Source organism: Phoenix dactylifera, chromosome 7 (assembly GCF_051530095.1).
Source record: "Phoenix dactylifera cultivar Ajwa chromosome 7, Ajwa_hap1_PhDact_Kaust_v1.1, whole genome shotgun sequence".
NCBI classification, from domain to species: Eukaryota; Viridiplantae; Streptophyta; class Magnoliopsida; order Arecales; family Arecaceae; genus Phoenix; species Phoenix dactylifera.
In genome coordinates this window covers 9,891,132-9,963,220 of record NC_143196.1, presented here as the reverse complement: position 1 = coordinate 9,963,220, position 72,089 = coordinate 9,891,132, and the positions used below count along the sequence as shown (strand labels likewise).

Genomic DNA, 72,089 nt, shown 5'->3' with positions numbered 1-72,089 from the left:
CAAGATCACCTATGGTAGAGGTGATTGCCCTAATTTCTGTTCGTCATCTAGTCTTGGAGGCTCCTCAAGAAGTGATCCCCAAAAGAGCTTTCAAGGAAGCACTGACAGCTGTGTCTGAGGCTCCATTGGACTCTGCGGTTCTTCTAGAGGTTGCTCTACCTTTAGCGACTATTGAAATGGCTGCACTAGTTCCAGCACCCACTTCTATGTTAGCACTGGCTTTGGCTCCTATAGCCAAGGCTCCAACCACCCCCATCCTCACCTCAGGGGGATGAGCTAGGTATCTATTGACTTGGATGGTCGGTTAGAGCTCCTGACTCATTCATCGATGCCTCTAGTATTGTAGTTGATATGATCAAGGGGTTCATGCTCCCTGAGTACAAGAGGTATCTCTAGATGATGACGGTGAAGGAGCTAATCGATGCAGCTTACATCATGGTATTTGAGGTAATCGCTGAAGCTTCAACTTTTTAATTTATTATGTCCAGCTCTTTCCTTTGTCATTTGAACTGACTTTATCTTTTTGACTATAGAACGCCTATGTTGTCCGAGCTGTTACAACTGTCCTCCTAGCCTACCAGCAAAAGGTAGAGGAAGCCGAGTGTGAGATTCACAAGGGCGAGTATGGGAGAGCTTTAGTAGAGACAGAGTGGGCAACAACTCAGAATGCAAGGGAGCATGCTGAGGTGCAACCTCCTTTTGCTAAGGAGAGGGTTCACTTAGCTGAGACAACACTCTCCAAGGCGTAGAAGAGGCTGGAAGAGGAGAAAAAGAAATTGGAGGAGTAGGAGGCTCAGCTCAAGGAGGAGATTACTCAGCTCAAGGATGCCATGGTGGAGGTAGAAGGTAGAGTTTCTCGAGCTAAGAAGAAGTTCCGTTGGGCTAAGAACAAGGTGGCTCATGCCAAGGAGTAGGCCGTTGGGGCTAAGGAGTGAGCTACTCGAGCTGAAGAGAAGACTATCCAAGCTAAGAAGAAGGCTTAACATGCAATCGAGGACCTCAAGGACTCATAGGAGTTCCATCGTGAGATTGTGGAGGCAATCATGGACTCCTTTAAGAAGGGCTTTGAGGTGTGCCGAGCAATGATTGGTGGGATGCATCCTCAAATCGACCTCAATCGCATTATTCTTGAAGGACTAGGTGGCTCTTGCTGAAGAGGAGGGATCTTCCTTTAAAGGGGAAGAAGGAGAAGGGGAAGAGTAGAATAGATTTCTTTTTGCTGTTCCTTTTTATCTTCCTGAAACATTAAATAAATGAACTAATTGAACTAAATAAATGCATGCTCTAATACATTAAAAAAATGAACAAATTGGACCAAATAAATTCTTTGATTATCTCTTATTATGCCTTGATATCTGCTATGCCATACTTTAAAATTTTGATTTAACCGTACTTGCTTTGATACTTAATATATTAAGTGATATACTTGCTTTGATTCTGAATAGTCTCAATGATACTTAATATTCTTTGATACATGTCCTAATTGAACAATATCCATACTTATGCTCTAATACATGGTGTAAATTATTTTCCCCACATTTGCTCTAATACAAAATATACAACTTATTTTTACTTTGATACAAAACATAAAGTACCCTATTTCAAAAAATAAAATAAAGTTTCATTGTGATATTTTGAAATTAATATGCTCTGATATTTTGAATTAATGCTCTAAAATATGCATTTTTATGATTTTTTACATTAGTATATTATGATATTATGCTTTGAAACGTTGATATGCTTAGGCACTATCATTTAAATGCCTTGATATTTCAACTTGATGCTTTGATACTTTAAATTGCTGTGATACATTAACATCATCTCATTGCTCTGATAGTTCAAAGTTCTAATCCATGAAATAGTGAAACCTATAATCTCTAATATATGTTCTGATATATAATAATTTGGCTATGATACTATAACAATAAGTTTGTACGTGTTATGTTATGGTACATCACCTTTTTATACTTCATGGTTTATGTCCTTGATGTTTCTTATAAACAAATTAGTTATATATAAATCCTTGACAAATTAGTTTTGTCATCATCGAAAAGGAAAAAATTGTTGACCTAATGGATTGATTTTTATGAGTACAAAATGAGTATGTCACTAATGATTGAGTGCTCTTCGAGTAGTATATTTATTTTGCAGGAACGATAGATGTATTTGAAGGACTTAGGAAGCTTAGAGGAGTATTAAAGTCAAAATCTTAAAGTTGGAGGAGTATTCGGCAAGTTTTATGGAGCTTTGTAGTGGAGCCGACTCCAGAATGATAGTAGTCGACTCCTAGAAGACCACAAACTTAAACAATGAAGCAATAAAATTCAGGATCTCAAAAGTCAACCCCAGGCACAGAGGAGTTGACCCTGGCATGTAGGAATCAATTGACATAGATCAAAGGTGGACCCCAATCAAGTAGGAGCCGACTCTAGAACTGCAACAAGGTGAAATAAAATAGGGCACTCTAGGAGTTGACCCTATAAGTCAGGAGTCGACCCTAAGAAGCTAATAGTTAACCCCAGGATGGCCACAGGGTGAAGACAAAAAATTGAGATTTTCAATCATTTCAGGAGTCAACCCTAGCCAAGCAAAAGTTGACCTCCAATGACCAAGAGGTGGCTTCTGTATGCATGACAACTCCAACGGTTAGATTATTCTGTGCATACGGTTCATATTTAATGATCTCCAACAATTAGTTTTAGCCCTTCAACGGTCAAAAAAGGTCTTCAAACCTTTATTGAATATATAAATGCTTATAAATTCAATTGAAAAGGAGGAGGATCAAAGATATAAAAGAAAAAATAAAAGAACAAGTGCTCAATATTGATTAACCTTCAACCACTACTTCTTGTGCATTAAGTGGAGATTCCATCCAAAAGTGTGTAATCAAGAGCTTCCCCAATATTCAAGTATGCCAAAAAGGGTTTCAAATTATCTCAAACAAGGAGCAATCATTTGTATAAGCCTTCTTATTCCTTTTGATTGTATTTGGGGTTGTCTAATTTCAAGAGAAGTTGAAACTTGAGATAGGTAAATCCATGCCTTGAAATAGAGTGTAAACTAGCTTAGAGATAAGCTAAGGATGATTTGTCACTGATGAACTGATGGGGGAGTATTTGTCAGGTTAATGAATAATCGATTGAATTCCCAAGTAAGGAGCCTCAAGACAAGGATGTAGCACCTGAATTTTGCTCCAATTTTTTATAAAATTGTTGTGTCAGTTGTGCTTGTACATGTTCTCTTTGTTTGCGTTCTTTTATCTTTGATTTAGTTGCACATGCTTCTTTCACATTGCTCAAACACTTTACAAAAGTTGTTTTTTTGCTGCATATATTGAAATTTTTTTAAAGGAACCTAATTTACCCCCTTCTCTTAGGTTGCATATCTAGGCAACAAGCTTAAGCATCATTTGTCTTACCCCTTGGCAAACTCGGCCAATGGTCTTTAGTTAGAAGAGCTGCATTAAGTCCTTTAACATGCAGAGCTGATCAATATCCACTGAGAAATATGATTCTAGGAGAAACCTATAAATCAACATCCAAAGTTCTCTATGAAGGGTTAAAGGGACTGCAAAGTTATGAAGGACCTTCGAATTGAATTCGTGTAACATTACTATCTATATCGACCTACTAGCTGAAACCTTTTATGGAATTATAAACTAGATAATATACTACTATTTATTTATTGCAGTTTTAGACCAAATTCATTACTTCTTCAACCTTTCAACAGTTTTTGCAGAATAATGAGATCCATACTATCTATAATCCACATGAGGGTCCTTGATCACTCGAATGATTAAGCTCCATTCCTTGTAGGATCTCCAAAGGAAAATGAGGTGATAATGTGCTCTAATAAAATACTTCCATGTGCGTCATCAACGAGCAAGGTATCACTTCTCCCTTTGACGTGGTTGCCCCCCCAACCTTTGTAACCACATGACCACCATGCCACTATCTATCCACAAGAGGATGGTTGATTCAATTGACCAAAGCATGTACCACGGTCCAATGCAACATCTTTAAACATGATTTCTCCTCTACTCTTGAAACTGTAGGGCCATCATGCTATCATCTACCCATAGGAAAATGGCTAATCTTTTTGACCAAAGTATGTTTCTTGGTCTGTCGTGACCTCTTACACATAGTCTTTCTACCTTGGCCAAAGATTTTCGAGGACACAATATAACTCCTAGTCAAGATTCTTAGCATTTTGCTCTAAAAATAGATAGGCTGATTCACCACCTTTAGTCCTTTGATCAACCAAATCTACCATAGTCTGCATCACAGCATGTTTTGCTTGGGGACCCTGGTCTTCAATAACGAAATCAAGTTTCTCTACTTACTTTGTTATGAACTATATAGTCCTCCTATTCTACTTATCAAATAGCTTTAATATGGTAGCCACTTGACTAAAAAACATCTCTAATAGGCTGCGCCTATATACCTCTAGATAGGTCTGATGTCGCATGATCACTTCTTAAAAAGATCTATTGGTAGAGGAGTTATTATACAGCAAGCTTCCATCGTCGTCTTAGTGAAATAGTGCCTGCTCATAGTTGTCCTATTGAAAACAACATGATGATAACTATGTAGTATCCCACTAGAGATAATGTAATGTTAACTACGCAATATCCCACCACATATACCGGCGAGTTTATTGTTGTCCTTTTTGTCCCATTTCAGGCAAGCTAGAGAACTCAAAATCTTTAGGGAGGTTGGTTGGTTGAGAAAAAGGGCAACTTACCAAGTTTGACTAGGTGAGGCCTAGATTTGTGCAATGGGATACTATGGATATTATGCTAGCTAGAAAAATATGTATTGAAGGAAGGACAGAAAGTAGCATGGGTCCAGATATCTTGACCTTCAAGAAGTTTTGCCACCATCATACCATTGTTCAAAGAAAATGGAACTGGATGGAGTTTTAACACTGAGTTATGTAAACATGTAGTGCTAGGCTATGGTAAAAGTGTAGCACTAGGCTACGATAGAAAGGTAAGTTACACCTACTTCTAGAATAAAAGATAGTTTAAGCAAAAAAAAAAGATAAAAATTCATTAGATTAATTGTTGAAGGATCTTTTATAAAATACACTCTTCACTTATTTATACTAATAGATAATAACTGCACACTCTAATGGTTATTCTTATATCTAGCCTCTAGTCTTAGCAGTTCGGATAACTAGCAATAGTTGCCCTCCATGATGCACGTTCATCATCACAATTGCTCTACAACCATTAGACCAACAATCATTTCCTTTCAACCTAAGATGCAGTTCTATATTTGGGACTATCTTTGAGACCTTGGTCTATTTCTATGTATCATGTTAATCATAGCCACATTCTAAGCTTTTGGCTTGCTCTTGGCCGAACTCTGCTTCCTCGATCTATATCTCCTTACTTGGTGAAATTTGTTATGGCTAAAATTGTCCATTTCATCAACGATCACATTAGACTCGCCTACCCTAATTTCATCATACCAAATCCACATGATGCTTTTCCTCAACAGCTAGCTAGGTCGTTGGGATGTGGTGTAAACAAATATCATTAAGAGATTTTACAACTGAAGACACGACAAACAAACTTGACATGATTGATCCAATTACATAAATACAACATAATTTATATATAATAGGTGGTAACTATGAAGTCAAATAGTAATGCAATCATAATTGATTTCATATGGTTGCAGAATTTTATATGCACATAGATTCAAAATCATAATAATACTTTGCTCAATATTGGATATATATGATACCTTATAAATGATTTTGAATGAACATTACAAAGTATAAAATATTCCTTATCTTTTAGATGCCAACAACTAGATGACTAGGGCCAGCTCAACCCTTAGGAGACTGAGGCAATTGCCTAAGGCCTCAGCCCAAAAGCACAAAAGGCCTCAAAGACACAATAGAAAAGAAAAATACCCCTCTTAGTGAGTTCTTCTTAGACTGGTCTACTGCAGGGAAGGCCTCAAAGATAAAACAGAAAGAAAAAAATCCCCTCTTAGTGTGTTTGCCTTAGATCAGCTTACTGCAGGAAAGGCCTCAAAGATAAAATAAAAAGAAAAAAAGACTTCTTATAGTAAGTTCGTCTTAGGCCCCCAAATGCATTGCGCCACTCTTATAGATAACTAAACCACTTCACAATGATTCCTCGGGACCTCGTAACACCAAAAATCGTATATGTATCAATTAGTACCTTGCCAATATGTTAAAATTATTTCCAAAACTTTCTAAAAATTCTAAAATTTTAATTTCTAAAATAGCATCCATTATAACATGGGAGATGACTCATGTTCTACAGCTTGCCTACTAACCCTGCCTTGTTTTCCTCTCACGAGGCAAGAGATAGGAGGTGGCATAACGGTGGTCCCGCTAGGGCTTAGCTTAGAGAAAGAGAAGAGAGGAAATAACAAAGAGGATGAGAAAGTGAGAGGATGGAAGAGAGCTCATGGTTCCTCACCAACTACCTCACACCCACACCCACACCCACACCCACGGATGAAAGGAGGGAGTGGGATAGGGGAGAGAGCGAGAGATGGGAAGATAAGGTGGTGAAAGAAGGCCTCCTCTACATGAGAGAGAAAGATGGGATAGGAGTATCATTGTTGGGTGGATGCAAGAGAAGAGGAGGTGTTTGAGAGGGGAGAAAGCGGCGAAGAGAGGTGGTGGTGAGTAGGAGCGGCCCAATATATTTGGAGGCTTAAGACCGTTTTGTCTTTGAGGCCTTCCCTGTAGTGGGCCGGCTTAAAGCGAACTCACAGAAGGGCTTTTTTCTTTTTCATTTTGTCTTTGAGGCCTTTCTTGCGGTGGGCCTTCTTTGGGCCGGGGCCTTAGGCGACCATCTCAGTCACCTAAGGGTTGGGCTGGCCCAGGTGGTGAGGGAGGCTCACAAAAAGGGAGAAGGCACAAGCGGCAGGCAGTCGAGGAATGGTGGAGCGTGAAGTTAGGTCACGGCATGCGAATGGGGGAAGGAACTAGGGGATTCATCCTCTGTTTATTATTTTAGCAAGGGCACCACCTTTAAATGGTTACACCTTAGCCAAGTCCAAGTATTATATAACTAGAACCCAAAAGCTTAAGCTTATAAGAAAAAGGTCAACATTGTATATCAAGCTTAACACTCTCTTTCATGTGCCACCAAACTATTTAACTATTTACCTGGAAGTATAATTGAGTCCAGATAAACCATAATCAGAATAACTGAAGCTAATTAAATAACTTATTAAATTGAAGCAATTCAAACTCGTTATTTCTAGAAGACATGAGCTCTAATATCATGTTGACTAACCACCAGATCCCAAATGCTCGAGTTTATAGAGAAAAGTTAACGTATATCATGTGCTAAGATAGTAGGGTTCGTCTTCCAACAGTGTGACATTAAAGGATTTCAAATTAACCTTCCACCAAATTGGATCAAACACCGACCACTAGTCAGCCATTGGCCTTTTGTTACGATCATGGCCATGCATCTTTCATTGTCGAACTTAAATACGTTGAACCCATAAGTCATATTTGAACGGGACATCTTAGCATTCATAGGTGTGTTTGAATCTTCGTTCAACCGACTAGTCATGTTTGAATGCGGCATATCAAATTCGTATACATATATATTAATTTCAATTGATATTTAAAGAATAGTAATGGATAATCTGGACATACATCAATTATTGTATTTAGAATTAAACAAATTAGCGATGACCGATGATTTTCTTATACAAAAAAAAAAAAAAAAAAAACAAGAAAAATCATCACCAGAGGGGAACCATTTATTTATATAGCTAAAGTATCTAATCAAAACCATCACTCAAAGTGACGTCCCATGCATTTGACCCAAACGAGGATAACGGAAACAAACTCCAACAGCCATTTTCCAAAGCTAACGATCCTAGCAAATCCTAAACAAATTCTTCAGATGGAGACGCTGTTTGGAATCCCCCTCCCGGTGAGCCCGCCGACACCCGAGAAGTCGGACGTGCTCGGGTACAGCAACGTGTAAGGCATCTTCACCGGCCCATTCCGATTCTTCAACCTTTTGTCCTGGTTCATCCTCAGAATCCGGTTCTCGATCTCGACCAAGTGCTCCCCGAACCGCTTGAAAGCATCCAGAGCCTTCCGGTCCGTCGTCCACTCCGGCGTGTCCCTCTGGCCCAAGTACACCTCGTCCGAGGAGTGCCTCGATAGGATCTCTATGAGGGACACCCCAAGAATGGTCTGAAACTGGCTCGTGATGGTCTCCAGAAAGACCCCGTCCGGGTTATTCTCCAGCTTCTCGTAGGCCGGCGTTCCCGGTTCGGGCATGAACCGGCGGCTTATGGTGGGCCGGTTCGGGAGGTAGCCGGCGTAGGGGTACTGTCCGAAGTTGACGGCCGCGTGGAGGGCGGAGGCCACCCAGATGATGGTGCTGCATGTCTTGGTCAGCTCCCGGAAGGTCTGCATCTTCGGCCACCATGTCTCGTCCTTCTTGTCGCCGTGGCCGACCTCCCGAACCTCCTTCCACCATGCCTGGAGCTCGACGTCGGCCCGGACCGCCGCGTCGCTGGGGTAGTAAATGGAACAGTAGTCTGTGACCCACGTCTCGATCGCCCACCATATGACCAGCCCGTCGACTGCGTAAGGGTAGTCCTTGATCAGTAGCCGGACCTTGTATGGGCTGCTCGGGTCCCGGACAGCAACTCCTCTGTCATGAAATGAGCTAAGATTGAGCTCTTTGGAGTAGGACCAAGGGCATGTAACAAATGTTGGATGGCATTTAAATATTTGTACCTCTTGAGGAGATCATCTGGTAGTGCGTGGTCTGTGAGCTTCCAGTCCTTGTAAACCACCGCAGACATCTCCATCGCATATTTCCCGGGGAAGACGGTCGATTCAAGGACGCCGCCGGCATTGATGAGGATCTGGCGAGCCAGGGCATTTATGTTCATCGTGTCACGGTAGTGGGGGCTCAGAAGTTTGTAGACTGGGTGCATTGCGCTCAGCTGCCGGTTTGTCGCAATTACAAATGGTTCGATCGCTGCGTGTGTGTTTAGCCTGCAACCACGGCAAAGAATTCCATAGATTTCAATAGCTGTAAAATGGTCATGCTCTGCTTTAGCTTCAATAGATGCGTAATTTATTGTGATGTGTAGAGCATGATGACAGACAATACCAGTGGCTGATCAGTTGGTGAAAACCAGAATCGTCGACAGCAACATAGGCTTTAGCCAACTGCCAAATTGAAGCCTCGACGCCATCTTCAGCTGGAGTGAATACTTGGCTGACAGCGCCTTTTTGTTCCCCATCGGGATGCGGTAAGCTCAGCTCAATGGCCAGTGGCTTCAGAGTGCCATCATCCTTAAGGAATAGTATAGTTCTAGAGGCATATACCTTGTTGGATGTAGAGTTGACGCGGTTGAGGTAAGGGATCAAGGCATCATGGTGATCTAAAATGAATAACCTGTTACTCTTCAATGCCTGCAACAGAACTCAGTCTCTTAGAATCATCATGTCGCGGTTGACAATGCAGCATTCCTTAATAGTTCATTAATTCCCATACCTGATCCACTGTCAAGCCCTCTAAATTCTTTTCGATCTGAGCTGGTGTTATTGAGCTGGTGTGGTCGCCATAAGTTTTTGGATCGAGCTTACTGGTTGGAGGGAATTCCTGCAAGATTGGAGTTGCTTAGTTCATTTCGTCCGTGGCCTAATGATCAACTGCCAATAGATAAACCTCAATTTACCCCGAGGCGCCTAATCATAACAGGGTTCAAGCCGGCAAGCATTTCTCGGCCAAATTCTTCATCAGTCCTCCATGCATACTTATCCTCTGCAGTATGAAACTACCATCAGTATCACTTTGTCATGCTGATTACTAAAGGGCAACACTAAGCAATGTATACCTTTGATGACTTGAGGAAGTGGGAGCTTAAGCACCTGCTCCCCGTCGGACCGGATAAGTTCCTTGATCATCTCGAAAGGGATCCGATCTCTGATCTCATCGAGTTCAGGGCACTCGGGCAGCTTCAGCCCACCTTCATAGAGGTTCAGTACGTCTTGGAATGAATCGAACTCCATCGGGGTCTTGTCGAACAGAGTGTTGAGGATTGGTTGCAGCGACTGGGTTAATGACTTGAGAGCGTATCCAAGGAAGTCCGACATCTTGAGGTGCCCGAATCGCTCGTCCCGGGGGACGTAGATGTCGAGGCTCAGAAGTGGCAACCTGCTTTCAGTGTTTGGATCTGTGGAGGAATAAAAAGAGACGAGGGTAACATAAGTTTGAGCTTGTCTGGTGATTCCTATCCACATTGCAATGGGACAGATAGCTTTAGGGGGCAATTAAGTTACCAGTCTTGGTAGGGGGCCGACCGGTCCGGCCACGCCGAGGGTAGGGGTACTCGCTGGAGCCACCAAGAACTGGTCGAGCATACTCGGCACCCTTGTCGGGGTTACCAAGATCATTATAGTAAGCATAGGCATAGACCCGGTCATGCTCCTGAAGCTCGCCGCTGTCGTCGTCCCCTCTGAGATGGAGTAGTTCTTCTTGTCTGTATGGTCGCAGTGGCTCGGGCGTCTTGCTTGGAAGGTAAGTCTGCAAGATTCCAGGGCATCAACATTTAAATCTGAATGCTAGTTAGCCAATGGAACAGGACATTTGAAAATTTCCGGGCAGGAAGAGCCCTTTTCGTGTACCAATACCGGGATCAGGAGGCTAGACCACTTGTGATCAATATTGAGAACAAGATAAACAGATTAGGGATTTCAGAGTGGAAAATGGGATAGGATTTGTTCAACTAAGATCTTCTACGGTGCACGGGTCATACCACAGAGTATTGTACGTCATCAGGAGATGGACCACCATCAAACAATATACATCATGTATCACATGGTACATGTTATCCGTGCATCGCAGAGGATCCTTGCTTAGTTTTATTACTTAGAGAGAGAATTGGTGTCTAGGTTTTGCAATAAAATATGCTAGGCTACTCAAGGATGACTTAGATCCTTTTTGTGCTAGGTGTAGGCTTTGGATCCAGATATAGTCATTTGCTTAACTGCTAGCTTAACACCTATTTGAATTTTGTCATAATTATTGTAGATAATTTAGGCTGTTTAGGTCCAGAAAGAAGATCGCATGCAATCAAGATGCTACTATCCCTCCATGAACCAACATCTAATTACTATTCCAGATTGCCAATATATTTTTCCTTCTGATTTTTTTTTCTTTTTCTTGTTGGAAGTAATTGGCTTCCTAATTTTTGGGAGATGTGTAGGCAGTCAAAACTCAGAAGCCAGAATATAGTAGTTGATGCAAGAGGGCCGTACCCTTATGTTAAATATCAAGCAATCATGTCCAATACATGAGGTATCATAGTTTCTTATCCACAACCAGATCAGGAATCAGTTTCTTATCCTAGTTTCTAATGGATTATGGATATAAGTAGGGTAGCTCAGCACAGAGGCTGAGAACTATGTCATGTGTGAATCCTTTCTAGCTTGTTCGGGTTCAGACATGCTAAATAAGGCGCCACAACTATACAAATAATTCAGAACAACAAAAGAGTTTCCTCATGTATATTGTTCAATTTAGTTCATTTGTCTTCTTGGGCTTTTGAACATAAAAACAAAATATAGTTCCTAGAATTAGGTGCACCTGATCTTATGTTTGCCTGGCAAGTGATGGAAGGAATTCCAGTTGGCCAAGCTAAATATTTGATAAGAAAAGCCAAGCCACAACAATGTGGAGGTGTATGTAACATTTTGTGGTGCGCAGTGGAAAGTTTACAATAATTCATGATAATCAAGGATGAGATTATATCATGAAAGCAATGCATATGAAATTTCAAACTTCAAACCATAGTCTCCATCATAAATTAAAAGGTGCAAATCATTTGGCAGAAGCTATCATAGGTCATTGAAAGGGTTATGTAGAATTTTGGATGAGTACCTTTTGAATTCATTGTTGTAAAGGCAAATATTATTTAGCAACAAATTAATGACATTTTGGATTTTTATAAAATTAAAAAAGAAAAAGGTACAAGAAACAATAGCACTTGTTCAACAATAGCAGAATCAAATTGATCGCTATGCAATATCATTAACAGTAGTATCACTTGTTTAACAAGAGTTATTTGAAACAATTATTTGAGTGTATAATGTAAAAGACACTTTAAACATTCATAATACCAAATAGCCATGGTTTGACAGAGATCTCAATGTAAGTTCTGAATAGCATAATTTTGCTTTACTATTTGTGTATGTACTTGTTTTTTTTTTTTTTTGGCAGAGGCCTCTAAGTATAAAAGATGACATGCTCCAAAACCTTAATGCCTCTAAAGTTTCTGCAAATCCTTTTCATGCTCAGCAATGTCTGCACCCGCCAACTATAATCCTGCAAGTACTCTAGAAGAAGTGGATATTCTCTTTAGGAAAAAGTGCATAAGATTTATGACAGACAATAGATGACAACTCCCGTACCTCAACCAAAGCTTGATACATCCAAACACACACACACACACACAAAACATCATTAATCTTGGTGGGTGGAGAAATTATTGGTTGGATCAAATCCACCAGAGTTAGTGGACTAGCCCAATTAGAAAGCAACACGGCACAAAGAACATGGAAAAGAAAAAAAGAAAACTACAGCTGTGTTGCTTTCTAGTTGGATTCGTCCATCAGCTCAAAGGTGGACTTGGTCCCGCTAAAATTAAATTTGGCTAGCGGAAGGCTCTTTTAGAAGCAATCAAATGCGGGGACATGCATGCTTACCATTTTCCTTGTCAGAAGCCTATCCAATTTCTAATTCATAACGATGCAGCTCATTCATTCAAATTGGCCTTACTTGGCCTAGTCCAACCCCATATGGTTAAAATAATAGTAAATCCATGTCAAATAAAACTATCAGAGCCATAGGAAAAATTAAAAGTCATCCACTTTCGATCACCATGCAGTTCACAGCGAATGTGCAAGTCAGTGATTGGCTGAGCACAAACAGGACTCGACTGAGACCATCGATCTCATCGTGTTTGGCACCAATCTCCAACTATCAAATCCTGGGTGAACTAAGTGGTGATCATCAACAGGTGTCGGAGTAATCGAATCCATAACAATACTTACAGTATTGGCAAAGAAGATACGGTCGTATTTATACTTGTCGACTGGATAGACCCAGGAGTTGCAGACGAAGTGGATACTTCCCTTGCGAGGGACACCATCCAGGGTCAGTGACTTGAGGTAGAACTCGGAATGGTGGCTGTTCTTGACGATGACTGCCCCTGGAATGCCTTGGCTCTCATCCCAGTCGAAGGTCACGTTGAACCTGGACTCGCCAGCTGATAAGGACGTCAACGTCGTGATCCACTCCTCGAGGTATGCCGCTGGCCCCACCTTCCCTCTCTTCCCGTTATCTGTTCCATGGACCACCACGGTATTTATCAGCGTCCGCTTCCCTTCCTTGGCCGGGGAGCGCAGAGCATTGATTCAATTGGCGTCATTTTGTCATCATGTCACCGTACAAGAGGGAAAACATGATGTGTGGGACAAATATTACAGTTGGGTTGGGTTAGCCAAAATCCCATATGAGCAGCAATATTAGGCGGCCAGGGGTGGCAATTTGATCTCGCCGATATGAGCCAATTTGATCTAAATAGAGTGGATTTTACCATATCTTAAACAAATCTAAAATGATTATGAATAACAGTAAAACTTGATTCTAATCGGATCCAAATATATATTTATATTTAAAAATAATTATTTTTTTTAATTTTATTTTATTTTTTTATTCGATCCGTTTATTTTTTTTTTCTAAGATAAATGTATCATAGGAGTCCGGATGCAATAAAAAATAAAAAATAATATTTTTTTTTTTTTGGAGGGCAAAGCAACTCCAGCCAAATAGTATTTTTGGAGTGGTTGCACGATTTGTCTAATTCATCTTATTTAATTATATTAGTCTTATTTTATCCTAGACGATCCGTCCAATCTATTTTATTTAATTTTATCCATCTTATCATACTCCGACCCATCCCGCTCGGTATTCTCCGCCATATTTTCTCTCGTCCATTGTGGGACAGAGGATTGATTTGATCCACAGAGGTTGATAGGGTTAGGGGTAGAAGGGATTGATTTGATCCACAGAGGTTGATAGGGTTAGGTGTAGAAGGGATTGATTTGATCCACAGAGGTTGATAGGGTTAGGTGGTGATCAGGCCATGCATTTGGTGTGGCATCACTTTAATGCGACTTGGACAATTACTTCCGGTCCCCGTCCCATTATGAAGATTCCTTGATATTTTCTACCACGACCCCAACCCATTGCTTATTGTAGCAATCAGGAAAGGCCAAATCCAATCGTTCCCGATAACTTGGCAGGCAAGGAAGAAGCTATTCCCTCATGCTCGACCACTGGTCAAGTCAATCCTAACTACAAGTCAATGACTCGCACAAAGCGTCCCTAAGCAAAACCCAAGTCTCTGCCGTCCACATGAGCCTTCAATGCCATCCCATGGATGGGTTTCATGCGAACCACAGCAGACCAAGTCTTTGCATCCGATTGTCAGAAGAAACCAAGTCTTTGCAAAGCCAGAATATGATGAACAAAAGCTATTGGCTATTAGGAAAGGAGAGGAGAAATGGAAAGAGGGAGAACTCACTGGGATCGCCGACGGTGGCGCTGACAAGCTGGAAGGAGATCCCCTTCCCCAACACCTCATGCATGCGGTCGAGCAACGAGGCGTGTAAGTCGTTGAAATCCAACACGTTCTTCTTCATCAGCACCACCGTCCCTTTAATCTTCGTCCCCTTGCCCCCCTCCGGGTGCTTCCCCAGAATAGCATCAAAAAAGTTCTGCATCTCGCTTTACTTCCTTCCCAATCAACAACAAAGCAAGATCGAGATGGAGTTTGAGATGGAGATAGAGATGGGAAGACAAAGAAGACCTTGTGATTGGAATAGCTTGGGTTTTGAGGTGCAAGCAATGAGAGGAATAAGGGGTATTTATAGATCTCAGAGTCTAATAGGCATGCGTTAAAGTCGACGTGCCCGTCTGACTTGATCCATGACGTGGCATGCTCTATGTTGTTCATCAATTTGTAGGACTGGTAAGCTAAATTTACGATGTCTTTCGAGAAGGCTTTGGACATAAATGATGGTGCTAAGAAAAGTCACAGCTAGTTGGAGATAAGAAGCAAATGACCATGAGTTGGCGCTGGACCCAACACGTGTTGAACCATTCATGTGTTACTTTAGGAGCAATGACTTGGAAGGTATAATTTAAAAATAAGCAAGTGGGGGAGCCTTCAATTGAATTTATTCCAGCTGGTGCTTGGAACTTCCCTTTTGGCTTGCAGCATCAACTTAATTTTTGAATAATCTGTGAAACCAGGGACTGGGCCTGGTCCGCTTCACCAACCCAACTATTTTGGTTTTGAGCTGCACGTGCGATGCATGTAAGAGCAATTGAGAGGAAGACTTCGGCTAGAGTCTTTTTCCTCTCCGATCACGATAAAGATCGGAAGTTCATCGCGATCCAGAGACTGGCCGGACAACGTCGGGATCATTTATTTAAAGATCCCCTTCCTTCTTCGAGTTCACTCGAGATTAAGCCACCAATCCCAAGCTCCTCCTCCGATTTTCTTCCTCGATTTATCGCCGGAAGGAGCCATTGGACCACCTAGCCAGCCGAGGTATGTGCTCCACTTCTTCTTCTTCTCCTCTTTTCCTCCTCTATGATCGTTGGAATCTCGTTTTCAACCGGCAATCGCTAGATTATTGACGAAAAAGGGCGATACCCTGTTTCCTCTATTTTGATGACCGACCCTATTTTCTTCCAATTTCGGCTACCTCCATTGCCGATGCTTATCGTCGGAGGCTTTCATTAATTTCTCATGGTGGTTGGAAGCTGTGGCCAGAGCTCAAGCCACCGGAATGCATTGGTTTCATAATTTAAGAGGTTGGACTCCTATTTTTGTTGGTTTTGGTGCTGCAGGCTGCCAGTCACCGCCGGCTGTCGGACGTGTGTTGGTTGGCCATAGGTCCTTGACCCCGGGCATCACCTACAGCTACCCTCTTCCTTTCTCTTCCTTGCTTAAAGAGAGAAGCTTCTTTTTCTCTCTTTTCTATCTGTCCTCCACCCTTTCTCTCGCTGCAAAGTTTCTCTCTCTTGACTCATGGGCAAACATGTTGATTGATCTAGGTTGACCCATGCTATTGACAACCAAACCCAGACCATCGATTGAACTCGGACTGAGATTCTCTCTTTTGTCTTTTTATTTTTTCTCTCTTATTTTTTTCTCTCTACTAGACTTTCTCTCTATACTTTCTCTAGAGATGATAAACCCAGTAAGATACTTCTTTTCTTGATACTGGGTCAACCTTGGTGAAGGGCCGTGATCCATGTTTGACGGCTGGCATGCTAGCCCCTATCTTGGCCCTTTCCGAATACTATTAAATTTGGTCACATTCGATCTCTATTGAACCATCTATACTCTAGTTCGAATATGATCATATGAGTTTTGCCTTGATTAAAACATCCGGGGTGTTGGCCGTTCCCGCTTGATAAGTCCTATGAAGATATTAGAATTAGGGTTTCTACTTTTGGAATAATCATGATAAATTTTGATAATTTTTAAATAATAGAATTTTAGAAGAATTTTTGAAATTGATTGGACTGATGCTTTATATTCGCTTGCAAGGTAAGTATTGTAACTCTTTTTTCTAGATCTTTTGATAAATTATAGATATTTTCTTAATCGAATTATTCGTGATTTATAAAGTTTATGCATAGTATTTTACTTTTATATGTGCCTCTTTCTAGAATATTGTATAATTCTTAATTGAACGTATTAATTTTGATATGGATTATGTTCGATTTATTTCGACATGAGTTATGTTTGATTGATTTCAATGTCATATTAATTTATGTATCTTACAATTCGGAACACTGAATATAAGAAAACGAGTTTTTGCTTCGAAATAAATTTAGACTCGCAATCAGACTATGTATTGATACCATATTAGTGGGAGTTATTCATTGGTATATCGATACCCTACCGGTGGGAGTTATACGTTGTCATATCGTCACCTTGTCAGTGAGGATTATACGTTGGCATATCGATACTTTGCCAGCGAAAAATATACGTTGGCATATTGATATCCTGTTTGTGGGAACTATACATTCGCACTTTGATGTGCTCATATTCTGGCTTAGCCATATGGTATAAGTGTGGTCATAGCTCATGGGTGTAAAGATGAACTTGGTAATTTGAAAAATAATTGATTTATGAAACAAGATGTGAAATTCGAAATGACAAGATAGCGAAGCAATTTAGCTTTAAATCGATGTAGTTTGCATGCTGAATTTCAGTATATTATTATTATTTTATTGCTTAATTTATTTAACTAAATTGTTCATTGCTTGCTGGGTTGTTTAGCTCATTATAGATTTTTTATTATTTTTACAGATTCGAAGAAGTAGCTCGGCTTGGAGATCTATCATGAGAGGGCGATTGCAAAGAAGATTTTGATATGTTTATTTAGACTATATTTTGTTTTAGAGTTGCTGCAAAATTTTTGAATATTATTAGTTTTGTAAAACTTTTAATTTTATTATCTAATTAAAATTTTGAATGTTATTATTTAAAATATTTTTGCTGCTCGATTTTAAAATCATAATGAGATGTTTTGTATGCTCGAGAGTTCTTTAAGAGTGCGCGGTGCGACATAAATATTAACTTTATTTATAGGAAGAGACGTTGATCTTGCCACGTGATCCATATCGATTAATTTACTTCTAACGAGCTTTGTATACATTTGCTGCTAGCTGTTTACTCAGGGTTTTTATTATATTATATATATTCTACTCGCAGCTTTAGTTTAATTTTTTTTTTTTTTTAATCTGGGCACTGCTTTGGGACTTCCCCATAAATAATTTTCTTTCCTGTACTCTGTTATTTATGGTCCCCTTGGACCCCTCGTGTTAAGCCTGCTTACAAAACTGTGGGATGGTGGGTGGAAAAGTCTTAAGATTTCATTTTTGTTTATGTTATTTGGCTTGAAGGGAAGACGGAAGTGCGACGGCATGTGACAGGAACAGAAGGGGTCGCCTCCAACGAGGAAAGGAGCATCAAATGATGCGTTAAATAAATGCAGGAAACCTACTTTAGGTTAAACCTCGTTGTGGCAATAAACATTGTCGGAGGATATGTTAGGAAAGAGATATCCCGCAAAAAAAAGTAGAGAAAAAAACAGATCAGATCACATGCAACGCTAAAAATACGGGCCGGTCCCACATATATATTTGTTTGCTAGTTTTTAAACAAATCGTATTGCTAATAATAATTATTTGTAACCGGTGAATGGTGTGACATGATTTTGGCATGAAGGGTGTGGTTCAAGACTCAAGAGTCATGATTTGATATGAGGGGAAAAAAATATTACATGCATGGAAAATTTTGATATGTTAGAAAAAGAATTTAGGTGATGTCCTTTTTATTTGACACCAACCTCCAAGGTTTCTACAAGGAATGCAAAAGTTGCATGTCAATTAAAAAAAAAGGTTTTTTCATATTTTTTATCCTGGTACATGTTTCAAGTGAAAGGGAGAGTCACCACGGTTTCATTAAATTTAGAAAGAGAATAAGGTCAGAAGAAAAGGAACAAAGGAAGAGTGATTGGGATAGGGAAGAAGAGAAGAAGGGCTGGGTTGGTTTAGAATACCAAAAACAATAGCCTCACACGTTAAGGCAGCAAGCTACCGCAACCAATATCACACACACAAAACGAAAAAAAAAGAAAAGAAAGACCTTCCAGAAACAAAGTCAAAATACGGAAACCCTTCCGACTCACAGAAAACGAACCATATAGTAAGGTTTGAACATAGTCCTTAGTAAGAATTTCTACAAGTAGGATCGATGACATGACCATTTGGGGATGGTTACTAGTTGTGGTACGTCAGCAGAGTAAGCAATGCATGTGCATGAATGATATAATTTATCATAACATAAGGAGGTATAAGTCGCCATCTCTCGCTTCAAGCAATAGTGGTACATGCATAGGGTGGTCCAATGAAGACATCATCACAGTTGGGCAGACATCAAATTAAATGGAGCAGCTCCAACATCCCCTTTGAGAAAACTTGCTATGTTGTGGCAGGAAAGGCGTTGGAAGACCAAACAGAAAATGAGATCATGCACTCTCTTTAATTCCTATCAAAATGACCGATAAAGGCTATTATAATGATGTTTATCCGAACAAGCTGTTCTAATAACCATTTCTATAGTTAAAGTAAACACAATTTGGGACTAATTAAGTTGGGCAAATGGTGGTCATCACAACTTCCATTATAATGAAAAGTTCCTACTTCAAAGGGTGTATATTACCCAAGTAGCAGTTCTCGTCATCTCAAACCTTGCTTTGAAACTCATAGAGCTAATAAATAAGCTGCCACAAATCATCAAGTTTTCATGAGAAAGCTGAGTTATTTACATGAGAATCATTAATAAGTTTCACTTAAATTTTGAATAAAAGGGGAGATTAGAGGTTGATTTCAAACAATAATGTGTAATATATCTTCAGCAGAAGGAAATGGGAGGAGTAGATAAGGATGATTGAATAGTATAAACAAGAGATTGATGTGATGTAATTACGTCAGAGAAAATTAATGGTTTTTATAAAGGGATCATGGGGTTGGTTGAACTGGGAGGGTTTTTGAATGCATGAGATAAAGAGAGGGCAAGCTTTATGGTCCTGGACGTAGTAGGTTGACCTAAAACTTGAGAACCAAGGATAATTAGGACTGGAAATCTAGTATATGGTTTCACAATTAATTTGACAGAATATTTGGGATGAGTTCATTATAGTTAACTTTCTACTAATATAAGATTTAGAAAATGAAGCAGTAGAACTGATCTGTCTCCCCAAAAAGTCATAAGGTGGTGTCAGATATCACTCCATCAGAATCAAAAGAAAAATTCCACTCCCCAAAAACACACCTCCAACCTTCTAAATTGAATCTCACCCTTGCATTTACTTATCCATTAATCTTTTTTTTTCTTATTTGTTTTGTTTGCATGGTTATTTGTCTCAGCACTCAATTGATGTGCATTGATTAAAGTGGTAATCATTAGTATGATTAGATTTTTTTTCCTTCTTCTTTTTTTGACTAGTTTATTTCATGTACTTCAGTCATCCACAAAATAAATAAGATGATAAAGTTTGCTTAGAAAGAGAACCAACAGAAAGTAGAAAGGAAAATGCCAAATATTTTCGCTCTATTCTTCTCTATTGATGTCGCAATGCCCACCTACCCTCCGTGTACTGCGTCAATGCGTGCCACATAGAACCGAACGCTAAGCAAGAAATGAGCAGGGAATTACCCTCATATTAACAGCAAAGCATTCTTCTCACACGAAAGTTAAGAAGATCGAGGATATCTAAGCATGTGATGTGTCCAGATTTAAGATTCCAGAAAATGGCGTCACCTTCTCTGTACTTCTGTTTGTTTATCATATTTAGCATGCTTTTGGAACAAGTTGTCCAAGTCTTTGCGTTACAAAGCTTGGAATTGGCAGTGGTCAAGCTTGGCGTCACATAATAATATATTACAATGAGATGCAAGTACGTATACGTTATTAATGTCAAGTTCTTCACCATCTTCTCCACGCTAGTTTCCGATCCTGTAGCAGTTCTTTCCGTTCTGGAATTAATAAAACCACGTTTTCGAATTGCAAGTCCCACGCTTTCGGTTTTGACATGGGATTTGGTGTCCATCGCCTTCAAAATCCAATCATTAATACTCTATAGGCTGTAGGCCAAACCATCCTATCCATCAGTATCTTATTTGGAAATTAAGGATACAAGGTGGGAAGGAAGGAGGGGGATTGGTTGGATGCCCAACTCTTGTAGCGGACGTGATTCATGTTGGCGGCTTGATTCTTAACCCTGCTGCAGAGTAATATGCAACCATGGATGACTGCGATAAAAAATGGACAGCCATCAAATATGGTAGTCCACGAGCGCATACCATATCATACACGACGCATATTGTTTGATGATTGTTCATTTGCTGATGGCAGCCATTCAGAGATGCACTGCACTCTGTAGTACACAAGCGGCACAGCAGAGTATTCTAATTGATAGATAACTCTCCAGCACTAACAACTCATATGGGTTATTTTTTTGAGACACATCCGCCTCCAAGTATCCATTTTATTGAGACAATGTATGAATAAAAATTATATTAATTTCCGTGGGATTGCTATTACTTGGGCCTATTGGATGGCTAGGTACTTCGCAAACATCGCTGGTGCAAAATGTATTACAATATGGGATCAATAAGCTATGGGTCATGCATACCTAAGAAAGGCACTTCTTTTTAGCATTTCTTTATTGTTTGTTTATTTCTGTGACTAAGAAAGACAAAAGTTTGCCATGGGTGGTGCCTAAAGGTTACTGAAGGTTCGAATATAATTGGCAAGCTCAAAATTGCTACGCGTTGACGATGACAGTAGCCAGGCCAGCCCAACACGCTTTATTCAAGAAAACTAGTAATGGTGTGCAACCTTCCCCCCCATATGTGAACATTTTACTAGGTTGGTATTATAAACATGCTTGCCGCTGGTTTGCTCAAACATAAAAGCTTATTTGTGCAAGAGGAGCTTTTATTTATGTGTTAGGTAGAAGCAAGAGAAGGAATTTGATTCGGTTAGGTTAATTACTAAGAATACTATGTGCTCTTATGGGGTGTTGTCAGGTGGCTACATGTGCTAATGTTTTACGAGGTATTATAAGAACACTTGCAGGTTTCCTCTAAATGCTTATTTTCGAAAGGAGTTTGATTGTCTAGGTTAGTAAGGATGTTGATGACTCCATAATTTTTGTATTTGATAGTATAATTAGTACATCAAGTGGCTGCAGCATGACAAACCCTGTGAACCGCATTCATAGATGATGATGGGCAATCAACCTTGGTGGATCAAGCCATGGTCTTTGGGTGGAGACATAGGCCATACAGGGTTCAAGAGGCTGTTGAAGGATTGTATAAGACCAGTCCAATACCTGATGTATTTTGGATCTAATCCATACTTGGTTTGGAATCCCAGGATGAAGGTTATGGACTTTAATTTGATCCAAGACCCAGCAAGTGATGGATTAGATTTATAAATTTATTGGTCCAGGAAGTCGGTATAGCAAGTAGATGGATCTACTCTAGTTTAAGCTTAATCATGAAAAGATCCGAAAAGTCACTAGGTCTAAGATTCAAACTTACGTTCAGCCCTTTCACTTGGGGGTCGGGGATGTATCTTTTGCACGGAAGGACTTACCTTCCTTCATGTGAATTCACTGTTGGATGATGCAATATTGGTGGATTCATGTGAAGAAAGGGGACCATTCGTGTGAAAGATATAACACCAATCCTTCACTTGGTGGGTTGAAGGAAGGTAAGTATATGGATAACTTGTTGGCTGATAGAAAGGGTGCCAAGTCAAATGGCAATTGGATAGATAGATGTACGGGCATGCAATTGGCATTAGAGCAATTGAAAAAATAATGAACAAAAAGTAAATACGAAAGTAGTATGGGTCTAGGTGCCTTGACTTTAAAGGACTTTTGTCATAATTATACCATCATTCGAAGAAAATAAATTTGGATAAGAACAAGAGTGTAGAAATCTAAGTGAACACTACTCCTGAGGTAGTAATCTACTGGTAACATAAGCTAAGATAAAATAAGATTCTTGATAAGTTGGTCTTGCCTAGCTATGCAGACCAAGAGGAGAGAAGAATTGGGCTTTTTAAAAATTTATGAACTATAAATGCAATAAAAAAATAACTTTCTAATATGTATGTAATGCACAATAGCTAAAATAAATAGTAAGTAAAGTAATAAATGAAATGCATAATGTAATCGGTCAAAACACCACAGACACGAGAGGTTTATAATGGTTCGGTGCCAAACCTAACACCTACATCCAGTCCCTAAGTTCTCTAATTGGGAATTCTATTCCATTAATCATCCGCAAATGATTATAACATCAGATACCTCCGACCAAAATAACCCTCGCTCTTCTGATGCTAGTCATTCGTTTCTCAAGCACGAGCAAGCCTTACACACTCTGTTTCAAGATCAGCCTTTCACCAAGTTGCAGCACAACTGAAACTTGTCCCCACAAATATAAAGAGATACAATTATAAAACAATGAATATATAAAAGCTCCTTAATAAATAGAAATAAAACCAATTAAAGCTCTTTAGAATTGTCAGAAGAAGCTTTTATTGATGTGCACTTTAGTTGGAAATCTTCAACAAATGCTCTTGAAGTAGTTGTTGAAATTGTATTGAATGCTTCTCACTCAATGAATGCTCTTTTGCTTTGAATACTTTCTCTCTTAATTCTTCTACATGTTTACATCTTTTGGAAAACCATTTATAAAGAATAGTTGTTGGAGAGTGAATACTAGCTGTTATTGACCGTTAGAGAGTGGTTGGAGTCCATTAAATGTACCTCTCTCATGCTGAAAAACTAGCCATTACGGCCTTTTAGAATAAAGGAATTGACCTGCAAGTCGACTCCTGAAGAAACTAGAAAGAGTTGCCTTCTATTTCTCCCCTATGGCATGTCGGGGGCCGACCTGCAGGTCGACTCCTGCTCTAAAGGGTTAACCTACAAGTTGACTTGTAGTTTGTGCCAAGCGTGCTACTTGACTCCAAGGTACTGGAGTCGATCTGGAGGTCAACCCTTAGGCCCCTAAGGTCAACTCCTAATGCGCAAAGTGCTGAATCTTCATCATTTCATCGGATGGACACCTCAAAGTCGACTCTTGGCCAACTAGATCCGCTTTCATGCTTCAAAATCCTCCAAACTTCTTTGAACTTGTCTCCAAATTGAAAATTTGATCCCTTGAGCTTCTCTATGCTTTTTTTAAAGTTCAAGCTTCTAAGGCTTTCTTAAAAAAACAACTTAAATTGTTCCAAATCATATAATCATTAGTAACTTACTCAATTATTTTGTAATCATCACAATCGATCCCTAAGTCAACAATCTTTCACTTTTTGATGACGATAAAACATTGAGTATAAACAGAATAAACCATGCAATATATTATAGTAGAATAATATCTATGTAATATGCCATTTCTAACAAACATTCAAGCATCCCAAATCAGGCATATATTATACAAGAACATTGTATCAAATACCTAATAATCATTTCATAGATCTTCAAGTCAAAGTATCAAAGCATAAATGTGGATCATTTAAATGCACAATAGACGGTTTACATATCAAAGCAAATAGTATGAGCCTCTAACCATTTTTCTTCATGTCAAGGTAGTGGTGTCGATATCAAAAACAATAAATAGTATCACAACATGTAGAATTGGGAACGTACTGTAGTATTAAAGCATTATCATTCTTGTACAATGGTGTTAGAGAAAATAATTTTACATGACATGAATGCATATATAACACATTAGTCAATGGTATCAAAGTGGATGTGCATGTTGGTCTATAGTATCAAAGCAAAACTATGAAAAATATGTACAAATCAATAATATCAAAGTATCAAAGTATCATAACATCATAGTAGTGTTAGCAATATCAGAGCAGTATTAACAATCGCTAGTATCATTTTAGCTATTTATAATATTTCAAGCATTTAATAGGATCATTTCAGGTATGTATATCATTTGAAACATTTAATAGTAACATCATCACCCATCTTATGCATTTATCCCTGGTTATATTATATATATTTACTCCCTCTTTTTGGCATCATCAACAAAAAAAGCCATACATAGTATAAAAAGATGGCCATGAGATAAATAAAATAAGGTACATAGTATATACCACAAAGCTGAACATAGAATAATGCACGAGTAATTATTCCAAAGCATGAGAACAAAATCACATAAGTACCTGAGTATATATACCATAAATAACACACATAAGTCCAAGATACATAAAGACTGATCCTAGAAACAAAAGAAGCTCTAATCCTCAACAGATGAAGAAGATATCATATGATGAAGACATGACCTAGATGAGGTACAGGCTCTTCGACTTTTAGTCCTGCTAGAAGATCCAATGCTAGTGAAGGGATGAGAAGGTCCAGAAAATGATGGAGGATGGAAAGGATGAAAAATAGGCTGACTAGGAGGTCTAATATTGGGAGTGGAAGTTTTGGAAATGTAGAAGCCTTGGCTAAAGCATTAAGGGTCTCAAGTTGTCTAATCAACCTACCAATGGACTGAAGAAAAGAAACAATGCTAGATGTAACAAGTCACCCATGCCTCTCATCTCCTCTTCTAGCTTCCAAATAATGAACCCAAGTTGGCATCTGAGTCTCCTAGCCTCTACGATTAGCTCTAACAATTGTATACTCTCATCCTGATTAGACTGAGCTAGACAAATCTATCCTCTCACCTCTCTCTCCAAATTCACTACTCTTCCACACAGTCTGGAGACTAACATTTGAAAATATGCTAGCTCAGTACTCTGCTCGGTTAGCATCTTAGTGACAGTAGAAATGTGAGGCACTAAAGACATATCCGACAAAAGAGCTATATATGGAACCTCTACACTCTCCTACATCAGAGCCCTAGCTACTAGCAGAATAGCAGCCACATGCTTAGAGATAGTCTTGAGTTGATCATTGTCCGGCCTGAACGATGTAGGTCGTGAACTACTCTAGCTAGTGAGTCTGTGACTCAAACTAGAAAGCCTCCATATAGTCTCTCCTAAAAGAGTCAAAAGTGTACTGCTCAGGTGCCGTCAGCTGTTCTGCCTCATCTTGAACTATAGAAGGTCTGGCTCCATGCTCTTAAGAAAAGTAGAACTCAGGACTATGTCTACTAGGTTTGGCCTCCATAAGAGAAAATGATGTGCCTTTGCCTCCGCTCTGTCCTCCTTCTCATCCCCGTCATCTCTCCCATCTCCTCTGCTTTTGACTCCATGACCATTTATCTTATTGTATCCTATAATATATAGGGTACGATTGTTGTAAGTATCTAAATACGTCAACTTACGAGTGGTCTCTCTCTTAAGATCAACTTCATACTATTTAAATACTAGGTGAGGACCATACCATAAGGCAATAAGGCTTTTGACCAAGTCATAGCCTCGTGCATCTACTGGAGAATCAGAATAGGTAGATTTAGAGGAATCACCCTCATAATATGGAACTCAGATACAAACTCAAATCTTCTCGATTATAGGAAGAAGATCTTCCTTACAATATGGTGGAGAAATCTCATCTCAACACTCAATTGATTTGATTAAAGGTGGGTTAGTACTATGCTCAACAGACATATGGCGATACTCAAACGATGGACTTGTATGTGAATAAGAAGCTACTAGTTTTATCCTACTCATCAAGAGGTCCAATAATGCATTATGAGCTTCATATTCCAATTTTGGACCATATAGCTGATGTGTGACTAAGCAAATCCAAAGAAAAAAAATCTTTGTTGAGTAGAAACCTAAGTTAATCTATCCTAGTAATACACATAGCATGTATCATTTGTCTCTTATTAGACCAAGATCCAGATTGCATGGGACAAGCAATTGGGTTATATATAGAACTGGACACCTAGATTTAACTAGGTTAGGTTAACAAAAACCGAACCCAATAGCCAACTAGCCACTTGGGTTGGACTCACGAGGGAGCGACCATCAACGCTGATGTCATTGCTATATAAAGAATCCCAAGTGGGGCATGAATCTAGACAGAAGGGGGCGGCCATCTTGTAGGCCATCACCCCTGTCCCACTTAGAGTCCATGTTGGACTCCTAAAATGGGCAAAAAATAGAATATCACCTCCTCTCCTTTCCTTTTAGGGATGTTGGGTAACTTTGGGACTCAATAAAGAGGGGTGCACTCTCCTCTATAAAAGAGGATGTGTTCCCTTATCTTGGGCAAAAAATGCAAGGAGAGAGAACGAGAGGAAGATAGAAAGAGAGATGCATTAGGGAGAAAGAGAGAGGCACAAAGGGGGGTGGGAGGCGGGGAGAGATAGAGAGATAGAGATAGAGAGAGAGAGAGAGAGAGAGAGCTTATTGGAAAAGCCTTTCTAGTAATGATTTATATTGGCCAGCGGTTCTTGGAAAGTCAAAGTCTACCAGAGCTTTAGAAGATAGGCGTATGGATTGAAGTAGTTGTGGATAGTAATTCTTAAAGGTTCATATGCTTTTGCAGCCTAAGTGTCTTCTAAGATGATAGACATCTGCATCAGATTCATCACCATGGGCTGGTCTAAACTTTTTTAACCCTCATACATGCTTCTTTATGTGGTAATGTCATGCATAAAGATCCTTATCTTTTATCTATTAAAAAAAAAGATCGTTATCTTTCATTGCAAGTACTCTAATAATTCCCAAGATTCCATCAAATAACAAAGTGTAGTAGTAAAATGAAAGTTTTATTCGGCAATCAAAATCGAGAATACGAGAAAGATGTTTATAGACCTTGGATCACTTACAAAACTAGGGATGTTGAATTGGCCTTAATGTTCTTAAAGAATTAGAGAAACAACTACTAAACTAACTAAACTAAGTTATATTTCCATTCTTGGCCTTCTAGAAGACAATTCGTTCTAATAGTGACTCTTCTACTATTGGCTACCTACTAACTCTAAAAGTTAGGGCACCGTCGAATGACCTAACGATGTCAAGGGTTGCCATCAATTGTCCTTGACTTAGAGTCCATCTCAAAATAAGTCTCTAAGCCTTTAGATAGTAGATAGTTATGATTGATACCATCTAACAATGGATAGTGCATAATTGATTGGATTTTGATGGTGCACTATTCATTGTCAATACATTCTTGGGCCCTGATGATTTATTTTTGGGCCTAGCTTGATCTAGTCCCACATCAGCTCCCTAGCTTGGAGTTCAACTCCAATGAAAAATGAAAAAGGTATTCATTGTAAAGGTTTAGATTCGGTCACTATATTTCCTTGAAAGTGATCCATGATCTTTTTGAATGGTTAACCATATGATTAAGTTTCACTTTTCAGTGGCCAAACTTACACACGCGCGCGCATTCACGCACGCACACATGCGAGCGTGCGCGCGCGCGCACACACACATATATATATATTCAGAATGGTTAGCATGTGCCAATTTAAAGCTAATGAAAAAAACAATAAAAATAAAAAAATAATGGTTTTCTTGAAATATTACTCCATAGGAGGTGTTGCTCTAGTTTTTTTTAAAAAAAATGTAAAAGTTGAGTGAACTATTCAACCTTTTCATTAAGATAAGTGGGGATCCATCAAGGACATCGCCATTATTTAGATGGCAGATCTGATTTAATCCTCCAACTCCTAATGTGTAGTTTAACATATGACTATGAAACAGTCTAGCAACAAGCACTGATTTAAACCAAACCCCTTATGTGACTGTTATAGTGGCATATAAGAGCCAATAAACATCAAGAATATTTAATGTTCAACTAAAAAATAATTTACATATGAAAAAGAATTATCTCAAACTCAAAATAGAAGAGAAGATACAATGCAAAGATCTTATTATGTGACTGTGTCAACCACTGGTTATGACTACCTGCACACTAACTCCTAGATTGGGTCATCTAGACTGCAGTCTAAGCAGAGATTAAGCCATTCCTGATAATTGCCATTGATAATGTGTATGTGAGTCAAAACATATTAGAATTTAGGGTCCATAGATGCCGAAGTTTACAGACCACACAAAAAGATTATATATTATAGGAAAAGGCATATACAACAGTATCAAGACAAACAAATAATAGACGGACTTCAAATGGACCATCTTACAAATTAGTCTTTCTTATAAAGAAACATCCTTAGAACAATCATTTGATCTACTTAACATGAGAATACTTCAAAATGGTTGCACACCTAGACTCCAACGTTCCCACTTAAGACAGTTACATAAGACCCAACGAATAAGTATATAAAACTAAAAGCCAAATATATATTGGCAATATGTATATCAGAATTCAGGAGCATCCCCTCCCTGCTTTACCATGCCGCTGATTTCAGAAATAGCTAAGAAGAGCATGTGCCTGCAAAACAAAATGCAAGACTCACATCTCAATGTCTTCATCAACCAATTTAATCAATTAATTAGACTTAATGAGGATGGAAGGAATAAATAAATAAACAACTAAAAATAGAAATTATTTTCACACCCTTTCTTTAATTTGGGAACATTTCCCATGCAAAGCTCTTTTATTGCTTTTAGAAAATATACATGCTTTTACAGATACTTGCTTTCTTTCTTTTTAATCTCTATAGTATATTTTTTTGTGAATTGATTTTCTTTTCTGTAATTTATGTTGTTATTTAGCAAATTATTTTTACTAATGTCTCATTCTAAAATGGGTGAAAATAAGACCGTTGAAGATATAAGGGATGAGGATGATAAAAATGAAGATAATATTGAAAATGATTATAACAAAGGTTCTAAAACAAGATCTTGGGTATGTAATCACTTTATTAAGGAGAGAAAATTTGATGGATCAATAGCTACGTGCAAACATTGTAAAAATGTATTAAGTAGTAGTACTAAAGGAAGAACAAGTCATCTAAAACACCATCTTAAAAATGTTTGCAATAAGTATCAAAAGAATCCGGTAAATCAAATGTTTATAGTAGCCAGTTCAAAAGATTCGATGAAGTCTTTTAAATTCAATCAAGAAGAGAGTAGAAAATTTCTTGCAAAATTTATTATATGTGCTGAACTTCCATTTTATATTGTTGAGCATCCTATTTTTTTGGATCTTATAAGATCTTTTTATCCATTGTTTGATATTATGGGTCTTGAGTCTGTCAAAAATGATTTTGTGGCATTGTATCAAGAAGAGAGAAAAATATTGCATAGTGTATTTAGGAAATTAAATCCTTGGATTAGTTTGACTAGTGATATTTGGACATCAAATCAGAAAATTGGTTACATTTCGCTCGCAACACATTATGCTGATTCTGATTTTATTTTGCATAAGAAGTTAATTAGTTTCAACAAACTACCTTACCCTCACACAAGCTTTGCAATTGAAGATGCTATTTAGAAAGCATATTCTTAATAGGGAACTAGATTCTAAAATATATGCCATTACATTGGATAATTGTACCACAAATGATGCTATAATTAGAAGGGTCCAAGATCACTTTTGTTATAGAATGTTGTTTGGTAGGGAGTACAATTATATTAGATGTTGTGCACATATATTAAATATTATGGTTCAGAAAAAAATGAAAATAATTCATGAAACTATTGAATGCATAAGAGAGATTGTTAGATATGTGTCTACAACCTCATCTTGAATGCGAGCATTTAATGAAATTACACAGCATATGAGACTTCTTGTTAGAAAAGGACTCACTTTGGACGTTGCTAAGAGGTGAAATTCCACTTATGAAATGTTGCATGATGAACTTAGCTATAAAGATGTTTTTATTAGATATGCAATTGAGAATTCATGTGTATGCCCCACCAATGATGAATGGGAAAAGGATGATGTAATTCTTAAATGCTTAGATGTCTTTTTTGATGCCATTAAAGTATTTTCTGGTTGTAAGTATCCCACATCTAATTTGTACCTAAAGGAAGTTTGGGGATTAGGGCTTTGTTGATGGATGAGAATGTTGATACAAATGAAACAATAAAAAAATTGACAAATGAGATCCAAAAGAAGTTCAACAAATATTGGTCTCAGTGCAATAATTTGTAAGTAATTGCTTCTATTTCGTATCTTAGATTAAAGTTGATGTTTATAGAATATTGTTATGAAAGGGCATTTGATGTAGAGGATAGAAAAAAAAGATTAATAATATTCGTGCTTGCCTTTAAATATTATAATGAGTATGCAGATGCAGCAAGAGTGCAGCCCTTTGTAGGTTCAAGTGAGCTAACAACTAATTTTGGTGGTCAAGGTGATAAAGTTCAGTTTATTATCTTAACTTGGGTTAAAAAAAAACTTGGCATAGATTTTGCTTAATTTAGAAGTCGAAGTTTTTTGAAACATCCAAAGAGATCAGAGCTAGATAATTATTTGGATGACGATATACTTTGTGATTTTGGATATAAGGAGTTTGATATCTTGGTATGGTGAAAGAGCAATGCAGCAGTCTATCTTATACTTTCAAGAATGGCTAGCTATTCTAGTCTCCACTGTTTTATCAAAGTCGGCATTCAACATTGGTGGTAGCATTGTGGATCAGTATCGGAGTTCTTTGAGCCCATCTATTGTAGAGGGCTTAGTTTGTACTTAAGATTGGCCTCATGAAGAATATGATGAAGATATATAAATATTTTAAATTTATGTAATATTTTTTCATTTGCATATTGTGGTTATATTTTAGAGATTTATGATTGATATGTGTGTTAACAGTTGCAAGATGCTCGAGTTTTTTAAAGTTAAATGAGGATAATAGCACTCTGGAGTGGGCCAAGCAATGTATATGGGATATGGATATTTAGTAATCATCCTTAGAAATTCTTTATCCATATCAAGTTATAATTAGTTTCCTTATTTAACTTTCTTCATGTTCTAATTATTTACTTTATTCAAAATGTAGGCTTTCACAACATTGGATGAATGAAGATAGAGGAAAAATATTTGCTGAAAAATATTTTGTTTAACTATTGCATTTAGTTATTTTATATATGTTGCAGTTGCATAGAGGGTTGATGAAAGTCTTGTACAACTATTTTGTTTGGCTGAAAGATATTTTATGGTTCATGCAAGTTTGGCCATCATACTTTATATTTATTTAGTTATATGTTGGATGTGTTTACTCGATAATTTTTGAATTTCTTCTTTTCCCTTGTTAATCTATCATGAAATTTTATTTCAATGTTGTGATTAATAGTGGCAATTGTCTTGAAGTTGAATACATAGCACAAGGTTTGTTTTGTTTGAATGTATCCTTCCATATTTGATTTGTCTAATGTATCTTTCCATTTCATTGGTTTCTTAATTTGCTGATTATTCTGAATTAGTATGAAAATATGAACTGATTCGTGTATGTGTTATATCCTCACATTCACTTTGTTGCTCATCAAAGAACTGTACCTGTTAAACATGCAAATGGATTGATTGGTGTGCTTAATCTTGTAGGTCTTTTGAGCATTATCCACATTTACTAAGCTATATATGTCATAAGCAGTAGAACTACTCGCCTAGATTCCTCCTATAGTTGCTTTTGAAAATCCTTATTGACTAAATTACTTTACTTTCCAGAATCTTATGCCTTGTAGGAGGTTACATTCTGGTTGGCACCATTTATAGGTTTTTCTTCCGCGGAATTCATGGTGCAGAAGTATGGTTTTTTCTATCAATTCAAATAGTGAGCTCTACTTACCACAGCTTAAACTTTTACTCAGACTATTTATATATAGAAACTGTTATAGAAAAGTACATTCTGAGCATGGCTTTTGCTAAGATAACTCGCCTATATAAATGCCTTCTAATTTGATTTATCTGTGCAATTTGTCAATTTTCCCTATACACACTGTTCATATGTTTATAGTTTGAAGTCAAGTGCTACATAGTGACATGGTTATTTGGGCATGTACACATCCATATCATTAGTTGCAAATGTGCTAGTTTTATGACTAGACAAGAGAGCAAATTATGCCATTTCAGTTGAAGGGCAAGAAAGAATTCAAGAACTTCTAATTCTTATAAACATTGATAACATTTATTTAAAATATTAGGTATTGATGTTCGCTGTGAAGAAGATTTTTTTTTCTTTAGTTGGGATTTTGGCACAAATAAGTCCAGTCATACTTGGGTCTTATTGTAGATGGACGCATATGCTATCATCATATTGAAAAGTGGTTCATGCTGGTTTTCCTTCACCCACTTTAAAGTTTGAATAAGGATGTACAGTGAGAATGCCACATTGTAACTAATAGACACATGTTAGTTCAGTTCAAGAAAACAAGGACCTTGTACCTTCACTCTCTTGATCTCGCTAATCCACCTTGCTACTATTCTGCAGGTTGTCAAACTAGACGCACAAAAATATGTGCAAATACAAACAGGACAGTTATTGTCATAGAATCATTATGCTATTGCATCTTCCTATCTACCATGAATTTCATAAAGAAATATTCTTCATGCTGTAGTTCAATTTTCATTTTCCATGATTAAGTTTGCCTTCTAACTTTTGGGGTTTGAAGTTCTAAAATCACGACACTGCCTTTGTTTTTTGAAAAAAGGGAAAAAATAAGAGCAGAGTTTCTGAAAAGGAAGTTCCAAATTGAAAATCTATGAGATGATGGGAAGGAAAAACTCATGGAACTTAAACTAGAAGTTTTAAATCCCTTTCAACATCATAAAATTTCATGATTTCATGGTATATTTGGGCACAGCATAAGATTTTGATAGCTTTCAAGCATCAATATTATGAAAAGACAACTTGAAAGGTCTCCAATGCTATGCTCCAGACCAAATTCTATTTTGCTGTAACTACCTGGTTCCTAATTTGCTTTCTCCAGCATTGCTCTTCTAAAATGGCTTGTTTAGGGGCTGAGTGGGTTTGGGACTTCATATTGCATTGTTCTTTAAGCCTCTATTTTGGACTTGCAGGAACCTGTAAAAAATTATCTGCTTTTTTTCCCTTAATCTTCCTACTTAACTCTGCAGTGATGGTAGTAATTTGCTTTCTTATGTGCTTCTGTGCTTTAAAAACCTGCTTTTAATGCAAGCTGTTTGGATTTGATGTGTACTCTAACACCATCCATGAGTTACCTTTTCCTCTTAAACATATTAGCATTTTTTGTCAACTGAAATTATTCATTTATGTAATCATGTGCAACATATCTTTAATTTGGTTCGGGCCAGTCCAATTTTTAGCCCAAACAGATTTAAATTGGGCTGGCCCAATTGGGTTCGGGCCATGCTTGGGCTTAGGTTTTTAGAAAATTTTAGACCTAAGCCCAGCTCAAAACCTAAAAAGAAAAATTCGAGCAAGACCCGAGTAGGGTGTGCCTGGCCCAGCCCAACCCATTTTCAGCCCAACCTGCTAGTAGAGGTTATACATTGATACATTGATACCCTACCTGTGAGGGTTATATATTGGCAACTTGATACCTTGCGAGTGGGGGCTATATGCTGCCACTTTGATAACTTGCCAGTAGGGGTCATATGTTGGTGCTTTGATAGTCTGCCAGTAAGGATCATATATTGGCACCTTAGTACCTTGTTAGTAAAGATTACATGTTGGCATTTTGGGACCTTGCCATTAGGGATTATGCATTGGCGATATAACTAATCTTGAGCTTATTATTTTAGCCCAGTCACATCGTATAAGTATAGTTATATAAAGGCTGTTGAATTGAATTATTATATTTTTGAATTATTTTATAGATATGAATATGAGTATGGACATGATATTTTAAATTTTATTTATGAATATGAACTAAGTATTTGAAAAAATGATGGATATTTTAATTTTGTCTTATCTAAATGTGTTGCCACTGAATTCGGGCTGAGGTTGAAGAGCAGCTCGGATGACTATGAGGTCAGCTGGAGACGAGCTGAGCAAGTTGGTTGAGGTGTGCTGAAGCTGGCTTTCTTCAAGGATGGCTTGCAAGAAGTCTATTTGTTGGAGAGTTTTCGATGGAGGACCCTCTGTGCCCAGTTCAGAAAAAAGAAGTAACAGTATGGAAAAAAGAGAATTTCAACAGAGTGTGGTCGCTATGAATAGTATTGTATGTATACTTGAGGTCTCTCAGACTGTCCCTTTATGTAGGGGTGCCCATTTTATCGTTACTTGACTTGATGTAGCATGCAATGATTACCAGATAATGGCCGGTAGTACGACCGCGATGTGGAATCAGTCTGCGTGGGAGGCGTACAACGCTGGTTGGGTGCAGGCTGTGGTTCAGCCACGACGACAGGCTGTTAGAGCTATCAGTTGTTAGGACTATCAATCCTTGTCGACATGTGCCGATTTTTTTCCTCGGTTGATTGGCTTCTCGGTCGGTGGCTCCTCGGCTGATCAGCTCTTCGTGTGGGGTCAAACTCATTCTCCTCAGTTTATGTCCGAGGTCAAGAAGGTCGATCTGGCTCAAGATCAGGGTGCCCAATATTTTTCTCATCACTTGCCTCCCACTTCTGAGGTCGAACTGCATTGTAGTTCAAACATGGAAGTTGAGTCATCACCTCAATCGATGGTGAAACCCTTAACAATTAGCTCTAGGGGCGGCAGATCGGAGGTCAAAGCTGGCACTTCTGAGTCTTGTCGAGTACGCATGTATCGGTTGAGCCCTCCACGTCGAATGAGTGCTTCAATTTTATCCTTGAGTTGGATGCACTATTCAGTGTTATGGTTGCGGTTCGGTAGAAACGACAGTACTTTTTTTGTCTCTATTGGTCGCCGGAACCTTCATCTAATGCTGAGGGTATAGGTAGCTTCGGCCTTCGATCTCCACGAGAATTTGGATCCTTATGGTGGTGAGAGGAGTGTACCTCTCGAACTTTTGAGATGGGCTTCTATGTCATTACAACCCCCTCTCATGCTGAAGTGATGCATCCCTCAGCTCTCTTCGCTCCTCGCACCCTCTCTTGCCTCCTCGGAAAGTTTTTCTACTAGCAGACTCGCAATGGGAGGCCATAGCCTCCTCTGCGTTGGCATACTTATTTGCACCCACCAGTATCTCGGCGAAGTCCGTCCGAAAGCGCTTCTCTAGAGAGAACAGGAACCACGACGGCCGCAGGCCACTCTTCATAACTGATATTACGAGCGACTGGTCTAGGTCACGAACTTCTAGCATTGCCTATTAAAGCACGTGAAGAGCGGCCTGGAATCGGGGCTTGGAGTACATAGTCTCCCATCCCAGCGGGGACTACTCCATCGGGTATGCCAGCACTGGCAGGATCGCTTTAAATCTTGGTGTTGGGAGTAGTGACTAACTAGGTGCATATGGTACATTGGTGACTAAGAGTGGTAGCTGGGTTGGCTAATTCTTCCTAGATTGGCTCTGGTCTTGTCGCTGCTTGCTACATGCCTTGAAACGCCATGGTCAGTGCTTGTACCTATTGAATGAGTTGGTCGAACTACTCACTGCCCAGAGGCGCAGCGGGTTGTTCTGGAGAAATAGGTTTCGGGCTCTGCAACGATTCTCAGGAGGTTGAAGCATGGTATTGCAAGGTGCGCGATGCACCATAGGCTCCTTGTGTCCTCGTGCTAGTTGTCTCTCCCTTCGTTAGATGTCGATGTAGCTGGGGCAGTCCCTTTCTCTAGTGTCAATTTGTTGCCACCGAATTTGGGTCGAGGTCAGAGAACAGCTTAGACAACCCTGAGGTCGGTTGAAGACGAGCTGAGCAGGCTGGTTGAGGTGTGCTGGAGCTAGCTTCCTTCGGAGAAGGCCTGCAAGAAGTCCGTTTGCCGGAGAGTTTTCGATAGGAGACCCTTCGATGCCTAAGTCAGAAAAAGAAGATAACAATGTGGAAGAGAGAGAATTTCAGCAGAATATGATCTCTATGAGTAGTATTGTATGCATATTTGAAGTCCCTCGGACTATCCCTTTATGTAGAAAAGCCTATTTTGTCGTTATCTGACCTGACGTGGCATACAATGATGGCTAGATAACGGTCAGTAGTTCAGCCATAGTGTAGAGTTAGTCCACGTGGGTTGCGTGTAGCGCTGGTCGGGTGTAAGCTATAGTGCGACCACGATGGGGAGCTGCTAGAGCTGTCGGTTATTATGACTATTAGTCCTTGTTGACATGTGTCGATTGTTCTTCTCGGTTGATTGGCTTCTCGGCGGTGACTCCACGGCTGCTGGCTCCTTGGCTGATCGATTCTTCGCGTGGGGCCGAAGTCATTCTCCTTGGTTTATGTATGAGGTCAACAAGGTCGGTCTGGCTCGAGGTTGAGGTGACCAATATTTTTCCATCAAAATATATATTTACTTTGTCAATATTCTTATTGTTAAAATAAAATTTATTGAATTATCTAGTTGAGATGCTCATTACTTAATAGGCTATTGAGTTCACTATCCGATCTCTTCTGTCTTTATAGATTCAGAGTATTAATCGCGGATGTAGATACTACTATAGGAGTGGGGATTGAAGTGAGATTCGACCTTCTAGACTTGGTTAGATTTGGTATTAACATTAGAGACTTTTTATAGTTCTATTATAAAAAAGAATAGTACTGATGTAAAACTCAGGGATATTGTATGATAGTTTGAATTTGTTAATTATTGAATTTGTATTTTGATTATTCAAACTTATTCTATGCATTATGTATGATATCATAATGAAATGCCTTGTATATTTGTAAGAAGATTTTCACAAGTCTGCGGTGATTGCCACATTGCTGGTTCGCGATTTCGAGTAAAGGGCATGAGAATAATTATTCACTTAGGAGACCCCAGAGTGCTTTTGGTGTAGCTCTATCTTCAAATTATGTTAGTCTACAAACTCCTTGGAGACTACATTCATGCTATATTGCGGTGGAAGATATTATTTCAGCTTCAGTCTTTCTTCTTCTTTTGGGGTAATGATTAGGGCAAGATTAAGCTCCCTTACTTCTTCATCAAAGGCTAGTTGATTAGTGGAGGTTATAGGTTTGGTAGAATCTTCCCTGGGTTCCCCTTATGGAAAGTCAACTGGAACCTCATAAATAGGTTCCTCTATGCTGCAGTAGTACAGTCCATGAGTAACATCTACTTGCAAAGTGGCCCTACTCGAGACATCTAAAACATCGAACTTGATCCATATCTTTCTTGAATAATACTACCCTGGGCCTCTTTATTTTCTTTGTCTGTGTTTAGGCTAGTGCTGTTGGGGAAGGATGAGCAGGCGGTTGGGCAGTATTGCTGGGATGACGAGCAAAATACATTTGCAAGCCTTAGGATGATAAGATATCCCTTCACGATCCCTTGCGCCGATCCAAGTCCTATTAAACAAAAGTTTCCATGCCTTTACCAACAGTGAAACAAGGCCTGAACTTTCACCACCTTCTATGGCACATACTGAAAACTATACATGACTATCTCGAGGAAATATTAACCCAGTCGTCCCCTAAGTATAGGGACAACATACATAATTGAAGGCAAAAGATAATGCCTCAAGTTGCAAGAGGAAGTGAATGAAGCCAAAGTTTTCTACAACGGAATATCTACATTCCACTTTTTTACAAAGTGGCTGAGGTAATAGCCCACTTTTTTGGTACACATCCACATTGTCCTATGCTAGCAAGAACTTGGTGGACTTGGCCATAGCTGCAATGGCTTCAACAATTTTACCAACAATGGGCACAATCATAGTTGACTAGGTAGTGCTTGATGTCATCGAACTCTTGTTGATGCTCCAGCTTCCAACAAGAATCTTGCTCTCTTCCAAGTTTTAGCAAAAGAGAGAAGGCTCTCGTCTTACCTGCAAAATCAGCAATAAAGCATTTAAGAAAGTTCATTTCATAAGGAAGTGCTGCAATTCCTTTTTGCATTTAAGTGACCAAGACTCTATTGTTGCTCTAGCCCTGTTTTTACCTACCTCGATCCCCATCCAGTGAAAGAGGAAACTTGAGAAATTCTAGAGGTTACTATTGCAAATGTGCACTTAAATAGGTTCATCTTAGTTGATGAGCTCTCATTCGTCAGAAAACCTTTCTTAAGTTGGCCAAATGGTATGCTTTAGCCATTCAACTTGACAATGAAGTAATCAATGCAAACCTCTATTTCATGGCTGATCAAGTCATGCAAGATGGTATTAATTGCACGCTATCACTTCTTGAAGCCGAAGGGCATCACAACCCGTTTTAAAGGTGCCCACTGACTCTGGATATTGAAAGTTTATATTGTAGACGTCCTCTTCAGCTACATAAATTTGATTATATCCAACTTAACCATCCACGAAAAATAAAAGTTTATAGCCTACTACACTGGGGACAAACAAGTCTACCACAAGCATAGTGTACTCATCCTCATGAGTCATGACATTTAATTTTTTGAAAACTATACAGATCCTCAAATTACCATTTTTCATGACCGTTAGAACTCTGTTACCCAACTATTGTACATACTTGGCTATACAATCGTTCTTGCTGATAGGTAGCTTGTGCTCAATAGGTTCTTGGATGGAACTGACATTTCACTATAGTTCTATGCAAAACAGTCTCATTATTCCTTTAGTACGGGAGATCAACTCCTTTTGTATCCATCTTGAGAACTATGCTGATCTATGCGACTGTGATTCTCTTGGGTCTCTGAGGTTGACCTCTTATAGTGGGTCCTGGCATCAGCCTTCCCATAACAGATTTTCTTTTATTAAAACTAAATCAAATTGAATTAAATAAGTAGAAGTTTGACATTAAGTAATTTTTGATTAGAACTAAAATGAAATCAGATTGAGAATAAGGAAAGAGGTTTTAAACCAGATCTGCAAGGGATTTGTTGGGGGAGCGGGGAGAAAGATATGTAGGAGCTGGAGGCGGAAGGACACAATGGGAAGAGGGGAAGCCCTTGTAGTTCCACGCCCCACCCTTGCAACACACCAACACTATATACTAGTTTTTTTTTTTTGATTTTTCAAACATCAATCATTCATTCATTCCAATATTATAAGTTTTTTGGTTATTCTTATCCTTATGTAATTATTCATTACGTTTATATTTTTAATAATTTTTTTGTTACATTTACCGTTTCTTGTTATAAGAATTTTTTGATTATTGCTCTACACTTCCATTTTCATACTTTTTTTGAATTTGTATCTTAAGATGGAACCCATGCATATTTATGTAAGGTAGATGGGTAAGAAATGATTAAGAATTCTAATCCCCATTATCGCTACAATCAATTAGAAAGGATAGTGACGCAGAATGGGAGTGGGTGCTGCTAAATTTTTGGTGGACGATGGCTGAAATTGATTGGACCCAAAGCTAATTTGGGTTAGGATATGGGAGGAAGGGATTAAGCCTACGATTTAGATCTAAAACCTAAAGGACTTTGTGATGATTGGGCGTTTAAGGGATTAGAGCTATGGTATGATGAAGATTGGCAGGGTGGAAGAAAGAACAATGGAAAATACTGCAGTTTTGATAGTAACAAGATAACTATGGGCTGAATAGAAGAGTCTCACCTCTATCCTTAATCCAAAGATTTTTTGGTGTCTCACCGAGGAAGAAAGAAACCTTTGAAGTCTCACCAAAGGAGGAAAAAAAGCCTCTCGCCTCTGGATCACAAAAGTAATTGAAAACCAAAATTAATTCTGAAATTTATTCTTCAACCTCCTCTTTATAAAGAGTAAGGGGTTGGAAAAATAAATACTCTTATAACCAGAATTTTAGGACTCCAACTAAATATGGATTCTTTTAAATCAAATCAATCATTTGACAAAATCAACTGACGAAATTAATTGACAAAATCAGCTGACGAATCAACTAACGAAATCCACTAAAATAACTAATACTCTTAAATAACTAAGACTCTTTAAAGACACATAGACTAAGAGTCCAAATCAGTTACGACTCTTTCAAACGATACGTGGACTTAATAAACAAGACTCCAAACAATCTAGATCGCTTGGACTCCAAATAAACTAGGACTCTTCAACCCTTTAGGACTTAATTAAATTACGTGTTGGAACACTTGAACCCAATGTAACTAGATGCAGAAAATATTGGACCCATTGTGTTTTGTGCACTACCAAGCGACGATTCAAATACGACGTACATTTAAGATGACTCGGGCTCCTACTCCTGCATCAATTCTTTCTGGTTGAGAAGAACTCGACTTCGTTAAGTTGGGGCTGAAGAGCTCGTGCAAATTTGAATTCTGGTGCAGGATCTCCTCTATCTTCAGCCACAATTATCTGAAAGGGGTCGGTTCTTCCACTTCATCAAGAATTTCTAATATCCTTCTTGGCATGATGTAATTCTCTGATCGCCTTGATCTGAATTTATAAATTCTAGGAAGGGATCTTGAAAATCAGCAAAGAAATACCATTTTAGACTTACATAAAACTCCTCCGATAGAAGAACCTGAAAATCTTGTTGAAGGTGCTGCTTGTGCTCCTCTCAGCTTTAACTAACAATTCGATTATTCATCTTAAAATCTGATGGCATTTCTTCTAAAATTTCAGAACTATCCAATGCGAACATGGTTTCATCTTCATGTTTGATCTCTATTAAATTTTCTGAACTGTCTTTCTTAAACAATTCTTCTGATGTTACATCAAAAAAATTAACTAAAATAGGCTCAGATTCAGATAGTATCACATCTGAAATTTGTTCTTCAACGTTGTCTTTTCCTTGTCCTGAACCTCAGCGGGCTTAGGAGAGACTTCAGGGGAAGGGAAAGGGATCTTAGTGGCAGGGAACTTTTGAATTTTCAAGACTAGCGCCAAGATCTTCTTCGAAATTCTGCTGATCTTTAGTGGGACAAATGTCAGCGAGGTACTCTCAGCCACCGCACCTGGAGCAGTCAGATTTGCCTCTTTTTTGCGGCATAGGACTTATTGTTTTTTTGCTAAATTTTGTTGTTCATTGTTTCAGATATGTATCTCTATTTGCAGAAATTTTTGATCTTATGGATGGAGAAATATCTCGAGTAGAAGGGGTGCATTTGTTGCTGTGTTCTGAAGGTCGTCGCCTAACTTGTGGTTTGACACGGCTACGATGTCGTAGTTCTGCCTCGATAACATCCATCTTTCATGCTAGAACAATCATTTGATTTTAAACTTAATCCATCATCTTGTTGCCGTTCGATATTGTAGGGACAGTATTGATTGTCATAATAAAGATCACGAGATTTAATCGCTAAGATGGGATTCGACCAACCAGGCCTAACATAGGTTTACGGTAGACGTGGTTCAATATGGCGTCGGCCACCTTATCGTGCTATCCATCCAACAATTTTGGGATAATAGGTAAGGGGCGGGCGTCACGCTTTCTTATGCGGCATAGCTACCCGTGCACGAAATTTTATACATGTCTTGCCACCTCTGCTCTCCTTATCGCGCGTGTAAGTCTTCTCTTTTCTGCTTCGAAAGCGATTGAAGCTCTTCAACACGTGCGTCGGTGAAATTTTGAGCGATCTGAGTTCCAGAAAAAAACCTAGAAAAACCACTCCTCCTCCGTCTTCGGCCCGATCGATCTCCGTCCTTGTTCCCCTGACCGAAGTTCTATCCAATCCCAATCCGCTGGGAATCAGTAAAATTTCTAGGGTTCGCGGCTCCTCCGCCGTAGCCGGTGAAGATGGGTTCCGGGCAAGCGGCGGCGAATCCTCAATCATCAGAAGACTTGAAGACATCGATCTCAGGTGAGCGGCTCTGTTTTCTCGTCTAAAGCCATTTACAAGAGTTTCGGAATCTACTTTCCCTTGCTCGTTTTGTTCCTTTCTCTCTGAAAGCAAACCCTTTGCTATTAATTTTCTTTTACTAGATCCTTGTGCGATTTTATATTTGATATCTTGAGATATAACAATCACGACATGGAAGAATTAGCTCACAAATTGATTGCCTGTTTGTTAGATCTCGTATTTTGGCAATTCAATTATATAAGTAGCTAGTTTGGTATTAGTCTGTTGCTGCGATTTGGTACTGCTAATATGTTTGGTCTCTTCTTGGATTGAAGAATTCCTCTCTAAACGCCTCCAAATTTAGTTGTGGATGATGGATCCAAATTTTGGCCTTATAATAACTCTTTCAAAAATATCCAATTGATTTTTTTGGATTGGGTGCGTAAAGTTATTATTGTTCTGGGTAAAAAGGAGTGCACGTTATACAGAGTGGTAAAGATAGAGGATACCAAAGTACATGCATACATATGCTGTGTTGCAGGGAAGCGGAAATTGCCTAGGGATAACTCTGATATAGTAACATTTTTGTCCATCTGTTGATCTGATGCATGCTTGTGCTTTTTATCCGACATTTCAAGGATGCGACATTAAGAGCTGAGATTATAACATCTCTTGTACAGGCCTCTACTTAGTTGAACTAGTCTGGTAGGACCATGACCTTTTATTCATCAAAACTGCAAGAATCAGTTATCTTGGAGAATATCTCAGGGGTATTCTAGTGACAATTCTTCGCCTATGCTCTCATCACCACCACATGTTTGCATCAGATATAAGAAGCCAGAGCCTTGGAACCAAAAAAGCAATAGTTTTCATACTATTCTACGTGGATATTCATTCCAGTGGAAGGCTTTATCCATGTACTATATTTAGGAAGATGCTAGGGCTAGTATATGTAGGCTTGTGAAGTTAGTTAATGTATCATTAATCTGCACTGATTTCCTTCTAGTTCTCTGATTATTCCAAAGAAGATCAATGTTCATAAATGTCCTTAGCCCCTGCACAATGCTTATAAATGTCCTTTGCTCCTTTCCAAATTTGGTTAGATAGACAAACTTTGTTCTCAATTTAAAAATGAACATAAATTAACTAGAGAGTTTCCCCTCCCTGTACTAGGAGCTACTGTTAGCACTTGCAATAATATAACTATGGAGAAACATCTTTATTGCTTGAATTAGTTCAATTTTTTGCTTATTTTTTGTATATTCTTTTTTCCCCAAAACAACTGAGCCTTTAGCTAGGAGTTTGTTCGTTTGAAATGTGCATCCGAGCAAGGAAGGATTATGAAGAGTGAGGAGCAAAAGTGTCAATTACTAACTGGTGTACCCCATGGTATTCTTTTCAATGTTCTGTTTGTACTTGGGGAGGGGCCTTGATAATTTAAGGGTTGGCAAGAACATGGGCTGGTGCGTAGGTAGTTTATTGTTGCCAACACAAGGGCAATGGCTTATATTGAATATAACATAAGAATAATATTAAATTAAGGATGTTGCCTTGGGTGCCCGCCTAGGCCCCTGCCTTGATTTTTTGTATCAAATCTGAATATGGAGGATGAGATTGATTTGTAAATTTATAGTATCTGAGTTATTGTTTTTCATGGATTTACTACATCACAGCTAATGTTTTCCTTTTAAGGATTATTCCTATTTCTTAAGATTTCTCCGAATGATTAAAAAAGATAATCCATAAAAGGCACCTCATATCTATGCTGGATCAAGGTACTAGCCAATTTTGTATGGATTTGACCTTTATGAGGTTGTCTTTGTTATTATCTACCAGAATCATATGCCCCAAGAAATTTAAACCATTAAACATGTACTTCTTGAGGTTCCCATATAACTTGCTGTGCCTCATGGTATATATGTACTAATTGCTTCAAATGTATCAAATGATTTTCACTAGTATTGTAGACAAGCACATCAAATTACATGACTATTTTTTCATATAAGTTCATAGGACTTGGTTCCTCACACTCATGGAGGTGCTAGGCACATTAAACGAAATGGAATGACTAACCATTCATTTTGACCCTCAAGTTCTGAATGTGGTCTTTAACTCATCTTGATTATCTCCTAAGTCATAATTTTATGATATCCACTTTTGCGGCAATCACCACATACTATATCCAGTTCATATTCTAGCCCAGGTATTGAAAATGCTTGATAACAATTTTGTTGATGGTGCTATTATAAATGCACATTGCCCATCTCCTAGCTTTTTTTGGAAGTCAGGATTTTAGAGATGGCATGTTGAATTGTACATTGACTAGTATATCCTATTTGCAATAGGAATAGAATCTTACAGAGCAAATTCATACTCAGGGTTTATATGATAATTTAGAAGATGTGTCAGTTTCTGTGTATAACTCGAGAGACAAGATATATAGTGCTGCATGCCTTTGAGAGGAGGTAGGCAAATAGCTATTGTAGCAGTCCGTAATTCCCTTAAGTAGTGATCACATCTTAGGAACAATGAAAGGTCTTTGACATCTTCTTTAACAAGGGTCAAGAAACTAAACATTTTTCTCTGAAAGAACATTTAAACGAGGCTTGGCATGGTAAAACAATATCCATGTCATACCCATTGCAGTATCTGCTAGGGTCTTGGGTTCACCTTTTGGCTTAAATGGTCCTGATTGTGAGCAAGGTTTATTCATATCTCAATCTTGACATATTGTGGATAGTCTTGCAATCATAATTCCAAGGTATAACAACATGTACTCAATCAGAGAAAAAATATGTTGATGGAATGATTGTTTAGATGAACAAAAAATTGCAGAGTCCTTTGAGATGTCGCATGAGTTTGTTGACTCCAAACTGCCAAAATTATGATCATGTAAAATATCAAGGTATACAATAATTAATATTGTAATTCCTATTATATTAAAGGCAGCTCTTAACACATCAAAACCAATAGATATTTCAATTCAATGATTAGATACTAATAGAAATACTAAAGGAAAACTGGAATAAAATAGTACTGAACATAAATAGAATGATGTAAAGAGCAAAATTAGTATACATAAAAGGAGAAAAAGAAAGAGGAGAGAATTATGGGAGATAAGTGAGAGGATATTGCCAGCTCACGGCCTTCTTTTTTTCATAAAATTTTCCAGTGTACAAGAGCTTTCAATGTCCAAAAGCAGGCCACGTATAAAACTTATTAATTCCTCCATCATTTCTTATCTAATTAGGATTCAATTACATCAATAAACAAAATCAAATAAAGTTCCCTTAACTAACCAATTAATGGTTACTTACTGAGACTCTTATTCAGTCCTTATACCATAGCAAACACTATTCATGCTACAGTTACATGCTTAACTTCAAGACTATTCCGAAAACACCATTCTAAAATAAAAGTCAGAAGCTAATCAATAAGTGAAAATCTGGGGTTGTTGGATAATATCTGCTTGTGAACTGTTTAATGGTTGTTCATTGCAGCTGGATGGGGCCCTAAGATGCCTTGATTGTTGTGAAACCTCATGATCTCAACTCTTAAATGGTCCAAACAGAAATCTGAGCACTTTCGGGGCCAATTATTGTAGCCATGGCGTCCTCCCTAGAATATTAGTAGTTGATCTTCAATGATTGCTGCATCAATATCCCCACTTTTGCATACTTGACTCTGTCAAGTTGGGTTAGGAATCTAAGAAACCACTCCACCTAAGCTAAGATGTTGCACAATAAAAAAAAGCCCAGCCACCCTCTTTAACTTCATTGATTAATGGTCTTTGGTAGGTATATATATTATGGTGAGGCCTCTATGCTAAAGGGAATATGTATTCACATGGCCATTATTTTGTATCTTCTTATTAAAAAGCCACAGTTTCCCAAGAAGAATGTGACATGCTCTAACTGGCAGCAAATCAAATTGCATGGTGTCCACGAGCCTACTTATCAAATAAGTGACCGAACACCTCTCACAAACCTTGAGATTAGTGTTGTTAACCCATGCTATCTTGTAAGGATTGGGGTATAGCTCAGCTTTCAGCACCAACTTATGAATGTCTTCAGAGAGGACATTAGTACAGCTCCTAGAGTCAATCACCATGGTGCATAGCTGTCCATTGTATGCTGCTCTTATCAAGAAAATATTGCTCGGCCTCCAATCTTCTCAGTCATCTTCTTGATGTGTAGAGAAAAGAGGTCGGACAATGACATCATGATGTAATTCATCTTCATTGTTGGCACTCTCTTCGACATCACTTTCTTTAGTTTCGAGGTAGACAACCTCTTTGGCCTTTTGCTCAATGCTAGCATTAGCAATCACATGGGCCTTATTAGCAAATATCACTAGTTGATCAGGGCATTGTGCAGAGAAGTGGCCATATCCTTTGCATGTCAAGTATTGAATTTAGTCTTATATTTGAAACTTGTGCCCAATATTGTAAAGATTTGGGGTGGCATTCTAGGTTAGTTAGATACAAGTGATCAAAAATTTGTCAACCCAAACCCTTTTGTTTATTAAGCAGGTCAAAATACTAGATCCAAACCTGAACATTTTAATAAATAGGTAATCTAACTTGAGCTACAACGGGTTGAATAAGTTAAACGGGCTAAACACGTTAAGCATTGCCACAACTTGTTAAGATCGGATTAGATCATAAATTATAGAGGGGGTAGGGTTGGATGGGATTGTGGATTGGATCATGGATAGTAAGCTTTCAGATTTTTCTGAAAAATATGAAATAAAAAAATATAAAAAAGGGAATAAGCAATATGAGAATTGTCATCTAAAATGTTATTATTGAGGTTTTAAATATCATAGGACGAGACCATTACGGTTTTTTCAGGGAACAGGATGCCTTGTGTCTTGACACTTGGGATGAGGGATATCCTGTCCTTTCCCTATCCATTTCCTGATTCATCTCATCTTGACACTCGGGACAGTGGGACAAATCCAACTGGTATTTAAAACCTTGATTATTGTACATAATTAAACTTTAGGTTCTAAAGTCTCTTATTTCAGTTGGTGTGGTGGCCAAAAGCCAAAGGTCGTGGGTTTGAATCCCACCAGGTCTACAAAATCTGGAGCACCTCTATCAGAAAGGGTAGAAATTACTTATGTCACTAAAAAATAATTATTAATTAACTTACTTATGTTATCCTAACAATCCTTGGATTGATCTTGATTCAGCTTATGACTTTATTTGGAAAAAAAACTCAAGTTTCTAATGTTATCTTTTCCACAAACAGATCCATTCCTTGATGTCGACTTTTATCTCATGTGCTTGCCTCGTCCAGTTAATGAGATTGATCAGGAACTTAGGATTGGTTTATGGTTTGGATGGATGAGGAATAATGAAAGCTAGTTGGTTTCCAGGACTGGGTGATGATGAGAATTCATTAGTTTGTATGGCTGTTTGAATAAACTTTGAGATAGGATATTTGTTAGAGGTAAATGTTGCTGGATCAGTTGAAAAATAGATTATCTAGAGAGTTAGTTATGATAGGGATAAGGTGGAGGGACGTTAGAGAGTCCTAGCGATGTCGAACTTCATGAGTTCTGCCATCAGATTTTCTCAGAAAACAAAAAAGGTGTTCCACAATCAGATTTGGGTGCCTATTACCTCCTCATGCGAAGATAGGGATGCCTATCTTGTTTTGTTGTGCAAATAGCATCCAAAAGGCTGTTTGAAGGGATGGGATGATTCACGATTTTGGATTGCGCGATCCAACATTGGATTGTCCAATCCAAATCCATTGATTCGATCTGGATCGATTCCATGCATTTTGATCTAGATTGTATGATCTGAATTGTGGATCAGATGATCTTAACAACATTGCTTGTGCCTGCCTCACTCTGTGCACTCGATGTGCATGTTGGTGTTGCGAGCGGCTATATAGGCTATCAATGTCATTGACGGACTCAATTCTGTTGTTGGAGTTCAGATTTGAAAATATTGGAGAGGATGTCTTCAAGGCTGATCACTTCTTTGTTTCTTCCTCGATCTGATAAGCAACTTGCACAACATCTGCTAATGTGTAAAGTGTACTGTTAGCTGACCAAAGGAGGTTTGGGGTCCCCACCCTTTGAAATTTAGATTGAGTTACCAAGCTATAGAGCTTGGAAGTATACTCTTCAATTGTTAAATTCCCTTGCATGAAATGCATGAACTGTAACCAGAGCCACTGCTTGTTGTTAGGAGACACGAATCATGAGTCATGGGCTCATGGCTGCCTTCATATTATCCCAAGTACAGATGGTGGTATGGTGAAATTTTTGATGTTTGGTCTACTAAATCCATGTCTCCTTCAGCTTTGCTTCAATAAATATCCTTCATTTTCGCTTCAGTAAATAAAAGTAGATGCTCCTCAGCAAGCTGTTACCACTCGAAGTAGCTTTCAAGGGCATGGGTCCAATCTAACAGGACATGTGGATTGTGTCCAGCACAAAAGTTAACCAGTGCAAGTTTTGCACCATAATCAACTTCAACAAGTTGTTGATCGTCATGCATATGAACATACATTTTTGGAGGGAATGTCTAGATATTAATCTGTGCAAGTTGAGGAACAGAAGAAGTGGATTCTATTTTGATATGTCTTTCAGCTCTATAGTTCTGATTTTGAAGAAACAAAGGTGCCAAGTTTTGTTTTGCTTATCAAAGTTTTGATAGAAACCATCTCTTTAAGATGAAAAAAATCTTTTCTTTGGTGCCTCCATAGTCTTGGGTGAAAGCCTCAAGCCTATTGTTTAATTCAACATTTGAGAGCATAGTGGGGAAAAGAGAGAAGAGGTCAAAGAAAGAAAGGGAAGGATGGTGAAGGAGTAGGAAGTTTGGCTTCGTTACCAAACTGATGTAGGATCAAACAGGTATGACCTATATATACTATTGTGAGAATGCCCCATTAAAAGGGTTCAATAAGGTTTATATGTAAATTAGTTATTTGCTGTCCAAGATCTGAGAACATAACAGCAAAAAACTATGATTAGTTTTCTAGGCAAATGAAGGATCAAATGACTCTGCACTAGGGCTTTATGTGTGAAGAAGGATAGAAGAAATCAAAGTCTACGGCTTTGAGGCTTAATTGAAGAGATTGCTATAAGCTTATAATCAAATTTCAGCAATTAGTTGACGTAGATTTAAACAGGCAACATAATTTCCAGTCTGAACAATCAAAGAACAGGGAAATTAATACTAAAATCCCTATTGATATTAAAGGAAGATCTTAATACATCAAAACCAACAGGTATTTCAAATCAGTGTTCAAATACTAAGAAAAATATCAAAGGAAAACTGGAATCTGATATTCTAGGCAATAATATCAGTGAACAGAAACAGAATATGATATAGTGGGCGGAATTAGTAGAGAAAGGAAAAGAGAATAAGAAATTGGAGAGAAATATGGGAGAAAGGTGAGGGGAAACAGCTGGCTTGCAGCCTCTGTTCGTTATAAAATTTTCCAGTTTACAAGTCTTAGATGTCCAAAACCAGGCCACATATAAGGCCGGTTGTTTCCTGTAGCTTTCCTAATTTGAGTCTAATTACAACGTAATTACATCAGGAAATAAAATTTAATAACATCCTCTTATCTATCCAAATAATGGTTGATTATTATAATTTGATTATGTGCGAGTTCCTTTCTAGTCTTGTTTCAGAGAAGACAGCCTTAGGGCAGAGCATCTAATAAAGTGTGGATGGTATCCTTACCAAGTTTCTTCGTAATATTCATGATTTGTATCTCAATTGGGCTCATCAGAGCAAGACTGACTAGCATTTGATTGCTCTGCATTAGGGCTCGACGTTGATACTTGACAAGCCCAATTTTTTCCTCATCACATCTATTTCCAATCGCTTTGTAATCTAGTAACTGAACTTTTGAAGCCTAAACTGACAAATTTGACTCATGAAACACATCTTCTACATAAACTTCGAAGATAAGTGGTAAATATTGTTGGCACAATAAAATGGTGCTTCTGCAATAAATTTTATCATCACGTGTCACGATAAGTATGTTTGAGTCATTTAGAGCATTGAGTAAATTACTAGCTCATACCTAAGTTGATATCAGCTCCATGAACATGATAGTACATTATCATAATAGCCCTTATTTTTAAACTTAAAAAGACTCCTCTCATTCATGGTGCATATTCAAACACTAGATACAGGAAGTTCATATGTTTCTCTGGATATTTCTTAACTTTATTACATGTTTGCTTTTGCAGAACTTCGTGAGAAGCATCGAATGGATCTAGAAAATCTGACATTGACAACCCAGCCCTTAAAGACATTACAGCTTTTTATTTTTGCTACTATGCAATATCTTAGGCAATCACTTCTATATATTATGGCAAAAAGTGTTTGGATTATGATCTTCATTGTCCTGGTAGCAGCACTTGGGATTCTACTTGTGACTGTTGACGGGCCTCATGAAAAGGTATTTATCCTTTCAATTACTATATCCTTTTGTGGCAGATTTTTTTATAGAGTTCTTTCATAAACACATCATTGTTTCATTTTTGGATCATGTCCGCTCTTAAGTCTATATATTTTGTGAATGACTTTTTTCACGCTTAATGGTGGATGTTTTGGTTGAAACCAGAAATATTCTATGGATAACATGTTATAACTGGGACAGATGGTAAATGTCTTGTCAGTTGGAATTGTAGTCAAGGTGTTCTGAAGTGATATCAAGCTATTGCTTATTTCACTTGAGCTTGCCAACTTCTAATGTTTTCCAAGTAAATTCGTAAATCAACTTGTTGATTTTGTTCGATGCCATGCTTGCAGCACATTCAGGAGTTCCTTTCCTATTCCAGATTTGTATTGTGGTGGGTGGCTCTTGGGGTGGCGTCATCAATTGGGTTGGGTAAGTTTAATTTCCATTTTGAAGTCTGCTGAAGTGAACTTCTCAACCTATTCTAAGCAATAATTTCTGCAATTTCTATGGGCATTATTTTCCAACTACTTACTCCTTAAGAACATCATTTATGTTCTTCTGGCTTCGTGGTATGTCAACTTAATTACTTTATTTTCAGGTAGTTTTTTTATCTTTTCTCCTTTTATATTGGTGCTGCAAACATTACATAACATTCATTCACAAGTTATTCAGTTAATCTGGAAGGTGAATATACGCCTGGGATTATCACATAACCAACCAAACCAACATAGCTTGTTGACATTCATAAATATTCTTATGATTAAGCTATTTATGGTCAAGCAGAAGACTAAAATCCTGGTTTTATGTCTCTATAGTTCATTACCTTCCTTTTGTCTAACGTGAGGTAAAAATATTTCATTTTCATATTCATGTTGCTGTTTACAGGATTAATTGATGAACGCATAGATTCTCCCTAATTCTATGCCAGATGAATGTGAAACAAATAGCCTGCTATATGTTGCAAAATGATTTATGAGCATGTGGCTCTATTATCAAGAAGGCTAATATAACATTTACATCAATCTGGAAGAGATAAATGGACTTCAAAATTTCAATTAATGAGGTATAAAAAGGGTGCGCACCTATATAACTGTAATAGACATATATGGATTTTTGTGGGATTTATAAATTCAAACCCAGAAATTGCTAATGGTCATCAATTATTGTTATGGTAATTGTAGGCATTTTTCACCAATGCTTATAGGTTCCATAATTTGTCATTTATTCACTTAAATTCTTCAAAACTCACATACTTGTAACTTTATTTTGTATTAGTATTTGTATTTATGATATAATAATTTTGTTTGTCTATTTACTATTTACTATTTATTTATCTAGTCAATCCTTGTGTTTTACTTGATGCTCTCTCTCTCTCTCTCTCTCTCTCTCTCTCTCTGTGACTATCTATATTCTACAAGTGTAAACATGCTGATATGTTGAAGTAGCATGATAGAAATTTTAGATAGGACTTAATTTTGAAATAAGTTAAATAGAGTTATCAGATTCCTCTAAATATATATCATGTTCGTATATTAGTTTACTGTATCTATATTTGTTCCTAGATATCTATCTTTTTAAATTGGAAATCTCACTGGACTTGCATATATATATATATATATATATATATGTATGTATGTATATGTATGTATGCATGTATCTTTGTGTGTGTGTAATTATCCACTTAATGCCAATCAGCTTATATTGCTTTGATACAGGATCTGGCTTGCACACATTTGTTCTGTATTTGGGGCCTCATATTGCTTTTTTTACCATAAAAGCAATGAAGTGTGGTCGAGTTGATCTGAAGACTGCTCCATATGATACCATACAGTTGAAAAGTGGACCTTCATGGCTTGAAAAAGATTGTTCAGAGTTTGGACCTTCATTATATCATTCACTACCTGGTTCACTAGTCAGGGTTCCTATCAGCAGCATACTCCCTCAGGTTCAGCTAGAGGCCTTTCTCTGGGGCCTGGGAACTGCACTTGGAGAGCTTCCTCCTTATTTTATCTCAAGAGCAGGTACATTTCCTTGTTATATTGGCTTTTGCACATTGTAATTTCAAATTTCAAGCAGCATGTGTCCCCCCATGGCATTTCATCCGCAATAACAATAACTGTCATAACCATGACACATCCTTAATGAGACCTTTATTATTTTCTCTCATTTATTTTCTTTTATCAAGGATTTGATAGCATGATCAAATGCTTTCTCAGAACTTCCATCCATATTGCCTTTCCCGTTTTCTAATTTGAAGTAGTTTGATCCAAGGTTCGCCGTCTCAGTACCGAACTCCATATTGGTGCCACACTAGCACAATATCGGTACGGTACAGTACGATATTTTTTTGCATACCGAATATCGGTACGCCATCCGTACCGGATACCAGTATCGATTCGGTACGGTACAATACGTCCTGTACTGTCTGATTTAGGTCGGTACGACATACCTTGGTTTGACCCTATCTTTCTTTCTTTCTTTTCTTTTCTCTCTTTTTTTTAAATGTTTAGAACATACCACGTTATCCTTTGGTTGGTATCAAGGATTGCCGAACCGGACTGACTGCTCGGTTCGGGCCAAATCGAGCCGGCCGAGTCTCTGACTGGGTCGGTTTGCTTATAAAAAACGATTCTGGCATAGGGGCCAGAACCACAGTAACACCAGCCAGACCCGACCAATACTAGACAGAACTGGACGGAACCGGGCGATTCCGTTCGGTTCGACCATGACCGGTTCGCACCAAGTTGGAGCTATTTTGGGCCTTTGCCCAAAGCCACAACGCCTGCTGTGGCCTGAGCGTCCAGCTTTAAAAGCCGAACGACACTGAAAGGGAAGGCCGAAGAAGGCCTTCCCAAAATTTAGGCCCTGCTCTCTTACCAAAAAATCCACAAATAATATTGATTTAGACTATCAGAAGGAAGAGCTAAAGCTAATTAAGGTGTGCTTTCTTTTTTTATCTTCCTTTTTTTAAGAACTTTGAAAAAATAACTCAAAAATTATAAAATAAGAGATTATGCCAAATTTTTTAGTTTGGGCTTGATTTTTGTAGATGTTGTAGATCTATGGATGATGTATATGCTGACATTTTTTTTTAAATTTTTAGATTATATATAATTTTTATAAATTGTAAATATATTTTTGAATTATAAAAAGATATTTTTCTAAAAATAAAAAGTAAAAAAAATTATAACATTAGAAATGTAGTTACGGGCATGCAAGCTACTCTATATAAAAATTTGGTATTCACTCATTTAAGTTTGGATGCGATCATGTACATAATAGCCTAGGTCTAGATTCGGAAAAAAATGACAAATAAGTAATAATTCATGCATGCCCAAGGTAGAAGTTTTTTTTAATTTATGATAAAAAATAAGAAAAAATAGGGTTATGTATTAGATAAATTAGATGTATTTTTTGAGATAAAAAATATCGTTCTCGTATTAATAATTTGCTAATTTTAAATAATTGATAAATTGGTGTACTTGATCAACTCGATGTAGGAATAGAACCGTTAAGAAAAAAATAACTCAGAGCGTGATATTGGCTGCAAGCATGGGCGAATGCTCTCGGGCCGGTATTAGTGGTAGTGCAACTGGTGCAACTAGCAGTTCAGGGAAAGAGGGGTAACCAGGTTGAAGCGACACTTAGCTGGTAATCATTCCGATGTAGCTATGTGCCCCAAATGCCCACACTAGGTTCGGCAGCTGATGAAGAACCTTGCTGATTTCAAAGAAGCGAAGGAGAGGGCTGCTAGAAAGAAAGCAGAGGTGGAACGCTGAGGGCAAAGCCACCTTCCTATCACTCCAGGGAGTCAGAGGATGTGTTCGCTTGAGATGATGATGAGACACATTCAAGCTGCCATGCAAGCGAGCCTGGATGATTAGTAGCAGCAGGAGGTGGCCAGACATAGGGCTTAATTTGGGCCCTCGTTCTACGAGTCGAGCTTCGATTCTACGAGCAGCAGGGCATATTTAAAGTTCAAGAGGACCTCCTCAGTAAGGAAGGGCGTCAGCAGAGGTGATGACCGGATTGCATCTATGCTGGAGGTTTTTGGTAGCAAAAAGAAGTCATTCAGAGAGATTCCATCAGAAGTAGTAATCCAAGATTTAGATTCACATGCCTTCTCCAGCAAAGATTCGAAGCAGCAGAGGGTTGACTCAATGCTGAAGAAGGATAAGAAGAAGGATATGTGGCAAGCTATTAGATTCTGGTTCCACTTTAGCGATATCCCAGCGAATGTAGTAGACAATACGTACTATTGGTCTGCCATTTCCGTCGTAGACGCTGCCGGTCCCGGTGTAGATCCTTTAGGCCCGAAGGATATTTACGGTAAGCTTTTTGACAGCAATAAGGAGCTAGAAAATGGATTGCCTCCTACAAGAGCAAGTGACCCACATATGGACTGATTGTGATGTGTGATGGTTGGAGCGGTCCTACCAGATAGAGCATCAACTTTTTGACATACTATGATACGAAGATTTTTATCTACAAGTTGGTTGATGTTTCGGATCAGGTGCACGACTCCACGTACAACCTCAAACTTATGGAGGAGGTGATTGATTAGGTAGGAAAAGAGAACATCGTGTAGGTCGTCACTAATAATAGGTCACAACATAAGGCCACTAGGGGGATCTTGATGGAGCGGCGATCACATTTTCTGGACCCCATGTGCTGCACATTGTATTAACCTCATATTGATGGACATTGCGAAGGTCTATAGAGTGCATCATACGGTGGACACAACCCAGAGCATCACCAGGTATTTATAACCATAGTTGGGTCCTTTCACTAATGAGGAGGGTTGCAGAGGAGAGATTTTTAGGCCAGGAGTCATACGCTTTGCTGCCAACTACGTTGATAGCCTTCTTGAGAAAAAAAAAGTCCTATATTAGATGTTTGTCAATCCGGAGTGGCAAAAAAGTAGATATGTCCGGTATGACACTAAAGAGAGCAAGGTCGAAGACTTGGTGATGTGATAGATATTCTGGCAGCGGGCCACTGTGATAGTGAAGACTATCAAACCATTATATAAAGTGCTTCGGATCGTAAATAACGAGAGGTATCCTCAGATGGGCTTCCTGTATCACATAATGGAGAGGGTAAAGGCTCAGATCAACGAGGTAGATACAACCTATGCCCAGGAGTACATTGACATCATTGAGTGGCAGTGAGACTGCTAATTTGTAGGAACTTACATCTAGCAGGTAAGCAAGAATATTGAAAATTAGAATGCTCCTGTACTTATATAATTTTACTTAGACGATCTCTATGTGCAGCATACTATCTGAACCTCCGGTTCCAATATAACATAGCTGGAATTGGTATGGATGACAAACTTCTGGCAGCTCTACGTAATATCATTTACAAGATCGAGCCTGATCTAGAAGTCGCATCCCTATGTCTAGAAGAGGTAACTTAACTTTAGTGGCATATGCAAGGTACGCGGAACCGACCAAACCGACGTACCTGTGAAGACTGGTACCGGGTCGGTACCGATTGGAACCGGTACCGAATCGATTCCGCTTTTTAAAAAAAAACGCGCGGACGCGCGCGCGTCCATGTTTGGCCACAGAGAGCCCGCCAGGGGAACCGCGCGCGAGCGCGGGGAATCGCGCACATGCGATTCTCTGCGCGTGGTCCGCTGTTCGCACCTCGTGGAACGCGCGCAGGCGCGAGTCGGGGACGCGTTTCCTCACTCGCGCCTGCGCCCCCGCGCGCGGGCGCGCTGCCCTGCGCGCGGGCCTCCTTTTTTTTGCGCCTGGGCCTCCTTTTTTTTCCCTTCTGTTCTTCTCGACCCTTCTCCTCTCCTTTCTTCCCCTCTCTTCTCTTCTCCTTTCTTTTCCCCTTCTCTTGCTAGCAAAGAAGGGGCCAGAATCGCACTGGAGAATGGGCGATTCTCGTCGGCCCGAGGGAGGAGGTCGACTTCTTCTTCTCTCTCTTCTTCCTCTTCTTTCTTTCTCTTTCTTCCTCTTCTTTCCTCTTCTTCCTCTTCTTCCCCGGTGCCAGATTATGGCTTGTACCGGTGCAAATCGGACCGGTTTGTACCGGTACTAGGCTTGAACCGGTGCGAACTGCACTGGTTCGCACCGGTACTGGCAAGGAGCTGTTTGGTTCCATCCCCTTTAGGGTCGGAACCGAATTTTATGGTTGTACCGTATCGGTGCTGGCCGGCACTGGTACGGTACAGGCTGAACCGGGTCGGCAAACCTTGGGCATATGTAAGTTAACCGGTATCTCTATTATTAATATAGTACAACATAGTTTTTTTGCACAGACCAAATTATTTAGAGAGGGCAGCAACAGTTTTGGACAGTAGGCAACTGTCGTAAGACAACTATGAGTACAGATATGTTACTAACTTATATTTATTTTAAATCAATCTTTTTATAGCTAAATGGTGGATTCATTTTGGGCTCTCTACGAAAAATCTTAAGCGGCTAGCATCCGGATTCTTTTCTAGACGGTCTCCTCGAGTGCCTATGAGCGCAATCGGTCCACCTTCACCCTTATCCACAGCAAGCAGAGGAATCGTTTGATACAGAAGTGCCTCAACGATCTTTTATATGTCCACTATAATCTGAGGTTGAAGCTAAAGTGCATTCAAGAGGAAATGAAGCTCAAGTATGCAGATCCGATCCATAATGCTTTTGTTGATGATGATGATCCAATGATTGGACGGCTTGTGGGTCAGCAGGAGGAGTTGGAACTTGATGAGCTTGGATCGCCTCCACGATCGGTCAGGTTCGTAGCCAGTGAGGCTAGGGTCGATGCAGGGCAATGGGCTGAGTGCAATATTCCCTGCCTGGTTATAGCTGATTAGCCACAGCCGCAGGGGAGCCAGCCACCAAGAACTGATTTTCTAACTTATAAATTTTCAATTTTTTTTTCTACGGCCGCGTCCCCTGTTTCTTTAAAAACTGGGACATGGCCTCGGCCTCCACCCCCCTCCTTGGGGCCCTTTGCAGGCGTCTGCGGCCGCTCCTCCCTCTCCCCTGCTCGCTTTTTCTTTTTCTTCTCCTTCTCCGACTCTATCTAGTTTTCTCTCTCGGTATAGGCCCGGCATGGCCCGTACCGACTCGTACCGTCGGACAACCGGTACAGTGCCTAGTACTGGCACAGTAGATCTTGAAGAAAAGTGTTGGAAGTCTGCGTCAATACATGGTGTGGACCGTACCAAACCAACAATGTACCGATGCAGCTTCCATTACCAATTTTGTGAACCTTATGTAGAGGGCTCACAATTTGTTGACATATGTTCCAAACATTAGTTTATCTTACTCAACTCCACAAGATAGGGCTCATATTGACGGGATAGGGCTTGTTGGTTGGTCAGTTGGCATCGGAGATCGCACTCTTGGTACAATTTTACTAAGTTAAAATGAGAAATAGTGTCAGCAACATTTTGATTTAGATAATATTGTTGTTCTCATGTGTAAGGATAACCAAAGTCAAAAAGTTACGGGACTAAAGTAGATATTCTTTTATTAAGTGATGGCAATGGTGCTTAAGGAATTATATGCATAATATTTAGGAAAACTGTTATGGAGTACGAGATTGTTTAGCATCCATGTATTATTGTTTGCTATATGGAGGAGTTTCACAATAGATAGATAATATAAGTTCATTGGCATCAAGAACTTTTTATTGAACACTGCTGGGGGCTTTGATATGCAAGCTTTTTAACTACAAGTGCTACAAGTGCACAGGTGCTTCAACATGGAAAATGGAAAAATTATTTGGAAAGGTATCATTTCTACAGGACATTTCGCTTGGTATGCTTGATTGCATCTGCACCTCAGGCACAGCAGTAAATGAAATGTCATTTGGGGGACCATTCAAAAACTGGTTTTTGGGGCTACAAAATGTACTCATGCTCATCTAGAATTTATTAGTCTAAAGAAAAAATATAAATACATCCATTTTTCTTTGCTTCCTTAATTCATAATTTTACCTTAGATGATATATAGAGCAGGGATTTAAATGCTTCAGGCTTGGAGCACGAAAACCACTGACCATGCATCCTACTGTGTCATGCCAAATAATAATAATAATGGTGATAAATGATAATGATGATGGTGATGGTGAAGGTGATAAATGAATGTCTAAACAAGCCTTGTTAGCTTGGTTCTAACCGGCTTGCCTATCATCTGGTACCAACCAAGTGCCAGTTGCCAGTACAGTCCAGCATGGTACCTGCGGGTTGACATGGACACTCACAATCTGATACTTGAAACCATGGATGCCGAATCGGTGCGTACGGGCCGGTATGAATTGGTCCGGCCAGCTACCGGTACGCCGGAGCTGTGGAAATTGGTACAGGCTGGTTCTGTGTCGGAGACGAAGAAGACGAAGAGAAGGAGAGAGTGCGGGGAAGAGAGGGAGGGAGGAGACCTGTGGCCGCTATCGGAGAGCCGCGGAGGGGCGGCAAAGGCCGGGGTGGGGACGGGGGAACTCGCGGGGGTGCGGCGGAGGCCGCGGTCCCCGCCCCTTGCCAGGCTCCGCCGCCCCTCCACGGCTTTCCGATGTCAACCACAGATCTCCTCCCTCCCTCTCTTTCCCACGCTCTCTCTCGTTCTCTTCTTCTTCCCCGGCTCCGGCGGGGAAGGACTGGCCGGTTTGTACTGCCCGGTTCCGGTACGAACCGGAATTGTACCGGTCCGGTTGGCGACTGGTACATCTACCGGATCCGGTATGGCGGACCTTGCTTGAAACCATGATAAACAGACATGGATTTTTTAAAAAAACTATGAACTTTCTTGGTCTATACAGGGTTTAGGGAGTTAGGAGACAAATCTTTCTGTTGACATCATTTAGAGGCTACAAGAATTGTGTAAGAGGAGTAAACAAGGTTGTAGAATAGGAGTATCTCAGGGTCACATGTACTTTGTCCCCAACTTGCAAACTTTTCGATCTTGTGGTTTAATTATACTAAAGGCCTTTAGGGAAGCCAAGTTGAAATCTGCATTCAAACAAGACACCTCAACAGTAGGATGATTTAGTTGCTCAAAATCCCTGCACATGCACATGCAAGGATAGGTTATACAAGTAGCGTGGAACTGAATCTCTGATCCCATACATCATTTTCCTTTCTATTGTAGCATTAATATCCTTCTTTGATCAATTATTGCACTGTAATTGTATATTCATTTCGCATAGATTCTGTGACATGAATCATTAATGATTCAGATGACATTTAGCATGACTAGCTTTCTCAGTTCAAGTTTCCGCTAATCATTTTACATTTAAACTTGGTTTATATACTAACCCAGAAATGCATTGCAGCTCGCTTGTCAGGAAGTAAAGTGGATGCTATGGATGAATTGGATGCTTCTTCTTCAAAGGACGATAGATTTATATCAGCTTCCCTGAAACAAATAAAACAGTGGCTCCTTTCACACTCACAGCATCTTAACTTTTTTACAATATTAATACTTGCTTCGGTTAGTCTTCTTTCTTCCATGTTCATTCTCTGTGGTGTAACATAAATGCCTCTAACAGATCAAGGTTAAAGTCGATCACTTTGTAACTTAACATCAAGGATAGCAAAATTTCTGCAATGCTGCCTGTTTAACTTCCAGATAGTTTAAAAGTAGAACTTATATGAATAGAGAGGTGTTTCTAGGGTAATTATGTGATCAAGAGACACCTTAGTGACTTACTAGAGAAACTAACAGAACAGCAGTAAGTTTTATGATGCTTTATGACTTGGAATGTTGGGCAGTAAAGCCAGAAAAATTAAATGTAACTGAAATAAGAATGTTGAAATGGATGTATGGTGAAAATAATAATATTAGACTGAGAAATAAGTATATTATAGGAGCTTAGGACTTGCACAAATTGAGGGTAAAGTAATGGAGAATTGATTCAGATGCTATGGGCATGTTTAACAAAGATTTAGGGGTGGGACTCTAGTAAGAAGGTATGCTTTAATCTTTGTTGAAGGATGCAAAAAGAGGAGGGGAATATCAAAGATGACATAGAATGAAGTTGTGAAAAGGATATGGAAAAGCTTGAATCAACATTGGTGGTAGCCCTAGATAGGAATGCTTGGTAAACGATGATACATAAAGCTGAACCACAATAGTTGAAGCAAGGCTTGATGGTTATGGTTGTTGTTATTAGCTTATCATAGCAATACTACTGTAAGAGAAAGTGATTTCATGATTTGTTTGATCTTCTTATTTTTCATCTTTTTAGCTTGTTATCATGTCTTAATCAGGATTAATTGTTGGCTGTTCTCTGTTTTGCTAGTTCTGTGCTAACTCTGTTATATGGCTTAATCAGGATTAATTGTTGGCTGTCCTCTATTTTGCTAGTTGTGTGTGCTAGCTCTGTTATGAGTTCTCACTTTTCTTTTTCCCTTTTCAACACAAATGAGTATTTTTTTGTTGTTCGAGTCCTTTTGCTCAGATTGAGAAGTATGCTTGCTTTCTAGTTGTCTGACCATGTATGATTTCTGTTATAGGGTTCTTTAACAATGAGTTTGCTGCCCTATGATTTGGCATTGATTTCCTAGTGTATATATAGTTGAAAAGAAAAAGGCGTTAATTACTAATTTTGTACATAGAAGTAAAATATCTAGACAACAAAGAGTTTAAAGGTCATTTGGAACATCTAGAGCATGAAGAATTCTTTGACTGGGATCTAAGTGCTCATAAGTTCTTTGAACAACTTCTTAGCAAAAAGAAAATTCAGTTAATGGGAATCAAGCTTGACGGTCATGCTTGTGGTGGAAGAGTCCAGCACGAGAGGGAAGCAAGCATAAGGAAGAAGACATAATCCTAGGTCAAACTGATGGAGCCAAAATGGAAGTTCAGTCAAACGACTATCAACTTGTTGGAATTTTCTCTCCCTAGAATCCTAACATTATGAAGTTATAACATAATCTGCGTCAGCCTTCTCTCTTAAAACGTTGAAAAGGAGAACATTATTGAGAAAGGTGTATGCAGTGATAGTGTTCCGCCTAAGGTTTGCTGAACAGGCCCGTACCAGCCGGTTTAGTCTGTACCGTACTGGTACCACCCGTAACCGATACGGTACAACCTTTGAAAACGGTTCACACCGGTAGGAAAGAAGAGAAAAAAAAGAGGAAGAAGAAGAGGAAAAAGAAGAAGAGAAGAAGAGTACCGGTTCGTAGTTCGCACCTAACCTCGGGCCGACCCCCTCCCGAGCACCCCGACGACGGCGACGAGGATCACCCCCCTCCTAGTCAGTTCCTTACTTCCTTCCTCGCGGGAGAAGGGGGAAAGAGAGGAGAAGAGAGAAGAAAGGCTAGAAGGAGAGAAGGCTCGAGAAAGAGGAAGAGAAAAAGAAAAAAAGAAAAGAAAAAAAAGTCCGCGTGCGGTACCCCGCGCTCGCGTGCAGTTCCCCGCCCTGGGAACCGCGTCTGTGTGATTCCCCGTGCGGGGCAGTGCGCCCACGTGGGATGCCCCGGATGGGCCATTTAAGGCCACAGAGTGGCGTTAAATGCGACAATTAATGCCACTCTGTGGCATTTAACGCAGACGTCCGCGCGCGCGTCCGCATGTTGGCTTTTTTTTTTCTTTCTTGGCCGCGCGTCCGCTCCGTGGATTTTCCTTGGCCGGTTCGGCACCGGTACATCGACATGGTCGGTACAGCGGATCTTGGTTCCACCAAATGTACTTTTTAGATGCTGCTCCTTTTAGCCAATTTAGTTATTTTCCATTCAAGTGTTTGTTTTAGATTACTAATCTGTATGTCTTAATGGCTAGGATAGAGAAGTGAGGTCTCAATGGAAGTCATTTATCTTAATGTTCCTCATCGAGATGCAAAAGAATGTTTGCTTTTTGTTAAGATATTAAAGCAGAAATATGAGAAGAGTTAAACAAGGTAAAAACTAGAAGTGACGCTAATATAATTCAGAATTAGCTTAGGTCTAACTTGATTATTCTGGATTTTTTTGGTTTTATTTTCAGTTAATTTTCTGTGTCGTTGAGTATATGGATTTTTTTATCTATTGTAGGGGAGATAATAGGTATTTTTCTATATTTTTGTAGTTTCTGTCTTCAATTTGTGGTTATGTTTGCAGGTTTTTGAATCCTAATATGAATAGGATTGGTGTCTGCAAATTATACTTTAAACCAAGGTTCACTTCGGAGAGGTTTAAGTCATTATAATTTTGCTTTCAATTGATTTTGATTGTTTTCTGTTTTGGGTCTTATAAAGATACTTACTTTGCTATTTTGAGGTAGTTTGATCGTGTCCTATTTTTATAAACCGAAAGGAGTGGCTTATTTGTTTTCTTCTCATTTCTTTCTTGGAGAATAAATCTAGAGGTCTTCTAATTAACTGAATTGTATTTGGTAAGTCTTATTATGCATTTAGCAATAAAATGTGGAGAGCAGATGGTGTAAGATCAGTTTGGTGTTGAAAAAGAAATACTCCTTTTCTAGTTTTCCTCTCTCCCTCGTCTTATTTACTTTGGTTTTTAGATTTTCCTGATCAGGAACAAAAACCACCTCAGGAACATATATTTGTTCCTTCACAGGATTTTTCTGCAATAATCCGAATAAATTTCAAAATTTTTAACATTATGTCCAATTTAAAATATTTTTACAATCGTACAAATATTTATATTTCATCAATCTTATTGTCTTTTTACCCAATGAAGGGTTAGTATACTTGGATGGTAGCAACATTGACAAAGTGGAATGGAAGAAAAATTTAATATCTCATGTTTTAAGGGTTAAAGAGATGATGCAAACATCAATAATTTATAGAAGTATTAAAGTAATCATTATGCAGTCCTCTTAGTTTAGACTCCTGTTGCCTATATTCAATGTGATAAAATGGGGATCTAGGGTCAATTAGATTGAAGGGTCAATCCAAATTGGAAGTAATCCATTTTCAACAATCTTCCATGATGCATTTCTCTTATGATTTAGAAATTCTATTTCGTTGGCCTTGGTTAAATATGGGAAGTTTATTGGTTGAAAATTGATTGAAAAGTTGCATATCCTTTTGGCGGATAATCAAAATGAAATGTAAAAAAGTAGATAATAGCGATCTTCCAGATGATGTAAGATAACTAAAATCCACGAAACCATCATATTACAATAAAAGAGAGGAGCACAGCATTGGTACATTACGATTAATCCTCTTAGGAGTAACTTTTAGATCACTTAGATTCAATCATGCTTCCAGTTACAAGAATATGAGATAGTCACAATACTCACAACAAGAAAAAGGCCTATGTATGAGAGACAGGACTAGATAAAGGAACCTTGCGAAGCCCATCCTTAATACTGTTTTGGTGAAGCTTTGCACTTTCACTCAGATGTGGCAACAAGGATGCCCCCTTGTGTCCCACCTCTAAGAACAAAATAAGGAGATGAAGAAAGTGAGAGGAGAGGAGACACTAGAAAAATAGAATTTCAGGAAATTTAGCTATTATATAATAGTTTATAACTAATAATATTAATTTCTTGATTTCATCGCGCCTGGCAATTTTCAAGTGAGCTTTCTGACCTGATATTTGATTATTTGAATTCTTGTTCTGGCCTGCCCTAATGGGCTAGAAATGCATGCCTAGGCTCACCCAAAAGACTAGGTTGGACAGCCCATGCCTAGTTGCAGTGATGTTCCAGCAGAGAGGAGACACTAGAAAAATAGAATTTCAGGAAATTTGGCTATTAAATAATAGTTTATTGCTGGATTTCATCGGGATTCACAATTTTCAAGGGAGCTTGAATTGACTTGATATTTGATTGTTTTTAAAATCTCATTCTGGCCTGGCCTAACGCGCTAGAAATGCAAGTCCAGGCCCCCACCCAAAAACCAAGTTGGACAGCCCATGCCTAGGTGAGTGATGTTCCTACTATGCTTGGTTTGTTTTCTTTGCATCTTCTAATCATTGTAATCTGCTGAGATTATGTTGATCAAAGAGCTTTACAAGCTTGTTTAGTAAAGTCTAATTGAAATTCAGGAGTTCAGATCTCCTTTATATTCTTCCAATATAGGTGTTTATTATACGAGACCATGAGACCTCAACTTTTTGTGGATAATTTCCATAGTTATAAAAAAAAATTGGAGTGTTCTGACAATTATATCTTGTTGCATGTTGGAATCAACTTTGTGGCCCTACTGCAGATTGAGCACCATTCATCCATGAAAATGTGCTAGTCTTTTGACCATAGATATGACCACATGAAGCATTTCTTTTTGGAAAAAAAATGTCAATGCATTTGTAGGAGCCTTCCAAACTAAATCACATGGTTAATATAAAATTACAAAGAATATGGGAATTCAAACCTAGAGTTCCATCTCGAGCTATCGTTCATTATCTGTTTTCTTCAAGAATAATAAAATAATAACTTGATGACGAGGCCCCAATCAATTTATGTACCTTCATTCGGTCATTTTGTGATTTAAGTTCATAAGCCCAATTGTTTTTCTTTTCTCATGGTTACACCTACAAACTACTTCAAGTCAATATTGCTACATTTATGATCTAAATTAATAAATTTTTATGAATGATGAGAACTTTTGGAATAAGAATCACAACTTAAATGGAGTCACCTTTGTTTTAGAAGCATCCTATTTTCAAATCTGGTCTTACATCTGAAACTTGCTTCCCTTCCTCATGTTGGACACATGCAAGAACTCTCAGTTCTTTTAGCTATTGTTATTGTAAATTTATCATAAGCAATATTTTCCCATACTATCCATTTGTTTCTGGGAAAATGGTTGAGTGGAGCATCAAGCAAGTAGTTTGTTGAAGTGTATTATTTTCAGTACTGTTTGGTGCAAGTAATCTTAGGCATATCACTTATTCCTAGAATTTCTGCTTTCCCTCCTCGTACCTTTTAAAACTTATTACAACGTGATGCTCAAGAGAAGCTATATAAAACCTACATATTTTCGTGGAAACTTGTAGCATGTCTTTTCACAATTCAAATCCGAAATCACATGGATTAAATAAAAGACACTAACCTGTTTCATTCAAGTAATGAGCCAACATCAAATGCCCACCAAAAAGGAACTTAAGAAATTCCAAACTTATTATAGAGAATATTTGAAAGTATATATAAATCCATTCATCCTTACAGAATCTTCATACTTAGAATATGCCTTGTCTGTATCCATTATGAAGCTACAAATTCATGGTTTTTTGATCTACAGGCTCAATATTTTATAGGAATATCAACATTTCTGGTGAGTTTGTCATATGAGATTAATGTCCACCATAATCACAAGAGAAATAGAGGATAGAAAGTCAGGAAGTACAATGACAGTGCAGAGCACTGAAGTTACTCTTATGTCACCCAGCCTCCTTGATTAAGATGTACCTACAACTATTATGAATCCAAGAGGTTTAAATTGCTAATGTCCACTGGAAAATTATTATTATTATCTTTTGATTTCTGAAGTAATAAGAAAACAGCAAAATTAGTTAATTTATACCTGAGAAACTATGGGCACTGTGAGACGGAAATGAAAGTGTTGATGAAATCAGATTTTGCAAACAACAAATGTACATTAGAAATTTTTTTAATCTTGGACAATTGATCACAATATGATTTTCTAAAAGTATAGCCCCTTAAGTTGCATGCTTTAATTGAATCTATATCTCGAACATACCTGTAATCAAGGCTGGAGGTTTAATGCCTAAATATGAAAATTAAAGAATGTATTGAATTCCCTTTTGTGAATTGATAGTAGTCATTCTCTACATGATGGATTCATGTCGTGACAGTAGGTGGGTCCTACTGGTGCTGTCCCATTCTGACGAGAAAATGGTACCGGAGACTGGTGCATGGTATTAGTATTCTTGAACATGGATATCCATCCTAACCAATTGGTATTGGTTAGGATGGATCGAGATGGTTGCATATCAAACTTAGGATAGCCTGATGTGTTGAGACAATTTTTTTTTTATTCTTGTTAATGATCGTTTCGGCCTACCTCACTCCATCCTTAGCTGTCTCGGAACCACACCGACCTAGGATTAAACCTAGGAAGCCTCGGTATCCAGAGTTAAACCGTTGCCGAGCATTGGCTGGACAAAATGTAACATATCATGTTGTTTTTCTATTGTGGAAGAGTTAGTGGCTTGATAACATTCATGAACATATCATGAAGTTTTCAATTATTTCGTTTCTTATATAATTAATTGTTTCCCGATTTGTTGCCTTAAATGCCATGATCAACATGCTGGTGCTATATTATAGGTACCAAACCCACTATTTGATCTTGCTGGTATTATGTGTGGACAATTTGGAGTCCCGTTTTGGAGGTTCTTTCTTGCAACCTTTACTGGAAAGGCAATAATTAAGACTCACATACAGGTGACTTGGTTCTCCATTATTTTCAGTTCTGTTGTATTCCCGTGTGGATATTGCTACTTCTGCAAGTTGTGTAGGTGCTCTCCTATCTCTTGGGTATTGTTATTATGCTGCCTTAGTTGCTGGCAACATGAAAAACATGAATAATATGTAATATGCTGCTTTAGTTGCTGGCAACTTGAAAAACAAAATTACTAAAAGGAGAGTTCTAACTCCTGAGAACTAGATGGTGTATGATTGAATTCTTACTTAGCATTGGCCAGGAGTACTGGATATATTTTTTTGCTCCTGTATGTAACTGTTCTTTAAGCCTCTGTCTTGCTAATGGCATAATCCTTTTTCTGTGTTGTTGCAGACAACTTTTATTATTGCTATGTGCAATAATCAACTTTTGGAATTGGTGGAAAATGAGTTAATTTGGGTGCTTGGTCTCATTCCTGGCTTGTCTTCTGTGCTGCCTAACATAGTTGCAAAATTGCACATGATTCAGGGCAAGTATTTATCACCTCCAGTTCCTTCCCCAGCTATGTCAGATAAAATGGTAGGCCACCTCAAGACTCTGCTCATCGTTTTTTCGAACTCATTCATCTTGACAAGAACCCTTGGTTTCATGAGTGCATTCTTTTCTTGTCCAAGTAGTGTACTTTGCACATGAATTTCCATTTTTCTGTTGTAATAGCATTATTTAACTTTGAATTTGTCTCTTCTTCTTCAGGCAAAGCGGTGGAACCTATCCTTTACTTTGATCTGGAATACTCTGATATGGCTTATGCTCATCAACTTCTTTGTTAAGATAGTGACAGCCACGGCACAGGCATATCTCAAGAAACAGCAAGACTTAGAATTGACTGAGAATCTGTGGGCATCAAAGTCCAAAACAGAGTCAAGCATGTGATTATTCGTTGCTGTTTCCTTCCTAGTTGAGAAACTTTGGATTGAAGCAATTAGCTTCAGTTGCTAGTTGCTTGTCCTCAAAAGCTGAATTGTCTACAGGAATTCCCCCATATTGTGTATAGTGAGCAGACGGGAACTGAAAATGATTGTTATGGTGGAGGCAGGTTCTATTTGTTCTCTTGCCTAAGGGAAGAATGTTGTGCAGTCCCGTAGTTACTGTTGGAACAGGTGAACCTAGTTCTTCAAAGAAATTCTCAACTTATTGTTGAATTGATTTAAAGAAATTATTAAGATTTATTTAATTTGTGGCTCACCTACTATTCAGACAGCCCCAGTTATTCTCTGTAACGTCCGTAATAAAAAAATGATTAAAGAGGGAAATACATGTAACATATTTTTCCTATGTTGAAAAATCAGAATATATGTAGTTTCAGGACTGTTGTCCTGGAAGAGAAATGTTACTGTGAAGAGATCTCCTGAGCATGTGATTTCTTATTGTTATTTAGAGTTTGCTGATGTTTGCTGTTTCCTTTGATTTGTCATTGAGCTGTATAACAAATCTCTCTGGTGGAATCCTTCTCTTAGCATGTGCATGAGTCTGGAAATTCAATAAGCTAAATCTGCTAATTTGGCCAGGCCCTTCTTTTTGTTACATGTCCCATGCACTTTTCGTAGGCCACAAAATATTTAAAAATGCTGATCTCTGCATCATCCAAGCTACTTTCTCATCTCACCTCAAGATTAACCATGATGCCTTGAGCCACTTGACCATTCATGATGCTCCACGTCGGCTATTGTGGGTAGAACTGCTAACAATATGTCTTCTGGGGAGACTATAAAGGTTATAGTAATCATGTTAACATTTGACCAAGATCTGTTGCAGAGTTGAAACAGGAGAATATGTTTGTATAGCAGAGTGGTTCTTATATTCTCAAGCAATGCCCAAGGTGAAGTGCATTGCGCATGGACAGATCGAGCGAGAGTTAATTAGATGGTGAAGTTGCGTAAAGGGACTTGTAAGAATGAATTTTAAAATTTATTTGTGCTTCATTCATAGGGAGATTATTGTTCCCCGTCTGCGTCAGTTCCTATCTTAGATGAATTGGAGAGGCTGGTCTATCAGTTAGTATCAAGATGTTCATTATGGCTGAGTAGGAGAATTTAATTAGCATCCTAATTGGTATGTATCTCTAACCAGTCAAGTTGGACTCTTACTAATCACACACACAATGCTCATTTCATGTGATACTGAGTAGGTAGAAGGGGTGAAAGTGGATCGAATAATATGCGTTGAGATCCGTTTTCGTATTCGAATCTATCTAGATATAGATAGAAATTTGAGCATTCGACTATATTTATATTCATCAAAGAAAATGAATATGGATATAGATATGGATAGACAACTATTCAATCTATATCCAAATATCCAATTTTATTTATAATCCTATTTAATTTTATATAGCATTCATAAATTTTTTTAAAAAATAAATGACCATATTAACATGGTATTAACTTGATTTATTAATCATTTAGTAATATCTTGGATTCTGTGGTTATAAAGTTTAATTATCCGATTTATATCCGTATTTTATATCGATACTTTCGGTATTCGATTTGTACCTACATCTATTTAAAACAAATACAGATATAAATTTTTTTATCCAATAAATATCAACATCCATATCTATATTTATCAAACAAAATAAATATGGATATGGTTATGCTAGTATTTGATCTAATTTTTGCCCTACTGCGCATAGAATCATATAATAGATGCATGGGAAATAGTGAAAGTTTATAGATGATAAAGGAAAATATGAGTTTTCAAGGGATAGATGGGCAGTAAGGCCTGTCATGAACCACTTACCCTCGTGTATGGCACATAGAAACCCACATTGGTGCTCCTTCGAGTATACCAAAGGGGAGGTACATGGAGTGATGAATATTTTATCGATTAAAAGAGTATATTTATCCTCGTTAATAAAAAGATAGAAGCCGTCTTCTTTCAAAAATTCAATTTATTTCTCTATCCTTAAATGTCTACTTGGTGGCACCTGTTGAATTACAAAAAAAAACAAAGAGACCAGGATCATCTTGGCAAGGCAGACAGGAATTAAAGCAGAATGACTACTCCTTACTGGTTGTTTGTCAGCAGGCCTCCCATCATTGTTTATTGCCATTTTTTACGAAATTATGAGAACTCTTGCTGTGATAAGAAATTATGTGACAGAAGTTCATATCCACAAGGTGAATGAAGCGTCCCTATTCAGAAGGGGAAACGAGAATGTTGGATAGAGGGGGAAGGAAAAAAATAAGAATAAAATCTTAATAAAAGCGTGCACTATCATGTTCCTTAAAAAAGATGATTGGGCAAATCAAATATCATAATTAAGAAATACACCTATGGCTCTAACATGGATGGCATACCAAGGATGGTAAAAAAAAAAAAATCCAACTCTTTAAAGTTGAAAGGATACAATGAAAAATTAAAAAAAATTATAGCAAAGACTCTACAAAATGAGTTGGGAGTCCAACAATTTGAAAAGAAAAATTACGTTACCGAAAGACTAAAACCATATATGATGAAGGAAAAAAAAGGGAATGCAATGGAAAAAAGAAAACAAATAGAAATCACATGCAACATAGGCCAAGATAGAGTTCTCTTATAGGATTAAGAACTGGAGTATAACTATGAAAAAATATTTATCAAAATATAAAAAATCAAATGGTTATGATCCTATATCATGCTCTTCTTTTTTCATATTTTTTCTGAAATACAAATATTTTTTTTTTCGTGCATTGAAGTTTTTCATGAGATTAAGAAGGATGTGGATCTCAAAGCAAATAAAACTCTGTTAAACCCCTCATTTGCCTCGATCTATGATAGTGAGAAGGAAAGAATATATTCTAATCAAGAGACGTGCCTCTCTCGCATTCTATGCTGCCTCTCTCCCGTTCTATGCTACCTCTCTCCCTCCTCCCTTCTTTCTCTGCTTGCTCTCCCCTTTTTCCTTCTCTTCTGCTACTTTCTTCTCTTTACCACTCTCTCCATATCATTTTAAAGATCCATGCCTCTCTTTTCTCCTCATTCATTCCATTCTTTGCTCCATATCTAATCTAGCCAAAAGCTCTCCCTTCTCTACTCCACTCCCCTCACTTTGTTCCCCTATCTCTAATCCACCTTCTCTCTCTTCTTGCTATAATCAAGAGAGATGCATCACCCTCCTTCTCCACACAACCTCCCCCCTTCTCTCCCCCTTTTTCCTTATATCTTTTGTTTCTATCTCTCTCATCTCTTTGATCCCCTCTTCTCTTGCTCCACCTCCCTCAGTCCACCTCTTTCTCCCATTATTTACTCAACGTCCCTCTCTTCTTCTTAGGTCCCTCCAAAACCAATCATGTTTTGAATTCCCTCTCACATATTCCCCTCTCTTCCATCCTCATGTTTGATCCACCATGTATTTTCTACCTTGAACTCTTTAAGGGATGTGAAGTACTAATTAACAATGCCATCAAACTAAGATGAATGGACTAGCTAATTGGAATATTTCAGCAATACCTTAACTTTTTTTTGGAATAGGGAAGGACTATAAACTATAGGGATAGGGAAGGAAGTTTCTCCGACACAACTCCGATCGGAGAAACTTCGGAACAAACTAATCCCCCCGAGGGGGACGAGGCCACAGGCCGAAGGGGGGTAACGACTAATTCCCAGGTGACAGGTTCATTTATGGACCGGATATCTCCCCGAGGGGGACGAAGCCAAAGGCCGAAGGGGGGGGTATAATACCATAACATTGAATCTATAGATTGAGGATATTTTAAAAAAAGGAGGGTACCCCCACAAAAAAACCCTCAATATTCTAATAAAAAACGAGCTTTAAGATAGGTTAAAGCTCGTTTGCGGTAGATTATTTGTTGGAGTGATGAAATCGCGTTATAGCGCGATTTCGTCTAACAAGTTAAGCCTTAAAATGACACCTTGCGTCATTACAGCGCGCATGTGTGCGCGAATAAGTAAATTAAATCCCCCTAAATCCCCTCGAGGGGGTAGGGGGTAACGTCCATCTAATCTGGAAGTAGGTGTTTGAGCGAGGTGTCCGAGCGAGTCAGGGAAGAAAATTACTTTTTGTTTATATACGATAAAAGTGGTCTTCCTCGGGGTGAGAAAGAGAGGGATTTCGACCTTTGTTTTTCGGGAGAATGAAATAGGGGATCTTTGACTTTCCGGTAAGGAAA

The 72,089-nt window shown here is 38.5% G+C and overlaps 2 protein-coding genes across 2 annotated transcripts; one reads left to right on the top strand and one right to left on the bottom strand.

The window, feature by feature from the left end:
• Positions 1–7,750: 7,750 nt before the first annotated feature.
• Positions 7,751–15,202, bottom strand: LOX1 (lipoxygenase 1). The gene is made up of 9 exons (XM_008803483.6): positions 14,631–15,202; positions 13,096–13,385; positions 10,324–10,567; positions 9,879–10,217; positions 9,720–9,805; positions 9,536–9,643; positions 9,149–9,453; positions 8,767–9,030; positions 7,751–8,680 (listed from the first exon to the last, which is right to left on the bottom strand). Exons 1-9 carry the CDS (start codon positions 14,827–14,829, stop codon positions 7,912–7,914), a joined length of 2,604 nt encoding a protein of 867 aa, XP_008801705.4. The 5' UTR covers positions 14,830–15,202; the 3' UTR covers positions 7,751–7,911.
• Positions 15,203–41,817: 26,615 nt separating this feature from the next.
• LOC103715743 (vacuole membrane protein KMS1-like) lies at positions 41,818–68,318 on the top strand. The gene is made up of 8 exons (XM_088701207.2): positions 41,818–42,232; positions 50,438–50,649; positions 51,003–51,081; positions 52,368–52,673; positions 59,935–60,092; positions 66,843–66,959; positions 67,312–67,497; positions 67,672–68,318. The coding sequence occupies exons 1-8, from the start codon at positions 42,169–42,171 to the stop codon at positions 67,849–67,851; spliced, it is 1,302 nt and encodes a 433-aa protein (XP_088557333.2). The 5' UTR covers positions 41,818–42,168; the 3' UTR covers positions 67,852–68,318.
• Positions 68,319–72,089: the final 3,771 nt, after the last annotated feature.

Coding starts and splice junctions, on each gene's coding strand:
- LOX1 (XM_008803483.6), bottom strand. CDS start 14,829: ATGCAGAACTTTTTTGATGCTATTCTGGGGAAGCACCCGGAGGGGGGC. Junction 10,568..13,095: donor GTATCTTCTTTGCCAATACT/GTAAGTATTGTT, acceptor GGAATCTTGCAG/ACTTACCTTCCAAGCAAGAC. Junction 9,806..9,878: donor ACTTCCTCAAGTCATCAAAG/GTATACATTGCT, acceptor TTCATACTGCAG/AGGATAAGTATGCATGGAGG.
- LOC103715743 (XM_088701207.2), top strand. CDS start 42,169: ATGGGTTCCGGGCAAGCGGCGGCGAATCCTCAATCATCAGAAGACTTG. Junction 66,960..67,311: donor TAATTAAGACTCACATACAG/GTGACTTGGTTC, acceptor GTGTTGTTGCAG/ACAACTTTTATTATTGCTAT. Junction 67,498..67,671: donor CAGCTATGTCAGATAAAATG/GTAGGCCACCTC, acceptor CTTCTTCTTCAG/GCAAAGCGGTGGAACCTATC.